Source organism: Xyrauchen texanus, chromosome 35 (assembly GCF_025860055.1).
Source record: "Xyrauchen texanus isolate HMW12.3.18 chromosome 35, RBS_HiC_50CHRs, whole genome shotgun sequence".
Lineage (NCBI taxonomy): Eukaryota > Metazoa > Chordata > Actinopteri > Cypriniformes > Catostomidae > Xyrauchen > Xyrauchen texanus.
In genome coordinates, this window is record NC_068310.1 from 362,538 (window position 1) to 434,626 (window position 72,089).

At 40.9% G+C, this 72,089-nt stretch overlaps 8 pseudogenes; 2 read left to right on the forward strand and 6 right to left on the reverse strand.

Annotated features, from left to right (window-relative positions):
• Positions 1 to 9,559: 9,559 nt before the first annotated feature.
• On the reverse strand, positions 9,560 to 9,678 carry LOC127629372 (uncharacterized; annotated as a pseudogene).
• A 610-nt stretch (positions 9,679 to 10,288) lies between these two features.
• Positions 10,289 to 10,407, reverse strand: LOC127629407 (uncharacterized; annotated as a pseudogene).
• Positions 10,408 to 11,033: 626 nt separating this feature from the next.
• Positions 11,034 to 11,152, reverse strand: LOC127629337 (uncharacterized; annotated as a pseudogene).
• Positions 11,153 to 11,753: 601 nt separating this feature from the next.
• LOC127629374 (uncharacterized) lies at positions 11,754 to 11,872 on the reverse strand (annotated as a pseudogene).
• A 4,677-nt stretch (positions 11,873 to 16,549) lies between these two features.
• LOC127629388 (uncharacterized) lies at positions 16,550 to 16,668 on the reverse strand (annotated as a pseudogene).
• A 9,408-nt stretch (positions 16,669 to 26,076) lies between these two features.
• LOC127629356 (uncharacterized) lies at positions 26,077 to 26,195 on the reverse strand (annotated as a pseudogene).
• A 10,798-nt stretch (positions 26,196 to 36,993) lies between these two features.
• On the forward strand, positions 36,994 to 37,112 carry LOC127629358 (uncharacterized; annotated as a pseudogene).
• A 20,775-nt stretch (positions 37,113 to 57,887) lies between these two features.
• On the forward strand, positions 57,888 to 58,006 carry LOC127629405 (uncharacterized; annotated as a pseudogene).
• Positions 58,007 to 72,089: the final 14,083 nt, after the last annotated feature.

Consider the following 72,089-nt stretch of genomic DNA (forward strand, 5'->3'; position numbering starts at 1 on the left):
GCAATGAGCAACCTGAGAACAAAGGGCAATAAACCAAATTCCCGCCTGGAACTTCCACCCTTCTTATTGGTCGAGCCAATGAGAGGTGGGACATGTTTTCTAAGGTTATAAATTGCTCCTCTCTCTCTTGGTTCTCTCTCTTCCTTTTCAACTCTTACTTCAACCCTCTTCTGCTGAACACTTCAACTCTTATCTTCTCGTCTTCTTGGCTGCTCCCAACTTCCCCACTTCACTTCTGGACCTCCCTTGGACTTCTCCCGGATCTCTTCAAGCCATCTTACATCTCTCACTTCTTCTCCCGATCCTCTGCAACATCCGGAACCCTCGTCAACTATTCAACAGTCACCCTCAAAGACGCTTTCGAACTTCTCGGAACAACCCTTCAACTCTCTCTTCAATCTTGCTCAGCTGCACACAAAAGTCCCTTGCGCAAGTATTATTTCATCTGAAATCCAAACGCGTTAAAGTGTGTAATTCCATTTGCTGGCTCTTAAGGGTTAACTGTTATAATAAGTTGCTATCCTTAATAATCTCTTTATTTTCCTTATTGCTTCTACTCTGTTTATCTTATGTTTATTTTATGTTACATGTTAAGTGTCTGTTTGTCAAGTGTAGTGATATATTCTAGTTCCTTGTATTAAACCCAATTATATGCTTGATTGTCTGTGCTTGTTGATCATAAAACAAAGCCTCTTTTATGTGCGATTTTAAGCTACGAGCTGATATTATCAAAGTAAGTTAACGTGCTTTGATGAGTATGCTTATAACTAAGAATAAACCTTCAAGGGAATTGATCAGAAATATTTAGCAAAGCTGTTCAGCTGGACCGAACTGACTGGTTCGTGTAGCCTCACGGGTCAATTCCATTGGGGGTTTAATTAAATTAATATAGACTGTCTGCATATAATGTATATTCCTAATTAATTATAATTCGTTGGGTTTAATTATCTATATATATTTGAAGCAGACTCCTGGACTATATAAGCCCTTTTTGGGGCGTTTTTACATGTATTGGTATCCGGGTCAAATCGTATGATTAATCATTGATTACGATCATTGAAATTAATTATACATTTCCCCAAACCTGATCTGGATACCCTACATATAATGGTGGAGAATGATGCGGGCACATTTTAAGCTTTGTTTTGTGAACGAATGCATTGTCAATTTTGTGTATTTTTGTTGTTAATTTTGCACGCGAACGCTCCGAACTGAAAGGCACAAAAAGCCCGTCTCAGTTCAGCATGATTAACAAGTTGCTAAATAATGTCTAAACATTTGGTGCCACTGTTGATTGATAAAGTAAACTGCAGTTCATAATAGTAAAATTGCTTCTGTGAAGACGCGCTATATTTTAATATTACAAAACCCCCTGTTCAGAACGATGTTCTTCTGTCGGGGTGATAGAAGATTGAGGGAAGCGATGCTCCTTTTCTCATCTTAGTAAGGCCTGAGATTATAAACGTTATAAAATTACTCCTGGTTTACATTGACGTAGCTAATCAATCGAAAACCTAATACATTTTGAATAAGTGCTATATTTCTAATGTGTATGGGAGCCGAACACAGACGTACAATTCCTGTTGTCCACATTTACTCGTAGTGCAGGAAAAAAGAATCTGCCACGCCGTGTATGTTAAGCATAGCACCAGAAAGAAAAAAACAGACCCGCCGAGGTTTCAATTGAATAATTGTGATTTTGCAGAAAATCCAAGCATGAGAACTCTCTCCTTGATTTGACATCACACGGGAGTGTTATTCACGAGACAAACACTAGAGGGCAGCCTGTAAGTGCTTGATTAGTTCTCAAGTTACTCCCACCCCATGACGTCATCTTGCGCCTGCGCAAGTACGCCATCGTGTGGACATTAGCAGACAGGTCATATATATTTATTTGATTTAGTTCTCAAGTTACTCCCACCCCATGGCGTCATCTTGCTGGCGTCTGCAAGTACGCCATCGTGTGGACATTAGCAGACAGGTCATATATATTTATTTAATTTAGTTCTCAAATTACTCCCACCCCATGACGTCATTGTGCTGCGAGCACAAGTGCGCCATCGTGTGGACATTCATCGTAGGTCATCTCTTTTCTCAAACCCCATCTCCTTGTGAAGATTTACAGGGCGGTTTTGACTGTCAATCCATGTTTGCAGTTACAAGCTTTGCTTGTGCTAATATTATTGGATGTTAAACAATTCTTCTACCGCCGACTGTTACACTTAATTGGTTTCAAAAAAGATTTGAATTTAAATTTAAAGTTAAGTCTCACTACAGTGACTAATGCCCACTTAGAGGAAACGGCGCCCCCTTTGGTGGCCTCCCCTCCTAAGTCGGTTTATCACTTCCTTTGTCACTCTTTGCGTTCTGTTCTAAAGTGGTCAATTTCCAGTTGGTTTATTTCAGATGCAATCACTGATATCTTACAGCAATCGTGATTATCATCGGATATAATTCTGATCTCTAACTTGTCTTACACTTATTCAAATTTGGTTTGAAACAAACACATTTCGAATGTAAATTTGAATTAAGTCTCTCATTTCAATTATTATTAATTAATGTGATTAATTATTATTAATTATTTTTAAATTTTTTTATTAAAAAAAATAATAATTTTTAATTATTTTAATTTTTTTATTTTATTCATTTTTTTTTCTCTCTGTATTTCCCTTTTTCTCTCCCTCTTTGATACTCTATTACGACTGTATCCTTACTATCTTAGATGCTACTTGACATCCTTTTACACGCTTATTTAAATTGAATTTAACAAATTTAATTTAATTTAAATTAAGTCTGTCTGTCCATTCTGCCTTGTTTACTTCTGTCTTTTCTTGTGGTTGGATTGGTCTGATAATTAACATCATTATCAAATTTCCCCTTTATTTATCATTATTTGGTAAAGCTTTTGCCTGTTATTTCTACGCACACAATTACTCAATTTGGTTTAAACAAGAAAGCCTTAATTCACTTTAAGACTTTCACTTGCTAAATCCTGTTCTGTATTTGTATGTAGAATTCCCTAGTGTGCTGTGGTGATTCGACAGTCATCTCTGGTTGGTTCCCAGCAAGCTGGTTTATCCGACTGGCGTTACCGACGCTGGCCGTATGTGAATCTTGTACTCTTCTGTCTCTTGTCATTGGTGCGGCACGCAACGACATCAGTAATTTGGCACTCCAAAGGAAAGTCAACCCCGTCAGTCGACACACACGGCAAGTTTGGAATAATTACCTAAACCAGGGCCGGAAGAGGGGCCACTCTTATGAGGGTTCTAGGGAAAATCCAATCTTGTTGTGCCGTCTGACAGTTGACACCTTGGTGTTGCCGGTTGTGTTTAAAGTCAAGTTGTTTGAGAGGGCGCACCGTGATAGTGGCAGGGGGCCCGGGGACACTGCAGTCAAGTGTTTGGAACCATTGGAAAGATTGACCACACGCTGGTCCCCAGCAGAGTGACACCGATTCACCCCAGACAAACTAAAAGAAGGTAAAATCCATCCACCAGTATAGGCCACATAATAGTAGACATTCCCCCGGTCATTTAAGCATTTGACCCATTTCTTTTCTGTTCTTTCTCTCCCCTAAGCCACACCATCTTCCTGGGGTTTATACCTCGATAGCGCCCCACCCTGTTGGTCCTATCATAAACCCTAAAAGTGGTGGTAGACTTAGGCCCTTTTTTCTCCTGCCTATCTATTCCTAACAGTAATTGTGTTCTATTTTATTCTGCTGTTCTGTTCTGTCGTGGTGTGTACTTCCAGTTCACATTAAGACAGAGCCTACAAGAGCCATCAAGGAAAATCTGAATAAAGAGACAAACAGGCAGCCCGCATCCTCAGATAACCCTTGTGGGCTGCCACCTTGTCAAATTCTTTATTTAGACCTGCACTGACCCGCGAAATTCGGCCCACTTAACTGTCTCACTGTCTACCCCAGTTAGTCAAAATTACGGCTTATAATAGCCACCTCATTGTAACTCGCTAACCCTACGCTTACTTGCATTGGCCTCTTTGTGCGTGCTGTTCTTTTCTCTCGCCTACAGTAAGCCAGTATGTCCCATTCGTCCAGTCCCGCAGCCCACTGGGATCACCTCAAGGCCTGTTTGAGTGCAATGACGGACACCGTCCTACCCAAGGACGCCAGGGACCTACAGCCCCTAGGTCGAGAGCAACTGGACGCCGAATTGGACAGCCTGATGGCCCACGATCCAACACAGAGCTACGACCACAAAGAATGGACCAAGATCTTCGGAAGTCTTGCCCACAATCTCATCGCCCAGGCACGGATAAATGAGCAAAGCAACCTCGACCTGGAGCAGGAGGCATGGCAGCTAAAACTCCAAGCTGAGGAGGCCCGTAGGAACCAAGCCAAAACTCAGAATCATCTAGATCAGCTACGCCTCGAGACCAAGGAACAGCAAGAGGAAGTAGAGAGACTTCAAAATGCCCTGGAAAATCTTCTCCTGGATACAGACCAAAGAGAACAGACGGAGAGAACAGCCAGAGAGGAACTCGACGAAAAGCTGCAACAAGGCGAGTCTCTCCTTGCCAGAGCAGAGACTGCACTAAAAGACAGAGATGCTAAAGCCAGGGCCTGTGAAAAGCACCTGAACATGGCCCGAGCTGAAATCCATGAACTTATTCAGCACAGAGACCATCTCCAATATGAACTTGACACTGTTCACAGAGAACTGAAACATTCTTATAGACTGCAGAGTGAACAGAAAAGGGAAACGCACACCACAGAGTTTCCCCTGACCAGTAAGACCAAGCTTTTCAGCCAAGAGCTCAGAGCTGAAAAGGGGGGTGAAAGCCCACTGTTCAACATGTCACCAACCAGCCTCCAAGAACCCCCGTCAGCAACAAAAGGGTGGGAGCCCGCACACCAAAGCCTGGTCACTAACCACGGCATGGCTCCCAAAGAACTTGACAAGCTGGCCAGAAACATCCCTACTTTCACCCCAAATCCTGCAGGAGGCCACGACATGCACGCCTACCTGCAAGACATAGACTTTCACTTGCACACTGTTCCCCACGTGACCATGCGGGACAGATTGTACCTGCTCAGAATTACGTCTAGCCATGACGTATGCAGCTTCCTAGACCGTCAACCAGAGACTGTCAAAACAAACTACCAACAGCTGTGGCAGGCTTTCATCAAAGAATTCTCTGTTCCAGAAACTGATCAAGGACTCATCGCCGCCATGAACCTCAAGCAGGCTCGGCGGGAAATGCCACAGGCCTACTATGGACGAATCCGACGAGCCTACTTCAGAGCACGAAATGAACCGGGCATGGAAGAAGATGTCAACTTCAGAACCTTGGTTCTCCGAAATCTGCATCCCATAGTGAGACATCACTTAGGGGTCCTGGCCTGTCCTCACACCATGACTACCCAACAACTGCGAGACTTGGCCCATAAAGCTTTCATCAAGCAGAAAATTGCTTCTGAAAAGACTGTAAAAATTCCATCCATTTGCCCTGTCACTGATCAGCGCTCTGAGCAAACACTAGAGGGCGCCCAACAGTACCACAGTAACAGAACTTTTAACAACAAGCCAAGACCGTTGCTTGTTTTCACTTTACGGCCGAAATTCAGACTGAGAAACAACAGCTAAAAGAGCAACTCACCACACAAAGTGCATCCCTGCAGACCATCGGCAAGACCTTGAGAGGGACTGTGGTAATTCTCAACACTCACAGCGTTCTGCTGAACCAGACATTGAACTCCATGAAACAGCTGTTTACTGTCTTCCAGAACGACTTTGCTCAAATGCAGCTGGTCACAGCCCTGATGACAGACATGCTGCAGGAAGTGAGCTCCTCCATTGACAGCCCAGCCATGGGTAGAATTCCACCGTACCCAATACCCTTAAGCCTTGTACAAACCGCGGTGGCTTCCGCCATCACAACGACAACTGACCTGTTACAACTACACCTTGCCTACTCTCTGGGTAGCGCCATCCCACTCTACATCGACCCCGAGCAGAGGGAAGTAGGTTTTCTCCTGAACCTACCCATCATAGAGTCAAGCCAAATCTACCGGCTCAAGGACATTGTCAACATCGGGTTTTGGAAAAGTAACACACACATCAAGATCCACACCCCAGACGTGGTGGCCTACCACGACAGCGACCTACGGCTGTACCTGGCCCCAAAACTGCACATGTGCACGTTGACCAAAGACATTCACTACTTCTGCCCCAGTAAACCCTTCCTCAGAGACAACACTGACGGAATCTGTGGGCTGCAACACCTGGGCAGCGATACTCACTGCCCCGCTGATGCCAAGCCTCGCACTCAAGTCACCGAGACCCAAGCCGAGATCGTAGGCGACAGGTGGCTCGTTAACACTACTGTGCGCACAGCTACACTCACCTACAACCAGCATGACACCGCCACCCGTCTCACCTTGCCCAACCAGAGCATGTGGATTCAAGTCCCGAAAGGTGCCATCCTCCACCTCGATGACCTGGCACTATACCATCTCCCAGGCAAAGAGTACGAAAGAGAACTGGAAATCCCATCTTTTTTCCAGAATCAAAACCTCACCCTAGATCCAGAACTTGAACTATGGATCGAAAGGGGGGGCTCCCAGTTAATTGACATTGCTCCTATCAACACAGCCCTCCAAGCCTTGTCTCGAATGCCCATCTTGACCACCTCACCTGTTGTCCGAGCCTGGACACTGCGCTGTGTATCTCTATGGGAATCAGCCACCTCCTGACACTAGGCCTGGCCTTCCTCCTGTACAGGAGGCTCAACGAGATGCAAACATCCACAGCCAAGCTCACGAAAGCCATGTCTGTAGGTTTCCGACGGAACCCCCGGAAAGAGGGGACCATGACAGAGACCACTTTGAACCTCATCGAATTGAACCCTCCGTCCGAATAACCACCTGCTACAAAACCCTCATGATTTACCTGCCATCCGCCATTGTGACGATTGTCGCCCGATGATGTCTCCAACAGGGACATCACCTGGCGAAAAGGGGGACTGTAGCGTCTGGAGGAATCAGTGAAGGATAATCATTAACTTAGCCGGTCCCGAACAATAAAGAACCCACTGTTAAAACTCCCCTAATTACTGCAATAGCGCCGACTAGTCTCCACAGCACAATGCGCTATTGACAAAGAGACAAGGAACTATTGACAGGAAATCCTCGTGACTGCTAAGCCCCCCCTTTCCCATATGACTCGCCTCACACCGCATGCTTTACCATGTGAGATCTTGAACGTAAAAATGTGTGTGTGTGTGTGTTTTTCAGTTTTAAACTTAGAAATGTATGTCTAATGAAATATGTTTTAATCCCTGTGTGTTTATTTGTCTGATGATAGATCAAAACTAGTTTTTAAATTAGTTTAGTAGTGTAGTAAAACCTGTTATAGTTAATAAGGTGATCTTATATTTAATAGCCTAACAGTGTATATCCACGTCTAAGTGTACCAAGTACATCTTTCTTGGTATCAAATTAAACCTTACGATTTGTCCTAGCCGAAAATAAATATAAGATCACCTTAGAATGGTATTTCGGCTATGTTTACCATCTTTTGAGTCATTCAGCCCAAATCTCTTACCGTCATAAACCCGGTCATAAACATGCAAATGAGCCTTGACGGGACAAAGGAATCATTCTCCTGCCCAAAGAAAGGAGAATTTTACGACCTCCAAAGGAATGTTAGAGAGGGCTGACGCTCACTCAGTCCTTACTGAGGAGAAATGAACCCTTTTTAATCCCATATATCCTATATATATTCTATCCATGGGATAAATGTATTGACATGTATCTAATGTGCCATCTCACGATTTCCCTTAAATGTTGTTTGGTCTATGTTATTCTTGCAAACTCTAATGGGTTAATGTTTCAGACTTTGCATACTATGGTTAACCGAAATCATATGTGTGTCATGTTTGGTCTCTATAACTTGGTATTTTGAAGATTGAAATGACTGTGTACATGATATGTCGATAACAACAACATATTAGTATTACAAGAATATTTTCTAGTTTCTTCATCAGCTACCACCCCTCCAGGGTGCACATGCAATGAGCAACCTGAGAACAAAGGGCAATAAACCAATTTCCCGCCTGGAACTTCCACCCTTCTTATTGGTCGAGCCAATGAGAGGTGGGACATGTTTTCTAAGGTTATAAATTGCTCCTCTCTCTCTTGGTTCTCTCTCTTCCTTTTTAACTCTTACTTCAACCCTCTTCTGCTGAACACTTCAACTCTTATCTTCTCGTCTTCTTGGCTGCTCCCAACTTCCCCACTTCACTTCTGGACCTCCCTTGGACTTCTCCCGGATCTCTTCAAGCCATCTTACATCTCTCACTTCTTCTCCCGATCCTCTGCAACATCCGGAACCCTCGTCAACTATTCAACAGTCACCCTCAAAGACGCTTCGAACTTCTCGGAACAACCCTTCAACTCTCTCTTCAATCTTGCTCAGCTGCACACAAAAGTCCCTTGCGCAAGTATTATTTCATCTGAAATCCAAACACGTTAAAGTGTGTAATTCCATTTGCTGGCTCTTAAGGGTTAACTGTTGTAATAAGTTGCTATCCTTAATAATCTCTTTATTTTCCTTATTGCTTCTACTCTGTTTATTTTATGTTTATTTTATGTTACATGTTAAGTGTCTGTTTGTCAAGTGTAGTGATATATTCTAGTTCCTTGTATTAAACCCAATTATATGCTTGATTGTCTGTGCTTGTTGATCATAAAACAAAGCCTCTTTAATGTGCGATTTTAAGCTACGAGCTGATATTATCAAAGTAAGTTAACGTGCTTTGATGAGTACGCTTATAACTAAGAATAAACCTTCAAGGGAATTGATCAGGAATATTTAGCAAAGCTGTTCGCTGGACGAACTGACTGGTTGCGGTAGCCTACGGGTCAATTCCATTTGGGGTTTAATTAAATTAATATAGCCTGTCTGCATATAATGTATATTCCTAATAAATTATAATTTGTTGGGTTTAATTATCTATATATATTTGAAGCAGACTCCTGGACTATATATGCCCTTTTTGGGGTGTTTTTACATGTATTGGTATCCGAGGCAAATCGTATGATTAATCATTGATTACGATCATTGAAATTAATTATACATTTCCCCAAACCTGATCTAGATACCCTACAGGAGTCGTCCACAATACCTTTTTCTGCATACCTGTGTCATAGCTTCCATGTGGTTTGCTAAAAGAAGGCATACTCAGCTGCACAATTATATGCTTAACACATAATAATAATCCAGTGGCCAAAGAAAACTCTACTTAAAAAATGACCTCAGGACGCTTTCTTTCGGATGTGTCCACCAAATTTTGGAAGCACTGCACTTTGTTTGTACTTTCCTACTCTGTATGTTGCAGTCAAGAAAGAGCAAAAAAAAAAAACCCTCTACTGCTTTCTGTAGGAGGCAAGATAAATGAGCAGGCTGTCCTTTGCCACAGAGAAAGCTAAATGAAAGAAAATCAATCAAACAACCAATTTCCAAGGATAAATAAATAAATCCCAGTTGAGCCAGGGGGAGTGTATGAGTTAAAACAAACAAGGAAAAGCAAAATCTTACAGCACCTGGTATTCCCAGGAAGGCTCCCATCCAAGTACTAATCAGGCCCAGCCCTGTTTGGCTTCCGAGATCAGAAGAGTTCGGGCCTGTACAGGGTGGTATGGCTGTAAGCTAGAGCTGCGGCTACCAGCAGGCCATTTAAAGCAAGCGCACTGCACGCATCCTTATGCTGCTCTCCCATCATTAAAATATGTCTTGTACTGCAGCTCTAAAAAAGAGACAACAGGCCCTTTCCTCACAGACATTGTCTATTTTTAATTATTTCTCTTTTTGAAAAGGTAAGTGCCTCCTCTCTATTCATTAAATTTCACAGGAGTCGTCCACAATACCTTTTTCTGCATACCTGTGTCATAGCTTCCATGTGGTTTGCTAAAAGAGGACATACTCAGCTGCACAATTATATGCTTAACACATAATAATAATCCAGTGGCCAAAGAAAACTCTTCTCTACTTAAAAAATGACCTCAGGACGCTTTCTTTCGGATGTGTCCACTGCACTTTTTTTGTACTTTCCCACTCTGTATGTTGCAGTCAAGAAAGAGCAAAAAAAAATCCTCTACTGCTTTCTGTAGGAGGCAAGCTAAATGAGCAGGCTGTCCTTTGCCATAGAGAAAGCTAAATGAAAGAAAATCAATCAAACAACCAATTTCCAAGGATAAATAAATAAATCCCAGTTGAGCCAGGGGGGAGTGTATAAGTTAAAAGAAACAAGGAAAAGCAAAATCTTACAGCACCTGGTATTCCCAGGAAGTCTCCCATCCAAGTACTAACCAGGCCCAGCCCTGTTTGGCTTCCGAAATCAGAAGAGTTCAGGCCTGGACAGGGTGGGATGGCCGTAAGCAAGTGCTGCGGCTACCAGCAGGCCATTTAAAGCAAGTGCACTGCACGCATCCTTATGCTGCTCTCCCATCATTAAAATATGTCTTGTACTGCAGCTCTAAAAAAGAGACAACAGGCCCTTTCCTCTCAGACATTGTCTATTTTTATTTATTTCTCTTTTTGTAAAGGTAAGTGCCTCCACTCTATTCATTCAATTTCACAGGAGTCGTCCACAATACCTTTTTCTGCATACCTGTGTCATAGCTTCCATGTGGTTTGCTAAAAGAGGGCATACTCAGCTGCACAATTATATGCTTAACACATAATAATAATCCAGTGCCCAAAGAAAACTCTTCTCTACTTAAAAAATGACCTCAGGACGCTTTCTTTCGGATGTGTCCAAATTTTGGAAGCACTGCACTTTGTTTGTACTTTCCTACTCTGTATGTTGCAGTCAAGAAAGAGCAAAAAAAAAAAACCCTCTACTGCTTTCTGTAGGAGGCAAGATAAATGAGCAGGCTGTCCTTTGCCACAGAGAAAGCTAAATGAAAGAAAATCAATCAAACAACCAATTTCCAAGGATAAATAAATAAATCCCAGTTGAGCCAGGGGGGAGTGTATGAGTTAAAACAAACAAGGAAAAGCAAAATCTTACAGCACCTGGTATTCCCAGGAATTCTCCCATCCAAGTACTAACCAGACCAAGCCCTGTTTGGCTTCTGAGATCAGACGAGTTCGGGCCTGTACAGGGTGGTATGGCCGTAAGAGAGTGCTGCGGCTACCAGCAGGCCATTTAAAGCAAGCGCACTGCACACATCCTTATGCTGCTCTCCCATCATTAAAATATGTCTTGTACTGCAGCTCTAAAAAAGAGACAACAGGCCCTTTCCTCTCAGACATTGTCTATTTTTATTTATTTCTCTTTTTGAAAAGGTAAATGCCTCCTCTCTATTCATTCAATTTCACAGGAGTCGTCCACAATACCTTTTTCTGCATACCTGTGTCATAGCTTCCATGTGGTTTGCTAAAAGAGGGCATAATAATAATCCAGTGGCCAAAGAAAACTCTTCTATACTTAAAAAATGACCTCAGGACGCTTTCTTTCGGATGTGTCCTCCAAATTTTGGAAGCACTGCACTTTGTTTGTACTTTCCTACTCTGTATGTTGCAGTCAAGAAAGAGCAAAAAAAAAACAAAACCCTCTACTGCTTTCTGTAGGAGGCAAGATAAATGAGCAGGCTGTCCTTTGCCACAGAGAAAGCTAAATGAAAGAAAATCAATCAAACAACCAATTTCCAAGGATAAATAAATAAATCCCAGTTGAGCCAGGGGGGAGTGTATGAGTTAAAACAAACAAGGAAAAGCAAAATCTTACAGCACCTGGTATTCCCAGGAAGTCTCCCATCCAAGTACTAACCAGGCCCAGCCCTGTTTGGCTTCTGAGATCAGACGAGTTCGGGCCTGCACAGGGTGGTATGGCCGTAAGCGAGTGCTGCGGCTACCAGCAGGCCATTTAAAGCAAGCGCATTGCACGCATCCTTATGCTGCTCTCCCATCATTAAAATATGTCTTGTACTGCAGCTCTAAAAAAGAGACAACAGGCCCTTTCCTCTCAGACATTGTCTATTTTTATTTATTTCTCTTTTTGAAAAGGTAAGTGCCTCCTCTCTATTCATTCAATTTCACAGGAGTCGTCCACTGTTGTATTACAAATTTATAAAATGTTAAACACAATCATATATATAAACTGGGAAAGTAGAGTAGATTGCATTTAGCATTTAAGGTATAAATGATAAATATATCAGCTGTTAGAAAGAGTATTCCAGCAAGAGATTTCCTTCCAGTTCTGTTCTCTCTATTGTAAATTAAATTAGTCAGACTACTGACAATCTCATCCTCTGTCTTTTAATGGCTATTGGAGCCCCAGCCCCAGTTGTCTAAATAGTTAGGCTGATTGGATTAGCATCTCTGTATCTGTATAGTTATGCTGATTGGATTAGGACTGGTAACAATCTAGAGTCTAGGGTGGGTTTCCTATGCCTGTATACATCATTTGCATGCTTTAAATTTATCACCTGGGTGCTTTGTGTCTATCTCTATGCACTGCCCTCTAAATGCATGTATAAATTACAATGTAAAGTTCCCTTAGTCAGATGTTGGTCCCTGCAGCTGCTGACAGCACAATTTCTCAATAAAGAATCCTGCTTGAAGATACAACCGAGTCTCCTGGTCTTACCTTCTGAGTTTCCCACTCTCTAGAAGGATAAAAAGTTTACAACAGTTTTGGTGCCGTGACCCGGATAGAGCTACTCACCTGAATGCAGATTGAAACTTCAAGCTCAACAAAGATCTGACTGCATTCCAGCCTGACTCTTTCTTACAACCAAAGTTTGGTGAGTGCTACTCTATCCAAAAGAACCTTTAAGACCAGTACAAATCCTCTGCTGCCGTCAGAGAAGGGTTAACAGACAGCTGTAGGTTTGGTTAACTAAGTTATCCTCTAAAATTGTCTTTTTAGAGAAGATTAGCATTACGTGTTAATATTGGTTACCCTCTGTTGTTTTCAGGCAGGGAAGATTAGCATAAAAGGCTAATATTTTGTTTATCCTCTGTATCTGCAGAGAAGAATATTTGTTACCCTCTGTTTTTAGACAGAGAAGATTAGCATAAAGTGCTAGTAATTAGTGTTATCCTTTGCTTGGGTCAAAGAAGGTTAACAATAGTTGAACTGTGTTAACAAGTGTACCCTCTGTTGATCAGAGACGTTTTAGTGTTTGTTTGTGTGATAACAGAACAAAGAAAATCCACATAATGTTTAAGAAAAGTGCTAGACTAATCCCCACAACTGAAAAAGGTGGTCTTGTGACTCCTTTGTGGTCAGATAGTGAATTCAAAACACTGTTAGGAGAATAACTGAACCTAATTGTCACTGAGAATGTTAGACAAGAACTAACTAAGAAATATGAGATTCATCCAGACAAGACTTGGTCAGTAGATGAGTGTAAAAAGGTACTAGGAGCAAGAATTCGCAAGAACAATGTGAAAGGCATTATCTGCTGCCACAGAGAATTTTGTTTAGCACTTGCTACACAACAGTCTAAGCATAACTCAGAGCTAGAGAAAGAGAACAAAGAGCTCCGTGCTAGAGTATCCTCTTTAACCAAGAAATTGAACCACAACAAAAAGAAAAAACTGTTGTAGAAGAAGTTAATCAGCCGGATAACATTTTCCCTGACTTACAAAATTTCTTTGAAACAGATGTAGCTCTCCAATCCGTAACTGCTGTGCCTGTAAATTCAGTCAATGTGTGTGGTGCTAGGAGACGATCTCATGGAATTGAGGGAACTGAAAGTGTTTCTACCAAATCTTCTGTTGTCCAAATACAAACAGTCACAAAAGCGCTTGGACCTAAAGATATAGAGAGACTATCCCAGAGCTTACCCTCAGCACGCACACAGTTTTCTGAATTTAGAAGAGCATTGAGCAACAAAATGCGTCTATATGACATGTCGTTAACAGAAGTCACACAGTTAATGTCACAAATTTTGACTGAATCTGAATTCAACAGTTTTGAATCTGCAGTGACTTCTGAACTACAGGATGCCAGTAGAAGCGATATAAGAGAAGGTGTTTTGAAAATTCTAAAGAATATCATGGGACCCAAAATAGACTGGTCAAGAATCACTAGCAGTGTACAAAAGAAAAAGAAACTGTGAGTGAATACACTGAAAGGTTTTGTCAGTCAGCTGTAACTTACAGTGGAATTTCTACATTCAGAAACAACATATTCTTAGAGCTGATGAATATGTCAAGAAGTGCCTTGTTTGCAGGAAAGGACGTTTGCATGCCACATGCACCCTCAGTAGGAGCAGGAATCCCATGGGTGGCACACCCTGTCTCCAAATGTGACACGTGTACCTTCTTTGATCATCATACCAGTGGATTATACAACAAGGATACATGTTACAATGTAACAATTCCTCCACCCTCTCCATGTTGCATTCCTGGATTACCATCTTGCAACCTAACTTCAGCTCCTCCCATTATGACAGATCTACTTTTGCCAATGACTTTTCCTTGGTGTATGGAAAATTATGCTCCAGCCTCGACTCCCTTGGGTGAAATTCCTCGTGAACTTTGCAGCTTTGTGGTCGAAGTGAGAACAAAATCCCATGTAGACATTACTCCATCAGCAGGAAAAGAGGACAAAGACTTAGAAGAGTGTCTCCACAGGACACCATCCCTTCCAAAACTGTTGGCAATAAATCAGTGGTGTATGATTCCTCCACCGACTGGCATTTTTTGGTTATGTGGAACTTCTGTCTACAATATTCTACCCATTCGATTCAATGGCAGGTGCACCCTGGTTTATGTTTTACCGGCTATCAGAGAAAATACACACTCCACCCCAAGCTCTACACATTTACAAAATTCACCACCTTCCACAAACACTGAAGATGGCTGCATTCCAGGACTCACTTGTGCACAAACATGGTGGTCGAGAACTCTTGGAGCAATAATCCCGTTTTATGGTGTCATGCAGGCCCTTGATCAAGTCAGAAGCTTATCAAATTCTGTACAGAAATTGGCCAATGATACGGCTTTGGCCCTTAGTAACATCAAGGACACTCTCGTTTCACACAAGATAATGATCTTACAGAACAGAGTGGCCTTGGATTACATTCTAGCAATGCAAGGGGGAGCCTGCACCATTATCGGCCCCGAGTGCTGCACCGGTTTAATGGATCCAATAGAGAACTTGAACAAAATCCAACAAGACATTCTTGATCTTGCAGCAAATTTACATCAGATGACTTAAAATAATTCTTCATGGTTTGGAAACTTGCTAGGTAAACCCTGGCTGTGGATAAAGGAAATAGCAATTCTGCTGTTCTTTTTCCTACTGGTGTACTATTTATGCGTCCACAGTATCAAGTGTTTCATTCAACAAATGACTCAAGCACCTCACGAGAAAATAACAGTTCCAACCAGAAAAGATTATTACCCATAAGAAATTCACGGACCCTAATTGCATGTTTGTTCTGTGTCAGCATGCAATCACAGAAAAAAAACAACACACAGCAAGTGCTATGTGCCTGTAACGATCACAAGTTACAAGAATGAATTTTTAAGTGTCTACATTTTTATTTTGTGAGAGTTATTAGAACTCTCAAAGGGGGAATTGTTGTATTACAAATTTATAAAATGTTACACACTATCATATATATAAACTGGGAAATTAGAGTAGACTGCATTTAGCATTTAAGGTATAAATGATAAATATATCAGCTGTTAGAAAGAGTATTCCAGCAAGAGATTTCCTTCCAGTTCTGTTCTCTCTATTGTAAATTAAATTAGTCAGACTACTGACAATCTCATCCTCTGTCTTTTAATGGCTATTGGAGCCCCAGCCCCAGTTGTCTAAATAGTTAGGCTGATTGGATTAGCATCTCTGTATCTGAATAGTTATGCGATTGGATTAGGACTGGTAACAATCTAGAGTCTAGGGTGGGTTTCCTATGCCTGTATACATCATTTGCATGCTTTAAAGTTATCACCTGGGTGCTTTGTGTCTATCTCTAAGCACTGCCCTCTAAATGCATGTATAAATTACAATGTAAAGTTCCCTTAGTTAGATGTTGGTCCCTGCAGCTGCTGACAGCACAAATTTCTCAAAAATGAATCCTGCTTGAAGATACAACCGAGTCTCCTGGTCTTACCTTCTGAGTTTCCCACTCTCTAAAAGGATAAAAAGTTTACAACACCTGTGTCATAGCTTCCATGTGGTTTGCTAAAAGAGGGCATACTCAGCTGCACAATTATATGCTTAACACTTAATAATAATCCAGTGAACAAAGAAAATTCTTCTCTACTTAAAAAATGACCTCAGGACGCTTTCTTTCGGATGTGTCCACCAAATTTTGGAAGCACTGCACTTTGTTTGTACTTTCCTACTCTGTATGTTGCAGTCAAGAAAGAGCAAAAAAAAACAAACCCTCTACTGCTTTCTGTAGGAGGCAAGATAAATGAGCAGGCTGTCCTTTGCCACAGAGAAAGCTAAATGAAAGAAAATCAATCAAACAACCAATTTCCAAGGATAAATAAATAAATCCCAGTTGAGCCAGGGGGGAGTGTATGAGATAAAACAAACAAGGAAAAGCAAAATCTTACAGCACCTGGTATTACCAGGAAGTTTCCCATCCTAGTACTAACCAGGCCCAGCCCTGTTTGGCTTCCGAGATCAGACGAGTTCGGGCCTGCACAGGGTGGTATGGCCGTAAGCGAGTGCTGCGGCTACCAGCAGGCCATTTAAAGCAAGCGCATTGCACGCATCCTTATGCTGCTCTCCCATCATTAAAATATGTCTTGTACTGCAGCTCTAAAAAAGAGACAACAGGCCCTTTCCTCTCAGACATTGTCTATTTTTATTTATTTCTCTTTTTGAAAAGGTAAGTGCCTCCTCTCTATTCATTCAATTTCTCAGGAGTCGTCCACTGTTGTATTACAAATTTATAAAATGTTAAACACAATCATATATATAAACTGGGAAAGTAGAGTAGATTGCATTTAGCATTTAAGGTATAAATGATAAATATATCAGCTGTTAGAAAGAGTATTCCAGCAAGAGATTTCCTTCCAGTTCTGTTCTCTCTATTGTAAATTAAATTAGTCAGACTACTGACAATCTCATCCTCTGTCTTTTAATGGCTATTGGAGCCCCAGCCCCAGTTGTCTAAATAGTTAGGCTGATTGGATTAGCATCTCTGTATCTGTATAGTTATGCTGATTGGATTAGGACTGGTAACAATCTAGAGTCTAGGGTGGGTTTCCTATGCCTGTATACATCATTTGCATGCTTTAAATTTATCACCTGGGTGCTTTGTGTCTATCTCTATGCACTGCCCTCTAAATGCATGTATAAATTACAATGTAAAGTTCCCTTAGTCAGATGTTGGTCCCTGCAGCTGCTGACAGCACGAATTTCTCAATAAAGAATCCTGCTTGAAGATACAACCGAGTCTCCTGGTCTTACCTTCTGAGTTTCCCACTCTCTAGAAGGATAAAAAGTTTACAACAGTTTTGGTGCCGTGACCCGGATAGAGCTACTCACCTGAATGCAGATTGAAACTTCAAGCTCAACAAAGATCTGACTGCATTCCAGCCTGACTCTTTCTTACAACCAAAGTTTGGTGAGTGCTACTCTATCCAAAAGAACCTTTAAGACCAGTACAAATCCTCTGCTGCCGTCAGAGAAGGGTTAACAGACAGCTGTAGGTTTGGTTAACTAAGTTATCCTCTAAAATTGTCTTTTTAGAGAAGATTAGCATTACGTGTTAATATTGGTTACCCTCTGTTGTTTTCAGGCAGGGAAGATTAGCATAAAAGGCTAATATTTTGTTTATCCTCTGTATCTGCAGAGAAGAATATTTGTTACCCTCTGTTTTTAGACAGAGAAGATTAGCATAAAGTGCTAGTAATTAGTGTTATCCTTTGCTTGGGTCAAAGAAGGTTAACAATAGTTGAACTGTGTTAACAAGTGTACCCTCTGTTGATCAGAGACGTTTTAGTGTTTGTTTGTGTGATAACAGAACAAAGAAAATCCACAAAATGTTTAAGAAAAGTGCTAGACTAATCCCCACAACTGAAAAAGGTGGTCTTGCGACTCCTTTGTGGTCAGATAGTGAATTCAAAACACTGTTAGGAGAACAACTGAACCTAATTGTCACTGAGAATGTTAGACAAGAACTAACTAAGAAATATGAGATTCATCCAGACAAGACTTGGTCAGTAGATGAGTGTAAAAGGTACTAGGAGCAAGTATTACGCAAGAACAATGTGAAAGGCATTATCTGCTGCCACAGAGAATTTTGTTTAGCACTTGCTACACAACAGTCTAAGCATAACTCAGAGCTAGAGAAAGAGAACAAAGAGCTCCGTGCTAGAGTATCCTCTTTAACCAAGAAATTGAACCACAACAAAGCTGCAGAAAAAACTGTTGTAGAAGAAGTTAATCAGCCGGATAACATTTTCCCTGACTTACAAAATTTCTTTGAAACAGATGTAGCTCTCCAATCCGTAACTGCTGTGCCTGTAAATTCAGTCAATGTGTGTGGTGCTAGGAGACGATCTCATGGAATTGAGGGAACTGAAAGTGTTTCTACCAAATCTTCTGTTGTCCAAATACAAACAGTCACAAAAGCGCTTGGACCTAAAGATATAGAGAGACTATCCCAGAGCTTACCCTCAGCACGCACACAGTTTTCTGAATTTAGAAGAGCATTGAGCAACAAAATGCGTCTATATGACATGTCGTTAACAGAAGTCACACAGTTAATGTCACAAATTTTGACTGAATCTGAATTCAACAGTTTTGAATCTGCAGTGACTTCTGAACTACAGCATGCCAGTAGAAGCGATATAAGAGAAGGTGTTTTGAAAATTCTAAAGATATCATGGGACCCAAAATAGACTGGTCAAGAATCACTAGCTGTGTACAAAAGAAAAAGAAACTGTGAGTGAATACACTGAAAGGTTTTGTCAGTCAGCTGTAACTTACAGTGGAATTGTTGATAATTCTGAAAGTGTGTTAGATGACAAGGGACCCCTAGTCCGCATTTGGTCAGATGGCCTTTTTGCTGAGTACAGAAGAGCCTTGCCATTCCTAGATCTCACTTGGTCTAACAGAACTCTTAGAAGTAACCTAGACAGGTTGGCTACATGGGAAAGAGATGCTGATGTTAAAGCCAAAGTGAGAGTAGCAGCAGCAGCTACATTTAGCACAGAAAAACAAAAAAACAGGTGGTCTAAAAAAGAAGGCAAATGCCACTATTGTGGAAAATTAGGACATTGGGAGAAAGAGTGTAGGAAGAAGTTACAAGATGCAAATAGAAATGCTATGCATAATTCTGCTCCTCCCCCGCCTGCTTACAACCCTGAAGCAGTTCAGCAAGTGTCCACTGAAACTTTAGGACAGCTCGTTCAGGCTCTTCTAAGAGCACAACAAGACCAGGAAAAAAACTAATTGTTGGGGCTGTGAGTAGCTACCTTTCCCCTGTAATCCATCATAATGACAAAATAATTTTTGTGAAAGGTAGCATACGAGAGAAAGAGATCGATTTTTTGCTTGATACAGGTGCAGAAATTACAGTAATTCCTACAAAATTGGCTAAAAGTTTAGACATCCCGTACAAGAAAACCAAACTTTCTTTAACTGGCGTAATAGGTGAAGATTCTGTTTTGTATGAAACCCCACCCATAGAGGTACAATTTGGCCCGAAAACTCTGACTACAAAACTGCTATGTGCTCCATTAAATACAGGTGCAATTTTAGGCATGGATCTCCTGAGACAAGTACATCTAACTTTAGACATGTCCTCAAAATCTGCTAGCATTAAAATTTGCTCAGCACAAGTTTCTACCAATAATGCAATCCCTCCAGAGTATGCTTTCTTACAGAATCATCCAATTTGGGCTAAAGACAAGGATGATTGTGGTTTGTTGACAGGTGTAGAACCAGTCAAATTGACAGGAACTCCACCTCCGGTCACCAAACAATATCCAATCAATAAGGAAGCTATACAGGGGATCAAACCTATTGTAGAAAAGTTGCTGACGCAAGGAGTGCTAGTTAAAACCAACAGTCCATGTAATTCACCCATATGGCCTATCAAGAAGTCCAATGCAACATGGAGACTTACAATAGACTACAGAGTAGCCAATAAACATATTGATAAAATCACCCCTCTAGTGGCAGATCCTTCTACAATTTGTAATGGCTTGCCATTGGAGTGTAAGATTTTTTCAGTAATTGATGTCTAATGGATTCTTTTCTGTACCGTTGCACTCTGACAGCCAGCCATGGTTAGCGTTTACAGTTGACTATGAACAATACCAGTGGACACGTTTCCCACAGGGATTTCAAAACTCCCCAACTATATACCATCAGGCTGTCAGACGTGATTTGTGTGACCCAGAAGGTCCGGTAAGACAGTCCACTATGATCCAATATGTCGATGATATTTTGATTGCCTCAACAGATCACAAGGTACATCAAACTGAATTGGCAGCATTGTTGGACTATTTGCATAAAAAAGGACACAAATGCAGTTTTCACAAAGCTCAAATTGCTAAAAAGCAAGTCTTATTTCTGGGTCAAACAATTGGTGCAGGAAATAGATCCATCACACAGGATTGAGCGGCTTCAGTCAAATCCATACCTCCGCCTACTACCATTAAAACACTCCGCTCATTTTTAGGAACAGCAGGTTACTGTAGACTGTGGATTGAAGAATATGCCTCGATTGCTCAGCCTCTCTATGACTTGTTAAAACGCCATGGTAAAGATTCAGATACTGTTTGTATGGAAGAACTTCACCTCAAAGCGTTCAATGATTTGAAGAGAGCACTAATTTAATTAATTAATTTAATTAATTTAATTTAACCAATTGTCACACATTATACATACATTTCTGCATATACATGGTGAAATTATTTATTTTTCACATATCCCAGCTAAGCTGGGGTCAGAGTGCAGGGTCAGCCATGATACGGCGCCCCTGGAGCAGATAGGTTCAAGGGCCTTGCTCAAGGGCCCAACAGTGGTGTCTTGGTGGTGTTGGGGCTTGAACCCACGACCCACGACCTTCTGATCAGTAACCCAGAGCCTTAACCGCTGAGCCACCACTGCCCCCACTATGTCAAGCACCAGCATTGGGAATTGCACAAACTGATAGACCCTTTGTTCTTTATGTCCATGAACATTTAAGCTTCATGACTGCATGTTTAATGCAAGATCATGGGGGCAGTTTACGCCCAATTCATTACTATTCTGGTAAACTTGACATAGTCGCTCAAGGTATGGGCCCATGCCTCAGAGCAGTACAGGCAGTTCATCTAGCGCTTCAGGCTTCATCAGGAATGGTGTTAGGACAGACTGTAAACGTAAGATGCCCTCACGCAGTGTCCGCACTAATGAATCAAGCAAAAGTCACTTCTGTCACTTCCTCTCGTTGGGGAAATTGGTTAGCAACTCTCACAGCCCCGAATATAGTTCTACAGCGTGCACCAGTCACGAACCCATCCTCATGTATGATGTCTGCAATGACTGAAGTTTTGTTAGAGGATGAAGGTGAAATGACACATGATTGTGTTACGCTTACATATACATCTACGAGTGAAGTAAAATAAACTCCCATAGAGAAATCAGAATTTGAGTTGTTTGTTGATGGGTCAGCTCAAGTAATTGAAGGTAACAGACGAGCAGGTTATGCAGTAACGTCCACCACTGAAGTGGTTGCTTCAGGTCATCTTCCAGATCATTTTTCAGCACAAGCTGCAGAACTAGTAGCCTTAACAAGAGCATGCACACTAGCTTCAGGATCAGTTGCAAATATCTACACAGATTCCAGGTATGCTTTTGGGGTCATTCATGATTTTGGTATCATTTGGCAAACCAGACAGTTTCTAACTTCTGCTGGATCCCCCATTAAGCATGCTGGATTAGTGAAAGATCTAATGTTTGCCATGAAACTTCCAAAGAAATTGGCAGTAATCAAAGTGAAAGCACATCTCACCAATAATTCATTGGAAGCTAAAGGTAATGCTCTTGCTGATGTAGCAGCTAAACAAGCTTGCTCCTATGCAACTGTACAAGTGTGTTCAGGTAGTATAGCACAGAAGACAATTCTGCCTCCTGAATCAATAATTGATCTGTACAAAGACGTTCCTCTGTATGAAGCATGGACATGGTTAGACAAAGGAGCCACAGTGGATTCATCTGGCTGCTGGACCAAAGGGGAAAGTATGTTGCTCCCGAATCACTGCTGCCATATTTGGCTCAACAAATACACAATTTGGGTCACAGTGGTCCAGCAACAATGAATCACAGGTTCTCTAATCAATGGTGGAATCCAAAATTCAGAAATGTAGCCACTGAAACAGCAAAGAGGTGTGTTACATGTCAGAAAAATAATGAGGTACCAGCAGCTACTACACCAGCAATACATACCCCAGCTCCACCAGGACCATTTCGTCACCTGCAAGTTGACTACATATCATTGCCTCCGTGTAAGGGAAAAACCGACGTTTTGGTAGTAATAGATAAGTTCTCTAGATGGGTAGAAGCTTATGCCACAGGGCATGCTACAGCTGCACATACTGCTAAATGTCTTGTCACTGATTTCATACCCAGATGGGGATTACCAGATTGCATTGACTCAGATCAAGGTACACACTTCACAGGAAAGATGTCAAGGAAGTGTCTAGAATTTTGAAGATTAAGTGGAATCTTCACTGCCCATACAGACCACAAGCATCAGGACAGGTTGAACGATGTAACAGAACAATTAAAACCAGGCTAAGCAAAATGCATCAGGAAGGAGTACCATGGGTAGAAGCGCTGCCAGCAGTACTGTGTAGTATGAGAGCGTCACCTAACAGATCAGTAGGACTGAGCCCTCATGAGATTATTACTGGACGCCCAATGCAAATGCCAGGTGTGATTGATCTTAGAAATGCTGATGTACACATTGCCTCAGATGCCCTGCTCAGCTACTGTGAAAACCTCAAAAGGCAGTACAGAGTGCCAAAGAGAGAGTTGAGTCGTGTTGGCAAACTCCACCAGAAGGTGGACACACAATCATCCCAGGTCAATGGGTCATGATAAAGACATTCAGAAATAAGCCATTAGAGCCTAAGTGGCACGGACCACATCAAGTGATGTTGATTACAGCAGCTGCAGTATTGTGTCAGGGAAAGAAAACCTGGACTCATGTGTCACACTGCAAAGTTGTGCCCCCACCTACAGGGATAGGATAGGACACAGACCAGTGAGGAGCCCAGGGAAGAACCGAATGCAATATGCATCGGGGGACAAACCCTGTGGTGAAGACTCCCTCATAGGCCTTCCCCATCCACTAGTCCATCCTTACCTCACTGTTCTTTAAGTGTCAAAGGAATTATGAAATAGGGAAAGAAGGAACAACATTAGCAGACTCAGAAGAGGACACAACCCGGGTGTTTGAACAAATACTGCTCTACTGTCTTTTGTTTTTTCTTTCTACCCTCTTTGAAGATACCACTTGATGGCTGTCCCGAGACCCATGGGCATCGACCTCCTCACCTGTGTATGAGGCCACAACTTCCAGAAAACAACTAGACCCACTGCCAAGCCCAGTATCACAAGAAGAACGAAAAAAAAAAAAATACACAACCCAGAGACTCACATACGGAATCTTCAGTCATCCATCAACATGATCAAGATTGTCACATTTCTAACCATCATGGACATCGCACAAAGTGTGGACTCCAGAAACAACATATTCTTAGAGCTGATGAATATGTCAAGAAGTGCCTTGTTTGCAGGAAAGGACGTTTGCATGCCACATGCACCCTCAGTAGGAGCAGGAATCCCATGGGTGGCACACCCTATCTCCAAATGTGACACGTGTACCTTCTTTGATCATCATACCAGTGGATTATACAACAAGGATACATGTCACAATGTAACAATTCCTCCACCCTCTCCATGTTGCATTCCTGGATTACCATCTTGCAACCTAACTTCAGCTCCTCCCATTATGACAGATCTACTTTTGCCAATGACTTTTCCTTGGTGTATGGAAAATTATGCTCCAGCCTCGACTCCCTTGGGTGAAATTCCTCGTGAACTTTGCAGCTTTGTGGTCGAAGTGAGAACAAAATCCCATGTAGACATTACTCCATCAGCAGGAAAAAAGGACAAAGACTTAGAAGAGTGTCTCCACAGGACACCATCCCTTCCAAAACTGTTGGCAATAAATCAGTGGTGTATGATTCCTCCACCGACTGGCATTTTTTGGTTATGTGGAACTTCTGTCTACAATATTCTACCCATTCGATTCAATGGCAGGTGCACCCTGGTTTATGTTTTACCGGCTATCAGAGAAAATACACACTCCACCCCAAGCTCTACACATTTACAAAATTCACCACCTTCCACAAACACTGAAGATGGCTGCATTCCAGGACTCACTTGTGCACAAACATGGTGGTCGAGAACTCTTGGAGCAATAATCCCGTCTTATGGTGTCATGCAGGCCCTTGATCAAGTCAGAAGCTTATCAAATTCTGTACAGAAATTGGCCAATGATACGGCTTTGGCCCTTGGTAACATCAAGGACACTCTCGTTTCACACAAGATAATGATCTTACAGAACAGAGTGGCCTTGGATTACATTCTAGCAATGCAAGGGGGAGCCTGCACCATTATCGGCCCCGAGTGCTGCACCGGTTTAATGGATCCAATAGAGAACTTGAACAAAATCCAACAAGACATTCTTGATCTTGCAGCAAATTTACATCAGATGACTGAAAATAATTCTTCATGGTTTGGAAACTTGCTAGGTAAACCCTGGCTGTGGATAAAGGAAATAGCAATTCTGCTGTTCTTTTTCCTACTGGTGTACTATTTATGCGTCCACAGTATCAAGTGTTTCATTCAACAAATGACTCAAGCACCTCACGAGAAAATAACAGTTCCAACCAGAAAAGATTATTACCCATAAGAAATTCACGGACCCTAATTGCATGTTTGTTCTGTGTCAGCATGCAATCACAGAAAAAAAACAACACACAGCAAGTGCTATTGCCTGTAACGATCACAAGTTACATGAATGAATTTTTAAGTGTCTAAATTTTTATTTTGTGAGAGTTATTAGAACTCTCAAAGGGGGAATTGTTGTATTACAAATTTATAAAATGTTAAACACAATCATATATAAACTGGGAAATTAGAGTAGACTGCATTTAGCATTTAAGGTATAAATGATAAATATATCAGCTGTTAGAAAGAGTATTCCAGCAAGAGATTTCCTTCCAGTTCTGTTCTCTCTATTGTAAATTAAATTAGTCAGACTACTGACAATCTCATCCTCTGTCTTTTAATGGCTATTGGAGCCCCAGCCCCAGTTGTCTAAATAGTTAGGCTGATTGGATTAGCATCTCTGTATCTGAATAGTTATGCGATTGGATTAGGACTGGTAACAATCTAGAGTCTAGGGTGGGTTTCCTATGCCTGTATACATCATTTGCATGCTTTAAAGTTATCACCTGGGTGCTTTGTGTCTATCTCTAAGCACTGCCCTCTAAATGCATGTATAAATTACAATGTAAAGTTCCCTTAGTTAGATGTTGGTCCCTGCAGCTGCTGACAGCACAAATTTCTCAAAAAGAATCCTGCTTGAAGATACAACCGAGTCTCCTGGTCTTACCTTCTGAGTTTCCCACTCTCTAAAAGGATAAAAAGTTTACAACACCTGTGTCATAGCTTCCATGTGGTTTGCTAAAAGAGGGCATACTCAGCTGCACAATTATATGCTTAACACATAATAATAATCCAGTGAACAAAGAAAATTCTTCTCTACTTAAAAAATGACCTCAGGACGCTTTCTTTCGGATGTGTCCACCAAATTTTGGAAGCACTGCACTTTGTTTGTACTTTCCTACTCTGTATGTTGCAGTCAAGAAAGAGCAAAAAAAAAAAACCCTCTACTGCTTTCTGTAGGAGGCAAGATAAATGAGCAGGCTGTCCTTTGCCACAGAGAAAGCTAAATGAAAGAAAATCAATCAAACAACCAATTTCCAAGGATAAATAAATAAATCCCAGTTGAGCCAGGGGGGAGTGTATGAGATAAAACAAACAAGGAAAAGCAAAATCTTACAGCACCTGGTATTCCCAGGAAGTTTCCCATGCTAGTACTAACCAGGCCCAGCCCTGTTTGGCTTCCGAGATCAGACGAGTTCGGGCCTGCACAGGGTGGTATGGCCGTAAGAGCGTGCTGCGGCTACCAGCAGGCCATTTAAAGCAAGTGCACTGCACGCATCCTTATGCTGCTCTCCCATCATTAAAATATGTCTTGTACTGCAGCTCTAAAAAAGAGAAAACAGGCCCTTTCCTCTCAGACATTGTCTATTTTTATTTATTTCTCTTTTTGAAAAGGTAAGTGCCTCCTCTCTATTCATTCAATTTCACAGGAGTCGTCCACAATACCTTTTTCTGCATACCAGTGTCATAGCTTCCATGTGGTTTGCTAAAAGAGGGCATACTCAGCTGCACACCTGTGTCATACTGTGGGGAGTATGATCATCATTAAACCTGCAGACAAGGGCAGTGCGATAGTCATATGGGACCGAGAACAATATTTATGGGAGGGATATAGACAATTGAATGACCCAACATATTACCAGAAATTGGATAGACCCATTTTTTTAGACACTGTACCTATGGTCAAAAATATAGCCCAAACCCTATATCAGAAAAAACACATCAACGCAAAACAAAAGTCCTACCTATTAGGTAACGCGGAACCTAGAAGCAGGAGGTTCTACATGCTCCCCAAAATACACAAAGACCCAACCAAATGGAGCAAACCTCATGAAATTCCCCCAGGAAGGCCTATAGTATCCGATTGCGGCAGTGAAACGTACTATACGGCAGAATTTTTAGATTTTTACTTAAATCCTCTTTCGATGGGCCACCCCAGCTATATAAAAGACACGTATGATTTTGTCCAGAAAGTCAAAGGACTAAAAATTCCCCAAAAGGCCATCCTGTTCACTATGGATGTGGATGGCCTTTACACAAACATAGACATCCAAGAAGGAATTCAGGCCATTAAAAATATATTTAAAAAAAACCCAGACACCTCCAGGCCCGACAAAGAACTCATCCAATTATTAGAAATCAATTTAAACAGAAACGATTTCGAGTTCAATGGGGAATTTTTCCTGCAAGTTAAAGGCACAGCGATGGGCAAGAAGTTTGCCCCGGCCTACGCCAACATATTTATGGCAGAATGGGAGGCTTCGGCCTTATCCTGATGCCACAAACAGCCCCTTCACTATTTTAGGTACCTAGATGATATCTGGGGAGTATGGACTCACTCTGAAGACGGGTTCAAGGAATTTGTGGCGACACTAAATAACCATAACCCATCTATAAAATTAAAATCCACCACCAGTCACCTATCGGTAGACTTTCTGGACACCACAACTTACAAGGGTCCAGATTTCAACTCGTCACACAAATTGGACATCAAAGTCTTCTTCAAAGAAACCGACACGCATGCCCTACTACATAAAAGCAGTTTTCACCCCAAACACACTTACTCAGGCCTCGTCAAGTCGCAACTCCTGATGTTCCGTCGCATATGCACCCAGGAACGGGACTTCAGAGAAGCGACACGAATCCTCTTCAAAGCGCTCCGGCCCAGAGGATATAACAGGTCCTTCTCGAGAAAGGTTTTTAAATCATACTTGACAAGCAGGCCCCAGGCGGAGGGGACCGGCGTCCCCTTTGTCCTGACTTACTCCTCGGCCGCTCTGAAACTGACCAAAGAGGTAAAGTAAAACTTCCAGAACATATTGGGACAGACACAAATATTGAAGAACCACAGAGTTATTGTAGCATTAAGAATAAACAAAAGTTTACAAGACTATCTAATTAGAGCCAAACTCCATCCTCTTCACAACACGAAACAAAAACATCAGGGACAATATTTGGAACAAAAAAGATGCGTACAAAACAAGTTCACAAAAGAGGTTTTCAGTACTCACCAATCAGGAACGGTACACTGTAAAAACTGCATTTACCTCATCACCTGCAAACAATGTCGAGCTCAATATGTGGGAGAAACGGGCAACACCGTTCTGGTCAGAATGACGCTTAACATAAATACAACATTCTGAGAGGAAGAGAAAATAACACTTACCTGGTCCAACATTTTCTTAAACACGGATGGGAATCCTTCCGGGTCACGGTCCTACAGGCCAACCCGCAGTGGTCCGTGCCCCAGAGAAAAAGAGCAGAGAGAATTTGGATCAATAAATTAGGCACTATATATCCCCAAGGCCTGAATGAGAAGTGAATCCAGTCGAGTGAGCGACATTGATGGCCTGTGCACACTGGTTAGCGCCTACCCTCCTTAACTAACACTTCCTAACCCCTAAACCTAACCCCTAAACATAACCCCTAAACTTAACCCTATAACTTAACCCCTTAACCTAACCTCTTAACCTAACCCCTAAACTTAACCCCTTAACCTAACCCCTAAACTTAACCCCTTAACCTAACCCCTTAACCTAACCCCTAAACCTAACCCCTAAACCTAGCCCCCAACCCTTAACCGCTAACCCTTACCCTAAACCTAACCTAACCCTAACCCTTAACCTAACCCTAACCCTAACCCCTCGGACCCCCGGGGGCCAAACAGCAGCCAATGACTCCGTTTGGCCCGAAATTGACACCCACGCCTCGTCAGGGGCCCCTGTGGCCGTGTCTGGAGCCAAAAGGTCGCAGCTGCTCCAAATTTGACACGGTGGTAGTCCAGGGGTCCCTGGGTCAGGATCCAGGGTTTCAGGGTCCTAGGTGGGCCCTTTGGAGAGGGTCTTTCTGTCTATGAGTGGAAGAGGCCTTTGTGAGAGATTTTGAAAAAATAAGGTCAAAAATATTTCCTAGTATGTGGCAGTGGGGACCCTAGGCTACCAGGATGCGAAGTTTGGGGCCCCTTGGACCCCCGGGGGCCAAACAGCAGCCGATGACTCCGTTTGGCCCGAAATTGACACCCACACCTCGTCAGGGGCCCCTGGGGCCGTGACTGGAGCCTCGTGTCCCTTTGACCCGTTTTCATGCTTAATTGGCCCAAGTGTCAACGAACAGAATACATCGAATAGGTTGGAGGACGGACGTCTGGAAAGCAGGAGTCAAAAGGTCTAAAATATTTCCCTGCGCTCTTGGGACTCGTCCTCCTAGTATGTGGCAGTGGGGACCCTAGGCTACCAGGATGCGAAGTTTGGGGGCCCTCGGACCCCCGGGGGCCAAACAGCAGCCGATAACTCCGTTTGGCCCGAAATTGACACCCACGCCTCCTCAGGGGCCCCTGGGGCCGTGACTGGAGCCTCGTGTCCCTTCGACCCGTTTTCATGCTTAATTGGCCCAAGTGTCAACGAACAGCCTACGTCGAATAGGTTGCAGGACGGACGTCTGGAAAGCAGGGGTCAAAAGGTCGCAGCTGCTCCAAATTTGACACGGTGGTAGTCCAGGGGCCCCTGGGTCAGGATCCAGGGTTTCAGGGTCATAGGTGGGCCCTGAGTCTGTTTCCTAACCTTACCCTATATTTTCACTGGGCCCTTTGGAGAGGGTCTTTCTGTCTATGAGTGGAAGAGGCCTTTGTGAGAGATTTTGAAAAAATAAGGTCAAAAATATTTCCCTGCGCTCTAGGGACTCGTCCTCCTAGTATGTGGCAGTGGGGACCCTAGGCTACCAGGATGCGAAGTTTGGGGCCCCTCGGACCCCCGGGGGCCAAACAGCAGCCGATGACTCCGTTTGGCCCGAAATTGACACCCACGCCTCGTCAGGGGCCCCTGGGGCCATGACTGGAGCCTTGTGTCCCTTCGACCCGTTTTCATGCTTAATTGGCCCAAGTGTCAACGAACAGCCTACATTGAATAGGTTGCAGGATGGACATCTGGAAAGCAGGGGTCAAAAGGTCTAAAATATTTCCCTGCGCTCTAGGGATTCGTCCTCCTAGTATGTGGCAGTGGGGGCCCTAGGTTACCAGGATGCGAAGTTTGGGGGCCCTCGGACCCCCGGGGGCCAAACAGCAGCCGATGACTCCGTTTGGCCCGAAATTGACACCCACGCCTCGTCAGGGGCCCCTGGGGCCGTGACTGGAGCCTCGTGTCCCTTCGACCCGTTTTCATGCTTAATTGGCCCAAGTGTCAATGAACAGCCTACGTCGAATAGGTTGCAGGACGGACGTCTGGAAAGCAGGGGTCAAAAGGTCGCAGCTGCTCCAAATTTGACACGGTGGTAGTCCAGGGGCCCCTGGGTCAGGATCCAGGGTTTCAGGGTCATAGGTGGGCCCCGAGTCTGTTTCCTAACCCTACCCTATATTTTCACTGGGCCCTTTGGAGAGGGTCTTTCTGTCTATGAGTGGAAGAGGCCTTTGTGAGAGATTTTGAAAAAAGAAGGTAAAAAATATTTCCCTGTGCTCTAGGGACTCGCCCTCCTAGTATGTGGCAGTGGAGACCCTAGGCTACCAGGATGCGAAGTTTGGGGCCCCTCGGACCCCTGGGGGCCAAACAGCAGCCGATGACTCCGTTTGGCCCAAAATTGACACCCACGCCTCGTCAGGGGCCCCTGGGGCCATGTCTGGAGCCTCGTGTCCCTTCGACCCGTTTTCGTGCTTAATTGGCCCAAGTGTCTACGAACAGCCTACATCGAATAGGTTGCAGGACGGACATCTGGAAAACAGGGGTCAAAAGGTCAAAAATATTTCCCTGCGCTCTAGGGACTCGTCCTCCTAGTATGTGGCAGTGGGACCCTAGGCTACCAGGATGCGAAGTTTGGAGCCCCTCGGACCCCCGGGGGCCAAACAGCAGCCGATGACTCCGTTTGGCCCGAAATTGACACCCACGCCTCGTCAGGGGCCCCTGGGGCTGTGACTGGAGCCTCGTGTCCCTTCGACCCGTTTTCGTGCTTAATTCACCCAAGTGTCAACGAACAGCCTACGTCGAATAGGTTGCAGGACGGACGTCTGGAAAGCAGGGGTTAAAAGGTCGCAACTGCTTCAAATTTGACATGGTGGTAGTCCAGGGGCCCCTGGGTCAGGACCCTATATTTTCACTGGGCCCTTTGGAGAGGGTCTTTCTGTCTATGAGTGGAAGAGGCCTTTGTGAGAGATTTTGAAAAAATAAGGTCAAAAATATTTCCCTGCGCTCTAGGGACTCGTCCTCCTAGTATGTGGTAGTGGGGACCCTAGGCTACCATAATGCGAAGTTTGGGGCCCCTTGGACCCCCGGGGGCCAAACAGCAGCCGATGACTCCGTTTGGCCTGAAATTGACACCCACGCCTCGTCAGGGGCCCCTGGGGCCGTGACTGGAGCCTCGTGTCCCTTCGACCTGTTTTCCTGCTTAATTGGCCCAAGTGTCAACAAACAGCCTACATCGAATAGGTTGCAGGACGGACGTCTGGAAAGCAGGGGTCAAAAGGTCAAAATAGTTCCCTGCGCTCTAGGGACTCGTCCTCCTAGTATGTGGCAGTGGGGACCCTAGAATACCAGGATGCGAAGTTTGGGGCCCCTCGGACCCCTGGGGGCCAAACAGCAGCCGATGACTCCGTTTGGCCCGAAATTGACACCCACGCCTCGTCAGGGGCCCCTGGGGCCGTGACTGGAGCCTCGTGTCCCTTCGACCCATTTTCGTGCTTAATTGGCCGAAGTGTCAACGAACAGCCTACGTCGAATAGGTTGCAGGACGGACATCTGGAAAGCAGGGGTCAAAAGGTCGCAGCTGCTTCAAATTTGACACGGTGGTAGTCCAGGGGCCCCTGGGTCAGGATCCAGGGTTTCAGGGTCCTAGGTGGGCCCCGAGTTTGTTTCCTAACCCTACCCTATATTTTCACTGGCTAGGCACGAATAGGCTGTTCGTGGGACGTGAGGAAGACCACGGTGAACAGTAGTCACTTAGGTGGCGCTTTAGGCACAATGACGAAAAATAGGCACTTAGGTGGACGAATAGGCTGTTCGTGGGACGTGAGGAAGACCACGGTGAAGAGTAGCCACTTAGGTGGCGCTTTAGGCACAATGATGAAAAATAGGCACATAGGTGGATGAATAGGCTGTTCGTGGGACGAGAGGAAGACTGAGTAGTCACCTAGGTGGCACTTTAGGCTGATAGGTGGACGAAATAACGAAGGATAGGCGCCTGGGTGGACGAAATAGGCCGTTCGATGGACGTTCGTTTCATTCGCAGTGCAAGAGCGCCCCCGGTGGTGTCAACCAACAGCCTATTGCGCAATAACTGCGCCGTATGCGCAAATAGGGCCATAACGCCGACTCGCCATCCGCTTAAGTTGCAATTTGGATCCAAATTCATGCGTACGGTCCATCGCACCGCCTATGTGTCATATTGCAACTTATTTGAATGGGCCAACATCCGTCGAAGTGCCTAGGTTCCCTAACTCATACACTCCCCCCTGGCTCAACTGGGATTTATTTATTTATCCTTGGAAATTGGTTGTTTGATTGATTTTCTTTCATTTAGCTTTCTCTGTGGCAAAGGACAGCCTGCTCATTTATCTTGCCTCCTACAGAAAGCAGTAGAGGGTTTGTTTTTTTTTGCTCTTTCTTGACTGCAACATACAGAGTAGGAAAGTACAAACAAAGTGCAGTGCTTCCAAAATTTGGTGGACACATCCGAAAGAAAGCGTCCTGAGGTCATTTTTTAAGTAGAGAAGAGTTTTCTTTGGCCACTGGATTATTATTATGTGTTAAGCATATAATTGTGCAGCTGAGTATGCCCTCTTTTAGCAAACCACATGGAAGCTATGACACAGGTATGCAGAAAAAGGTATTGTGGACGACTCCTGTGAAATTGAATGACTAGAGAGGAGGCACATACCTTTTCAAAAAGATAAATAAATAAAAAGAGACAACGTCTGAGAGGAAAGGGCCTGTTGTCTCTTTTTAGAGCTGCAGTACAAGACATATTTTAATGATGGGAGAGCAGCATAAGGAGGCGTGCAGTGCGCGTGCTTTAAATGGCCTGCTGGTAGCCGCAGCCCTCGCTTACGGCCATTCCACCCTGTGCACCCCTGTGAATTAGACCAGTTGGTACAATCCAGGAAGTGTTTGGCTGCAGTAGGTGAGAGAGGCTCACCAAACTTTTTTTGTGTGTTTTTTGCGTTTAAATAAGTCTTTATTTCTATTAGTGGTTTGTTTTTTCTTTTGTTTAGTTTCTTCCTCCCAGCAGCTTGCGCTGTTGGGGAGAACTTCAGTATATTTTACGCTTTTTTTGTGTGTTTTTTTTTTGTTTTTGATCCTTTTGTTTATAATGGATGGATCCACGGTGACGGACATGGCAATGGCGGAGGAAATACGGCGTGGGAATGACAATGGACTGGCTAAAAGACAACGAGATGGTAAAGAAAAGGATAATGAAAGAAGAAAAGAGAGTGTGAAAAGAGTGTACTTGAAGGAAGCGACAGTGACAGTGGAAGTAGGACAATTGAAAGATGTGAGGGTGATAGACATTATTAATGCAGAGATGGAGCGGATTGGTGAAGGAAGGATACTAGCGGTCAGACCCAAACAAACTAAGGAGTACGAGGTGACGCTGGAACATGAAGAAGACACAGAGATGTTAATGGATGGGCTGACAATTAATGGAACTAACTTAGAGGTAAGGAGACTGCAAAACCGAGATTACATTGTCTCCTTCATGCATCTGCCTGTCTACATGGCTGATGAGGAGATTATTGATAAATTGGAAGGATGGGGAGTCTTCCCAATATCGAAAATAAAAAGACGAGTGTATCCGGGCACCAACATTGAGGCTGGAACAAGGTTTGTCAGAACACGTTTCCCAAAAGAAGTTGCCTCCCTCCCATACAGCAAAAGAATGGAAACGGCAGAGGGCCCACAATATTTCCGGGTGATGCACAGCCACCAGGTGAAGACCTATCGGCTGTGCATGAGCACGGACTATGTGGTGAAGGATTGCCCGGAGTTCAAATGTTTTAAGTGCGAGGAGAGGGGGCACTTCGCGAGAGACTGCAATGCAGTAAGGTGCCCGTATTATAATTTGTTTTTAAATAAGTGTGAGTGTGGGATGGGAAATGAGGAGGAGGAGGATAAACAGCAAGTGGACGAGCAGATGCATGAACGAGACAATGTGCAACGGGAAGAAAAAACAATACAAGAGGGCGAAACAACAGCGACCAAGGACACTGAATAGCATGAAAAAGAACATAATGATCAAGAGGAAGAATCACAACAGAACGAGGGAACTTGGACTCAGATGGTTTTAACAGAAAATGTGCAAAGTGCTTTGAAAGATGGGGAACAAAATGATCAAGGGAATAATGGACTGATGGATATACAACAGGATGTATTTGTAATAGATTTCGACGAACAACCGGTTAGAATGGAAAGTGAAGAGGAGGAACAAAAGGAAGACAAACAAGCGAAATCATCGAAAAGAAGAAGGCCAATAAAGGTAACACCAAATTTAGACACTGCCAGGAAAAAAGTAATTAAAAAAGACTCTATGGAGACTGGGAATAAGTTTGATGTGCTAAAGGACTTGAAGGAGATGGACTAAGATGATGGATCTTATCAAAATTCTTATATGTTTTATGCTGTTAAGAATTGTTAATTTTAATGCCAGAGGACTTTTAGATATAAGAAAATTTGACAAAATGAAGGAAATGTGCAAAAGTGAAGATGTGATTTTATTACAAGAGACTAACTGGAGGGAAAGTTTTATGACTGAAATAATGAAAAGGTGGAATGGAGAGATCTTATATAATAATGGGGATGATAGGTATGGCAGAGGTGTAGCGGTTTTAATAAAGGAAAACAGTGGTGTAACGTAAGAAAATATACAATGATGAAGAAGGGAAATGCATGGCTGTAGAAATGGTCTTTGAAGGAAAAGCAATAGTTGTGGTTAATGTTCATGCGTCAAACGAAGAGAATGAAACGAAAGAGTATTTTAGTGTTTTAAGAGAATTTTTAAAGGAATACAGAGAAGTTATTATGATGGGTGATTTTAATACTGTTTTTATCAAAATTGAAATGGGTGAGGGAATGGTTTTTAGAAATGACAAAGGAAGAAAAGAGTTGGAATTATTAATAGAAGAAAACAACATGATTGATATATGGCGAGAAAGAAATGGAAAAATTTGAGAATATTCAAGGAGGCAATTAGTGGGGAATTTTATGTGCAAAACAAGAATTGATTTTATATTATGTACAAGAACGTGGAAGGTTTTATTGATAGTATTAAATATGAGGACTCAAGCTTAAGTGATCACAAACCAATTTTTATACAAATAGACTGGAGTTCTGTGAAAAGAGGGCCGGGAGTTTGGATTTTAAATACAGAGATTTTAAAGAATGAAGGTTATGTTTTGAGTGTTAAAGAAATTATTGAAATGGAAAAGAAGAACGAAATGTACATTGAAGATAAAAGAATATGGTGGGAAAATACTAAATATTTAGTTAAAAAGTTTACAATAAAGTACTGCAAGTTAATACAGAAAAGCAAGAGAAACAAGGAGAGAGAAACAAGGGAAAAATTTTAAAAAGAAGTAAATGAGAATGGGGAGATATACAAAAAATAAAAGAACTAGAGGGAATATTGAAAGAAATGGAAGAGGACAAATATGAGGGAGCAAGACTAAGAAGTAAGGCAAAATACACAGTGGAGGGCGAAAAATGTACAAAGTTTTTCTTTAATCTAGAAAAAAGTAGAGGGAAAGCGAAAATGATAAAAGAAATAAGAGGAAATAATGGAGTAGTTGTAGAAACAAACGAGGAAATTCTCAAAGAAATAAAAGCATACTATGAGAATTTGTTTAGTGCAGAGGGAGTGAAAGAAGAAGAGAAACTGGAGTTATTGAAAGAAATAAAAACAACAGTTGGGGAACAAGACAAAAAAGAGTGTGATAGAGAGATAAGTGAAGAAGAGATAAAAAGAGCAATAAGTGAGCTAAACAAAAAGAAAAGTCCAGGTATAGATGGTTTGGGGAGTGAATTTTATATAGTTTTAAAAGATTTTTTAGCTAGCATTTTAAAAGAAGTATATGCGGATATTTTTAACAAAGGAGAACTGAACCAAAGAATGGGAATCGGTTTAATGAAATTGATATACAAGCGAAAAGGAGAGAAGATAGATTTGAAGAATTACAGACCAATTACGATGTTGAATACTGACTTAAAGGTTTTGTCTAAACTTTTAGCCAACTGATTGAGGAAAGTAATGCCGAATATAATTAAAACCAACCAAGTGTACAGAGTGAAAGAGACATAGCAGATACAACAATAAGTATAAAAGATACGATAAGATACATACATGACAAGAACAAAGAAGGGTATATAATTAGTTTAGATTTCGAAAAAGCGTTTGACAGAGTGGAACATGATTTTTTATTTGGTATTTTAAAAAGTTTTGGTTTTGGAGGAAATTTTATTAAATGGATAAAAATGTTATACAAAGGAGCAGTAACAAAAATGAAATGTAATGGCTTTTTAACACAGTGTTTTAAAGTTACTAGATCAATAAGGCAAGGATGTCCACTCTCAGATCTTTTATATTCTTTAGTTTCTGAACCACTAGGTCTGGCCATAAAACAAGAAAAGGGAATTAAGGGAATAAGTGATGAGGGAGAAAAGAACAAAATATTTCAGTATGCGGATGATACTACAGTGATAGTAAAGGATCTAGAGAGTGTTAAAAAAGCAATGAGAATTGTGGAGATGTTTTGTAAGGGATCAGAAGCTAAAGTAAATGGAGAAAAAGCAGTGTATATGAGATTTGGAGGGGCAAAAGATTTAACAAATAGCTTTGCTTTTAAGGAAACAAAAGAAATAAAGATTTTAGAATAGAGAGGAGGCACTTACCTTTTCAAAAAGAGAAATAAATAAAAATAGACAATGTCTGAGAGGAAAGGGCCTGTTGTCTCTTTTTTAGAGCTGCAGTACAAGACATATTTTAATGATGGGACAGCAGCATAAGGATGCGCGCAGTGCGCTTGCTTTAAATGGCCTGCTGGTAGCCGCAGCACTCGCTTACGGCCATACCACCCTGTGCAGGCCCGAACTCGTCTGATCTCGGAAGCCAAACAGGGCTGGGCCTGATTAGTACTTGGTTGGGAGACTTCCTGGGAATACCAGGTGCTGTAAGATTTTGCTTTTCCTTGTTTGTTTTAACTCATACACTCAACTGGGATTTATTTATTTATCCTTGGAAATTGGTTGTTTGATTGATTTTCATTCATTTAGCTTTCTCTGTGGCAAAGGACAGCCTGCTCATTTATCTTGCCTCCTACAGAAAGCAGTAGAGGGTTTTTTTTTTTGCTCTTTTTTTACTGCAACATACAGAGTAGGAAAGTACAAACAAAGTGCAGTTCTTCCAAAATTTGGTGGACACATCCGAAAGAAAGCGTCCTGAGGTCATTTTTTAAGTAGAGAAGAGTTTTCTTTGGCCACTGGATTATTATTATGTGTTAAGCATATAATTGTGCAGCTGAGTATGCCCTCTTTTAGCAAACCACATGGAAGCTATGACACAGGTATGCAGAAAAAGGTATTGTGGACGACTCCTGTAAAATTGAATGAATAGAGAGGAGGCACTTACCTTTTCAAAAAGAGAAATAAATACAAATAGACAATGTCTGAGAGGAAAAGGCCTGATGTCTATTTTTTAGAGCTGCAGTACAAGACATATTTTAATGATGGGAGAGCAGCATAAGAATGCGTGCAGTGCGCTTGCTTTAAATGGCCTGCTGGTAGCCGCAGCACTCGCTTACGGCCATCCCACCCTGTGCAGGCTAGAGGGAGCTAGTGAGCAATTGGGAGTTTTGGCTGCAGTTGGAGAGGAAGGCTCTCCTCCATTTTGTGTTTTTTTTTGGGGGGTTTGTTTTTTAGTTTTTTGTCTGTTTAAACCACCTAAAAGCAGCTTTTGCTGGCTGGAATGTGGTTATTTTTATTATTTCTCAAAAATGGATGGACTAATGGCAAATGACACTGGACTGGATAGAGGAACACGCATGGCAAACGACACTGGACTGGCTCGAGGAACACGCACGGCAAACGACACTGGACTGGATAGAGGAACACGCACGGCAAACGACATTGGACTGGAGAAAAGACAACGAGATGGCAGTGGAATCAATCGAGATGTAAGGAAAGAAGATGTAAAGAGAGTGTACTTAAAAGAAGCAACTGTAACGGTGGATGTAGGATATGTGAAAGACGCAAAGGCGGTGGACATCATTAAAGCGGTGACGGAGCAGATTGGAGAAGGAAGGATTTTAGCAGTCAGACCCAAAAGAGTGAAGGAATACGAGGTAACACTGGAACACGAGGATGACATAGAGCTTTTAATGGATGGACTGAAAATAAAGGGCATTGACTGTGAGGTAAAAAGACTACAAAACAGAGAGTATGTCGTCTCCTTCATGCATTTACCAGTTTACACTGCTGACGAGGAAATTTTAAGCAAATTGGAGGGATGGGGAGTAACCCCCATCTCAAAAGTTAAACGAAGAATGTATCCAGGCACTAGTATTGAGGACGGGACAAGGTTTGTTAAAACACGTTTCCTGAAAGAAGTTGCCTCCCTCCCGTACAGCACAAAAATAGAGACGGCGGAGGGCCCACAATATTTCCGGGTGATGCACAGCCACCAGGTGAAGACCTGTTGGCTGTGCATGAGCCCGGACCTTGTGGTAAAGGATTGTCCGGAATTTAAGTGTTATAAGTGCGAGGAGAGGGGGCACTTCGCGAGACACTGCAACGCGGTAACGTGCCCGGATTGCAAATTGGTTTTAAACAGGTGTGAGTTTTGGATGGGGAGAGAGGAGGAGGAGCAGCAAGTAGACGGGCAAATGCATGAATGAAGAGCGAGAAGAGGAATTAAGAAGATTACAAAACAATGAATCAACAGGAAATAAAGATACTGAGGATCAAGGGGAAGCATATAATGGACATGAAATACAAACACAACAAGAGGAGGAAACACAGATGGACTTGACTGAAAGTTTGGAAAGTGCCCAAATGGGTTTGACTGAAAGTTTGCAAAGTGAGTTGGACAATGTGGAACTTAATGATCAAAGGAATAAAGAACAACCGGCTGTAAAGGAAAGTGAAGGGGGACAAGAAGAAGAAGATAAACAACTGAAGTCAACTAAAAGAAGAAGATCAATGAAGGTAATGCCCAATTTAGAGACTGCTAGAAAAAAAACGCTTAAAAAGGACTCAATTGAGACTGGGAATAAGTATGATGTGTTAAAGGATCTGGAGGAGAATGAACTGATATGATGGGTTTTATCAATGTTTTTATAGTTTTCATGCTTTTAAGAATCGTTACTTTTAATTCTAGAGGACTTTTAGACATAAGCAAATTTAAAAAGTGAAAGAAATGTGTAAAGGAGAGGATGTGATTTTTTTTACAAGAAACTAACTGGAGAGAAGGGGTTATAAGTGAAATAAGCAAAAGATGGAATGGGGAAATTATATTTAGCAACGGGGATGGTAGAATGGGTAGAGGAGTGGCAGTCTTAATAAAAGAAAACAGAGGTGTAACATGTAAAACAGTGTATAAGGATAATGATGGGAAATGTATAGCGGTGGAAATGGAGTATGAAGAGAAGAAAGTAATTGTAGTAAATGTACACGCTCGTACAGAAGAGAAAGAAAAGAAAGGCTATTTTAATGGAATGAGGGAATTTTATAAAAAACACAAAGAAGTTATTATGATGGGTGATTTTAACACGGTTTTTAGTAAATTAGAAATGGCAGAGGGAATGGTTTTTAAAGTGGATCAAGGAAGGAAAGAATTGAAAGTGCTAATGGAAGAAAACAATATGATTGATATATGGAGAGAAAGAAATGAAAAGGAAAAAGAATATTCAAGGAGACAATTGGTTGGGAATTTTATGTGTAAAACAAGAATAGATTTTATTTTATGTAGCAGAAATATAGAGGGTTTTATCTGAAAAATAAAATATGTAGAAACAAGCTTAAGTGATCACAAGCCAATTTTTATACAAATAGACTGGAGTACAATGAAAAGAGGGCCGGGAGTATGGGTTTTAAACACAGAGGTTTTAAAGAATGAAGATTATGTTTTAAGTATAAAGGAAATCATTGAAAAGGAAAAAGAAAATGGAATGTACATGGAAGATAAAAGAATATGGTGGGAAAATGTGAAGTATTTAATCAAAAAGTTTACCATAAAATATTGTGGGATAATTCAGAGATGCAAAAAGGGTAAGTAAAGAGGAATAAGAGAACAACTAGAAATGGAATTGAATACGAAGGAAAAAGATCTACAAAAAGTAAAAGAAACAGAGGGAAAACTGAAAGAAATAGAAGAGAAGAAATATAACGGGGCACGATTAAGAAGCAAAGCAAAGTACACAGTAGAAGGAGAGAAATGTACTAAGTTTTTTTTGACTCGGAAAGAAGAAGGGGAATGTCACAAACAATTAAAGGAATACAAAGGGAAGATGGAGAGATAGTGGAAACAAATGAGGAGATATTAAAAACAATAAAAGCATATTATGAAAAGCTATTTAAAGCAGGAGTAAAAGATGAAGAAACAATTAAAGACAAAAGTAGGCGAGGATGACAAAAAAAGAGTGTGACCTAGAGATAAGAGAAGAAGAGATCAAAAGAGCAATAAGTGAACTGAATAAAAGGAAAAGTCCAGGCATTGATGGTTTAGGGAATGAATTGTACATAACCTTTAGATATTTTTTAACCGGTATTTTAAAAGAAGTATATGAAGAGATTTTTAAGAAAGATGAAATGAATCAGAGAATGGGGAAGGGATTAATTAAGTTGATATATAAAAGAAAAGGAGAAAAAGTAGACTTAAAAAATTATAGACCAATTACAATGCTGAATACAGATTTGAAAATTTTAACAAAAGTTTTAGCCAACAGATTAAAAGAGGTAATGCCAACCATAATCAAAACAAATCAAGTATATGAAGTGAAAGGGAAGGATATAGCAGACACAACAATAAGTATAATAGATAGAATAAGGTATATGAAAGAAAAAAACAGGGATGGATATGTTATTAGTTTGGATTTTGAAAAGGCCTTTGACAGAGTAGAACATGATTATTTATTTGAGATTTTAAGTGGGTATGGGTTTGGGGAAAGTTTTATCAAATGGATAAAAATTGTATATAAAGGAGCACTAACAAGAGTAAAATGTAATGGTTTTTTAACAGAATGTTTTAAATTAACTAGGTCAATAAGACAAGGATGTCCACTATCAGCACTTTTATACTCACTAGTTGCAGAACCTTTTGGATTATCTGTTAAAAGAGATAAAGAAGTAAGAGGGATAGACATTGAAGAGAATGGGGAAATGAAAAAATATTTCAATATGCAGACGATATAATGATAATGGTTAAGGATATAAAGAGTGTTAAAAAAGCAATGGAAGTTGTACAGACGTTTTGTAGGGGATCAGGGAGCAAGATAAATGAAGAGAAAACAGTATATATGAGATTTGGAGGGGCGAGTGTTTTAGCAAATTATTTTAAGTTTAAAGAATCAAATGAAATAAAGATCTTAGGTGTTTTAATAGGGAAAGACAAAAAATATGTTGAAGAAGTAATGTGGGAAGAAATACTAGGAGGAATTGAAAGAAGGTTAAACTTTTGGAAACTGAGGACTTTAAGTTTAAAGGGGAAAGTTTTAATTGTAAATGTTTTAATGGTAGCAAAGTTATGGTATGTTTTATATGAGACTTCTATGCCAATGTGGGTGGAAAAAAGGTTGAAAAAATGTTTTTTGGATTTTATATGGGATGGAAAACCTCCAAGAATTGCATACGATACTATAATAGGAGAAGTAGGAAAGGGAGGGATGGGATTGATAGACGTGGAACAAAGAAAAAATAGCTTAAGAGTTAAAGTAATAAAAAAGTATCTAGATGAGAAAAGTAAAACAGCATGGAAAAAGACAATGGAATATTTTTTAAATAAATGTGGGAATTTTAATTTGGGAGATAATATTTTATGGATGAAAACTAAGAATTGGATGGTGAAAGGAATGCCAGATTTTTACAGAGAATTGATGAGTGCTTGGGGGAAATTTTTAACTATTGTTAATTTTAATCCTCAAGGTAGAGAGAGCATTTTAAATCAGCCTTTGTTCTTAAACAGCGGCATTTTAAATCAGGGGAATGTGATTTTTTTAAAGAAATGGTGGGATGTTGGGATCACAAGAGTTAGAGATATTTTATATGAATTTAAAGAGGGATTTTTACCATTACAGTATATAATAGATACAATGGAAGTGGCAAAAGAGGACTTTAATGAACAAGAACTACAAAATAAGTATGAAATAATGAAAGAAGCAATACCCAAAGAGTGGATAAAAAGAATAGAAGATATGGAGGAAGAGAAACTAGGGAAAGAAGTACATGTAAAGTTGGGAGAAAAACTATATGCTTTTAATGAATGTACTGTGAAAATGTTTTACTGTTTTTTTAGAGAGGGGGTTTTTAGGAAACCAAAAGCCAATGAGTACTGGGTACAGAAATACAAAGATCTAAAAGAAGAGGATATATGGAATAGCATGAAAGGTATAATGATAGACGTAAAATTGGAGAGTTTTGAATATTTAATCAGACACAGAGCAATTTTTACTGACGTTATTTTAAAAAAATTCACATGGAACTAAGTGAAATATGTAAAGTTTGTAATGGGGAGATGAAAGTTTTTACACTTGTTTTTAAATTGTAGAGAACTGGAAGATTTTAAGGAAAAGGGTAAAAGATTGATTGAAATGTTGAGAGGGAATTAAATGAGAAGACTGTAGAATGGAACAGAGTGGTGATGTTTGGGATGGAAGAAAAGGGTAAAAACAAAAGTTTTATTAATCTGTGTGTGATGCTAATGAAAAGTGCAATATGGGAGAGAAGAATTGTAGCAAAAAAGGAAAAAATCGTGTTGGATGTTTGGATTGTTCTTAAAAGGAAAACCGAATTGTATATTGAAGTATTGTATGAGTATTTCAAATGTGAAAATAAGTTGGATGTTTTTTATGGTGTTTTTACCCCAAACGTTTGTGGTGTTTTAAAGGATCTAATGTGGAAGTTGCCTGGAAGTGAAGGAGATTTTTTAATTATGTAAATGATATGTGATGTAGAATTATGTAAATGATATGTGATTCTCGAGTGGTCACCGCCCCCTGAGCAGGCACCCAACAGACTCGACGGCTGCTTTCTTCAAAGCCATCGCCGCTCTACACCCACGGCCCGGGCCGCTCCCTTCCTGCCGGAATTACACACGGAGCTTGCAAAGTCGTGGAACGCTCCTTTTTCAGCCAGGTCCCATTCCCACGTCTCCACCTCTCTCGCGTCGGTGGACGGCGCCACTGAGAGAGGCTACTCCTCCATCCCCCCGGTCGAGGACTCGGTAGCAGCACACCTTTGTCCGCCCTCCGCGAGATGGCGTGGACAGATGGCCAGTGCTCCCGTCTAAGGCCTGCAGAGCGACTTCCGTCTATGTTGGCCGCGCCTATTCCGCCACCGGACAAGCCGCATCTGCTCTGCACTCAATGGCCGTTTTATAGATCCTACAAGCAGACCTTCTTTGGGAGTGGGATGAGAAAGGCAGGCACCCAGAGGCTGTTACAGATCTACGAAGCGCAACAGACCTCGCCCTTCGCACTACCAAAGCTGCAGCCCAAGCTCTAGGGAAGTGCATGGCCTCGCTGACTGTGACCGAGAGACACTTGTGGCTAACACTAGCCGACATGGGAGAAGCAGAGCGCTCCACGTTCCTCAACGCACCGCTCTCTCCGACCGGTCTCTTCGGCTCCGCGGTGAGTGGCATTGTTGACCGCTTCTCAGAAGTCCAGAAAGCCACCCAAGCCATGAACCTCTTCCTGCCGCGTCGCTTAGCTCCTCTGCAGGCCGCTCATGTGATCAGCCTCCTGCACGAGCCTCTTCACAGCGCCCAGTTCAACAAACTCAGACTTCTCAGCATCGACAGGGCGGCCGCCCTCGATCAGCGCTCAGACAGCCGCCGCGAGACCGCCGCCTCAGCGGGCCTCGATCTAAGGTAACGCTGAAACCCGAGCAGCCGAAGTCTTCCTAACTGTGTTGAACAAGCGACGGCTCAGTCCCGCCGTGGTCGGACCACCGTCAAAGCTTCAGCCCCTGTCAGTCCCCTTCTCTCAGGCTACTGCAGTGGTGAATTTAGCAGCCAACAAGCCGGTGACACTGCCCGCTTGCTCTGCACTCAAACGCCGTTTTCACGGCGACCCAAATAAATCTTGTAGAGAGCAAACATGTCTTATGTGTAGAAAATGTGCCCACAACCCAGTGTTCACCCCTACACACAAGCATAACACATCCCGTGTCCCTATCAGAGCACGCTCTCATAAAGCGGTTACTGAACCGCTCGAGCGTCAGAGTCAATGAAGGCGCCCACAAATGCGTCGTGCGCCCATTCTCTGGCCGCTCTGTCACACGACCAGCCCTATGTGTAGAAAATGTGCCCACAATCCAGTGTTCACCTCTACACACAAGCACTGCATGTCTCGTGTCCCCACCAGAGCACACTCACATAAAGCGGTTACTGAACCGCTCGAACGCTTAGTCAATAAATGCGCTCACGAATACGTAGTGCGCGCCCATTCTCTGCCCGCTCTGTTACACGGCCAGCAAACATTCCTCTGTGTGTAAGTCCCGTGCTCGTGACTATGCTTGCGCATCACGTAACAGATGTGACTCTTTCCCCATTCATTCCAATCGGAAGTCACTCACAAAACAGCCTGTTCATGCTGTCTGCGAGCAATCATGCATAAACACACTAAACACGCTCACACATTTTGTTCAGCTCTGTGTGCGGCAATCAGAGCGAATTGGCCATTCACCCTCTAGCGTTACGCTTCAAAGCGTGGGAAGCTATTCCAGGGATATCCAAGTGGGTGTTAAGCACAATACAACAGGGCTATTTGCTACAGTTCGATCGCCGCCCTCCTCGCTTCAGAGCTGCTCGAAACCACTGTGAACACGGAAGCAGCGTGCATGCTTCATTCAGAAATAGCAAGCCTTCTGTGCAAAAGGGCCATAGAGAAAGTGCCACCCTCTCTGAGCGAAGTCGGGGCTTTACAGCCGTTATTTTCTTGTTCCCAAGAAAGACGGCGACCTCAGACCCATATTAGATCTCAGGGTTTTGAACAAGGTGCTTGCAAAAAGACCGTTCAAAATGCTCACAATCAGGAAACTGCTCGCGCATGTGCGCCAGGGGACTGGTTTATTTCTCTCGATCTGAAAGATGCATACTTTCAGATTCAGATAAATCCCGTCACAGGCCATTCTTGAGATTCGCCGACGGCCAGGTTTATCAATACACCGTCCTTCCGTTCGGCCTGTCCTTAGCACCCGTACTTTCACGAAGTGCATGGATGCGGCGCTCGCACCCCTGCGGAGTCAGGGTTTGCGAATTTTGAACTATTTGGACGACTGGCTGATTATGGCACAGTCACATATGGAGCTTCTGTCTCACAGAGCAGTTCTCCTCAGCCATCTGAACAGTTTGGGTCTTGCAGTCAATTGGACCAAGAGCTCACTACAGCCCAGTCAGACAATTTCCTTCCTTGGAATAGAACTAGACTCGTGGCAATGACGGCTCGCTTATCTACACAGCTGCGCCGTGTTCAGCGACTAGCCGCATCTTTTCAGATGAACAGCCTCACGCCTCCAAATTCCAGAGAGTGCTAGGTTACATGGCCTCAGCCGCAGCAGTACTTCAGCTGGGTTTACTGCACATGCGCCCGCTTCAGCATTGGCTAAACACCCGCGCGTCTCGCCGGGCTTGGGCCACAGGCCGCCAGCCCATCAAGGTGACTCAGACCTGTATTTCAGCTCTGCAGCCCTGGACAGTGGCCGAATGGTATCAGCGGGGAGTGACAATGGGAGCTGTATCTCGCCGAAAAGTCATCTCGACAGACGCGTCCAACACGGGTTGGGGCGCGGTCTCGCGAGGGCTCTCCGGTTTTCGGCCTATGGTCAGTTCAGGAAAAGCTCCTTCACATAAATTGTCTGGAAATGATAGCGGTCGAGTACGCGCTGCGTGCGCTTTCTCCCGGTCATTCAGGGTCACCACGTCCTGGTCCGTTCGGACAACAGATCTGTGGTATCCTACCTAAACCGTCAGGGCAGTGTCAGATCCAGGAACCTATTCCATCTGACCGAAACGCATACTGAGTTGGTCCCAGTGCCACCTGCGCTCGCTGAGGGTGACGCGCGTGCCAGGCCACCTGAACGACGGCCCGGACAGACTGTCCAGAGACAATATTCCCCAGGGGAATGGTCCCTGCACGCTCAAACAGTCCAGACGTTATGGCACCTATTCGGCAGAGCAGAGATAGACCTCTTTAGCGTCCAAAGAGAACTCTCACTGCCCAATATTTTTCTCGAAGCGAGGACCAGCTGGCCCAGGACTGGCCCAGACGCCCGCTTTACGCCTTCCCTCCTGTCTCGCTATTGCCACAGGTAATGCAGAGGATCAGGGAAACGCGTCACTCAGTGCTCCTCATAGCCCCGCGTTGGGAGAATCAGACATGGTTCCCGGAGCTTACGCAGCTGTCACTGACAGCGCCGTGGCCCATCCCAATGAGAGCAGATCTCCTCTCTCAAGCTCGCGGCACAATCTGGCATCCCCACCCAGAGCGCTGCATGCGTGGGTGATCAATGACTACCCGTCGCTCTGCCAGAAGGAGTAATAAACACCATCATACATGCTAGAGCCCCTTCCACAAGAAGACTCTATGCGTCAAAATGGTCTGTGTTCTCAAAATGGTGCACCGACAGAGACCTGGACCCGTGGACATGTGGGGTGTCGTCGCTGCTCGTATTTCTACAAGAGCTGCTGGATAAGGGCAGATCCCCATCCACGCTCAAAGTGTATGTGGCGGCCATTGCGGCGTTCGCTGAACCCCTGCACGGCCAGTCATGGGGTAAAAATGAGCTGGTCATCCGCTTCCTCAGGGGAGCTAGAAGGATGAACCCCGCGCCTCCATCGGTTCCTATCTGGGATCTTTCTATAGTTCTCGAAACTATGAAAGCCCCCTTTCGAACCACTTCAATCCGTGGATTTGAAATACCTTTCACTCAAAACCGTTTTTCTGACTGCCCTGTCATCAGTCAAACGTGTGGGAGACCTTCACGCGCTGTCTGTCAGCGCTGCGTGTCTTGAGTTTGGACCAAGTGACTCCAAGGTCATTTTAAAGCCTAGACACGGCTATGTTCCCAAGGTGATCGGTACTCCTTTCAGAGCTCAGGTTATTTCCCTATCGGCGCTGCCAGCACCGATAGCTGAACGCGACGCCAATCTCCTTTGCCCGGTCAGAGCACTGAGATTGTATACTGCGCGCTCCGCCGCTTTCAGACGCTCTGAGCAGCTTTCGTTTCGCTCGAGGGCGCACCAAAGGTCTCGCCTCCTCGAAACAGACACTATCTAGATGGATAGTGGACGCTATTGCTGCTGCATACGCGTCAAAAGACCTGCCATGCCCGTTGGGCATTAGGGCTCACTCCACTAGAGGCATGGCATCCTCGTGGGCATGGTCCAGCGGGATTTCCATTCATGACATATGTGTGGCAGCGGGATGGACTTCCCCCTCCACCTTTGTCAGATTTTACAATATGGAAACTACTAGCGGTTTAATACGCTACAGCTCCCCTCGTGAGCTGCACTGATGGGACACATTCCACACAGACCGGCACCGCCGCTCTGTCGTTCCCTTCCCACTATGTGCTTATGTATTACACAATCAATGACCCGCATTCTTGCCGGCCAAATATTATTTCCCCACTCATAAGGGCTCCCCGGTCCCCCTTAATTCCCTGGGGCTCATACAGTGGATGCATGGCGCGCATAGCGTTGACAATGGGTTCCCGTAGCGTAAGCTAGCTTAGAGAACCTCTCGTGAAGAGAACGTGATCGGTTACCTAACGTAACCTCGGTTCTCTCTAGATGAGGGAACGAGTATTGCGTGAGCCGGCCGTGCTCGCGCCACGAGCGACTTTTCGCTTCAGTCAATGAAAACCAGGGTTCCAGCCTACGAATTACGCTTATATGCACTCAAGTCACGCCCATTTTGGCGGGCTTTGATGCAGTGAGCGCGGACGCCTCTCATTGGATGCGAGTTCAGCCCAAGCTCGTCTATAGGCTGCAGCAGTTGCCGCAGAGCAACCTATGAGCTCGCTAGCTAGCCCGCTCAAGGTCTGCAGCTGCCGCACTGCGTTGACAATGGATACAAAAATTAAGGGTAAATTTTTGGCTTCAATATCTCAGAAAAGATTAATCTTTCCCGTAGCGTAAGCTAGCTTACGCAATACTCGTTCCCTCATCTAGAGAGAACCGAGGTTACGTTAGGTAACCGATACGTTTGTCTTTATAATGGTCAGTTATAATGTTATTTTAATAATTTTTACATTTCTGACAAATCTAGGAAGCAGGAAAAAAAGGAACAAATATCCAAGAGAACAGACATGGCCAACAAAAGTGCTACACGTAAACGGCTTGTATTACCTCAAAAAGAGTTTCAAAAAATAAATGAATTGCTTTACAAGTAGCCTACAATTACTTTTGTATGTCAATGGATGTAAATTCCTGTTAATCTGTCTTTTTACAGCAATTACACGCGTCTCTATGCCCCAATAATAATCGAAAGTGACTCGGAAGTGTCCGATGATAGCAGACAACATGTTAAAGAAGAAAGGTACTTAATTTATGAATTACTCCAGTCTCAATATCATGTTCCTAAATGTATTGACTTTTTTTTTTATTTCATTATTATTTTGTTTAGCTTAATCAAAACCTCTTTATTTATTACAGCACAGATGTATTAACTTCTGCAGACATTGTGTCAAATCTCTCATTGAAGATAATAAATCATCTTGCAGCAGATTCAACATAAATAGAGCCGATGTTTGGGATGGAGCAATTCGTGGATTCAGACGTGCATCATACAACCCATCACACGACATGCTTGTTAAATTCACAGATGACAAAGGCACAACTGAAGATGCAGTGGACACAGGTGGTCCCAAACGTGAGTTTCTAACCCTCCTAATGGACTGTTTAAGGACACGGAGAATCTTTGATGGTCCAGCAAATAGGAGATTTCTCACCTTTAACAGTGCAGGTAAATTATTTACTTAAATCTACTTTTTATCTGCCCTGGTCATAATTGTCTTGTTTTATACTAACTGGACAAAAACAATTTACTATAGCTGCCAGAGAAGATGAATACTTTCTTGCGGGCAGATGATTGCAGTTTCTATTGTTCACGGTGGTCCAGGTCCTTGCTTCCTCTCAGATATGCTATACAATCACCTCACTGGAAGGACTGACATTAATGGAACAGTTGAAGATATAACAGATGAGACCATGAAGGCAGCTTTACTTGAGGTGCATTAAATTTGTATTTAAGCTCATTTTAAGATTTTTTTGTGTGTGTCTGTGTAATAATGGTTTAAGGATTAATAGTTACAATATTTTTTTGGTATTTGCTTTAAGAAAAATGTATTAGAATTGAATTGCTCCTTTTGAATGTGTCCTATTTACCAGATATCTAGTGCAGCATCTTTGGATGAATTACACATGTTTATGGATAAGTATGCCAGCTTGCTGCAGACTGCTGGATGTTTTGATTACCCACAAAGTGTAGAAGGCAAAGAAAACATTGTTAAGGATTTCATACAGTGGTACATAATTTACAGAAACCAATACTCCGTACAAAGGTAAGTTGGTTCCTAATTTGAGAGCATATTATCATTATTCATATCATCATTATTGTCATTACTTTGTTTTGCTTCCAGATTTAGCGACGGTCTTTCCACCCTGGATGTCATCCATGCCCTGGAACAACATCCAAGTGTATTCAGACCCTACATGTGCTACAATGTTGAGAAACTAACACCTGAATCACTGGAGGCTATCTTCAAGGCTCAGCTCAGTGAAGTTGGTAGCACCAGACGACACGAAGTAACAAGGATTCTAGGATATTGGAGAGACTATCTGCTTGACACTGGAGGTAAAGGATTGAACATCATATTTTATTGTTGTTTTGTACATATTTCATAATATTCCATTGCTTTTTTTTGTGCTTTTTTTCAGAACAAGAAACTGGAATCTCCCTCCAGGACATCCTGATGTTTGTTACAGGACTGGATTCACTGCCTCCTTCAACAATTGATCCTCAGCCCCAACTGACTTTTGAGAGGACTTCTAAATTTCCCATTGCCAGCACATGTGCCAATACAATCAAATTGCCAATGTCCAAAAGCTATGAAGAGTTCAAAAATGCAATGGACTTTGGTATCCAAAACTCACCTGGTTTTGGATTGCACTGAGTAGAACAATGTAAAATGTTAAAGGGTTAGTTCAGCCAAAAATGAAACTTCTGTCAGTAATTACTCGCCCTCATGTTGTTCCAACCCCGTAAGACTTTCGTTCATCTTCGGAACACAAATTAAGATATTTTTGATTACATCTGAGAGCTGGATCACTCCTCCATAGGCTTCTAAGGGATTGAAACTTAAGATTGAGCCACTGTAGTCACTTGGACTATTTTAACGATTTCTTTAATAACTTTTCTGGTCCGGCAAGTTTCAATCCCTTAGAAGCCTATGGAGGAGTGATCCAGCTCTCAGATGTACGAAAGTCTTACGGGGTTGGAACAATATGAGGGTGAGTAATTACTGACAGAAGTTTCATTTTTGGGTGAACTATCCCTTTAAATGCGGGCCATGTTTTTTAAAGTTATATAGTTCTCCACACCAGTCTCCCAGGTGTGAGGTGTAGTCAGATTGCTTTGAGCGTGCAGTTCTTCAAAGTTTGCCTGAAGCTGTTCATCTTGACATGTACTAAGAGTAGGTTCAACGAAAAACTGGTTCAAGTCTTCCTCTGAGACACGAAATCCGCATTCTCTCCCATTAAACCTTTAAGTGAAAGAGGAAAAAGTTTGGTGTGAAAACTAAAGGTACAGCGATAAAGGTTAATTTGTATTTAATTATAAATTCTATCTTTTCCCCAAAATAAAACTGTCTACTAAACTTCATCAATCCAAAGTTGAATGACTTTTTCCTGTGGAATAGAATGTTAGCCACAATCTCCTTTCAGTTTAATTTTACAGAAGAACACAATGAAAGTAAACAGTGAGTGAGACTAACATTGTGTATCATATCAAATATTTGTGTTATATGGAAGACATATGGCTTTAGAACAACATTATGGTGAGTTTGAAGTTGTATGTTAAATATAATTGTAACAATTTGATTACAAAATGCAAATAAGTTAAATATTTAATGTAGTCATATACTGACCTGTGTGGAAGAGCGTACATTGCATCTGGTTTACCAGAAGGACAGCGAGACTGTTTAACTGCCCTAATGGTGTGAGTGTTCCAAATTTTTTGCATTCATTAAGGTCCATCTGTAGCACACTTAAAAACACAAAACGCACCAAGCATATGTGCTCATGACTGCCATTAAAGAGTTGCCTCTCTTTCAAGTCATTAAGAAGATCCATCCAGAACTGAGTCCTGTGTAAATAAACCAACAATATCAACATCCCTTTTAGACGTTTAGGCCCGGTTTCACAGACAGGTCTTAGAATAAGCCAGGATTAGGCCTTAGTTCACTTAGGGCATTTAAGTAGCTTTTATAAACACGTCCCAGAACAAAAACATTACTTGTGTGCATCTTGTGACAAAACAATGGCACTGACATTTTTTAAGATCCTGGCAGTGCAAGTTGCTCTCATTTAAAACAGCTCAAACATGCATTTTAGTCTAGGACAAGCCTTGTCCGTGAAGCTGGGAATTAATTTAATAGGTTATTTTCTAATGTATAATTGATTATTAAACTAAAATTCAGCAAGAAAAACCCTTAAATATCATGACTGTTTAGACTATTATACCTTTGTTTTCTGAAGTATGACCACCAGCTTTCAATTCGTTGGTTTGTGATTGAGGAGCCATACATGTGGCTTGCAGCCCCTGCAAGGTCATCTGTGTGGACTGATCTCAGAGAACAGTGGATTGCAGTCATAGTTCCATTTTCAGTGCCACAGTCTGTGCGAAGAAGCTTTGGTATGACTCCAAATTGTGTGGCACAATGTAGGTAATAAGCAGCTATAATGTCTGGGTTGTTATTGCTAGCTCCACAGTTTAACCACATCACTTTGCGTGAGTAACCATCAATGCAACCACTTATAGCCAAACCGTATGGTTTTAATTTGTCATAGCCATCAATGTGCCAGACATGATTTGGCCCCAAAGAATGGTAAACCCTTCTCACAAATCTTCTTCTTGAGCGTTGTTCAATGCCTAATGGATCAAGGTCTGCAATCATAAGCATTACATCTTGCCTTCTCACTGTAAGATTGTGTTTTTGACGCAGGGTCTGGCACATTGTGCGGTAACCGTAATGCTGTCCAGAACCATTCAACTCGCCAACAATAGCTGTCCGGACAGTGTCCAAAGGCGAGTAGTTTTTTCGTTTGTACAAGGACAGTCTGTTAAATTTTTTTTTCAGGGTACGAAGGCTCATTTTAATGTTGTGCTTCGATGCCAAGAAATCCACAATGACACTGTAACTGTGTCCATCTCTGAAGTACTTTCGAAGAAGATCATCCTCACAAACATGGACTGATGACTCTAACCATCAACAAAGGATACAATATATAATAGAAAGGGTATTATTAAGTAACAACTTTAATTGGTAGAAACATATGACTCAGAATTTAGTTAATAAACTTAAACAGTGTGCTCAAATAACAGTAACTTAAGGTTTAGACTTAAACTTAAGGTTCTAAGGCAGACTTAACGCATACATACCACGTTCAACCTCTTCAGACAAAAACTGGACATTAGAGCCACACGAGCTGCAAAAGGCTGTAATAGTTCTCAGATCGTTTCCACAGAATGGACAAAACATGCCAGCCTAGGAAGACAATGGTTGAAATGATAACATTTCAGCTGAACTATCAGGGTGTTAATGAAACAAAAGCAGAGTTAAATTGTCTCAATCGAAAGTAGTTTATCTATATTCTGCTCGTTTCATGAAACGATTCAGTTAAAATATTTTGTTAATTTAAAAATAAATTACACAGATTAATATCCCATCACTTACACAGATAATCTCTTGTCGTGTCCCGATCATAGACAGTAAAAGAAAGGTCCCGATTCGACTCCTGAGGAAATATCGGCTTTTTAGTGCCGACGCTGCCCCCTAGTGGTCGGGATCATTTCCATTGTGTTGTGGCTATTCCGTTGTGTTGTGGCTATTCCGTTGTGTTGTGGCTATTTCGTTGTGTTGTGGCTATTTCGTTGTGTTGTGGCTTGTTTCCGTTGTGTTGCGGCTTTTTTGCTTTGTGTTGTGGCTTGTTTCCGTTGTGCTGTGAACTTATGTTTTCTTTTTGAATTTTGTTGTGTTGTGCACTACTGGGCCACCGTAGATCTTAGATTAATAAATATATATGTGCCAAATATAGAATTGGACAGGAGAGAAATTCTAGAAGAGTTAAAAGGGTTAGTAGTAGGAAAATGTATTATAGTGGGTGACTTCAATATAAAATGCAGCAGATTAGATGTTGGCAAGGGGGTAAAATTCAGATGGGAGAAGTCGAGGGGAATGTTGAGGGAGATAATAAGAGACAAGGGATTAATAGATGTGTGGAGATATGAAAATCCAGAAAAAGAGAGTTCACTAGGAAACAGTTAAGAGAAGGGATATTGAAACAGAGTAGAATAGATTTAGTGTTAGCAAAGGAAGAAATAATTAGGTATATAGACGGAATAAGGCATCAAGAAAATAGTTTAAGCGATCACGATAGTGTTAGGTTCAAAATCAAGGTAGGGAATGAGGAGGCAGGAGGAGGGATGTGGATATTGAATGCAGGATATATTGAGGAGGACGAATATAAGATACAGATGGAGGGTTTATTAAATAGAGAAAACGAGAAGATAGATGAGCATAAAATGAATGGTGAATTGGATGACAGAATAGGAGAGAGATGGGAGACAATGAAGGACCAAATTAAATCAATCAGCATAAAATTTTGCAAGAAAAGAAGAGGCAGAAAGATAAAGGAAGAAAGGGTGTTGAGAGAAAGATTGAGAGAAGAGTTGGAGAAGGCAGAAGATGAAGAAGGATACAGTATGGAAAAATATATAGAAGTTAAAAGCGGCACTAGAGAAATACGAGAGAGAGAAATGTAGAGGAGCGATTTTAAGGAGCAAAGCAAAATATGCATTAGAAGGTGAAAAATGTACAGGGTATTTTTTAGGTCTAGAGAAAAGGAGACAAAGTAAAACATATATTAACGAGATAAATACAAAAGAGGGTAAGGCAACAAAAGATTATGTCGAGATTTTGGAGAGAGTCCAGGGATTTTATGAAGAGTTATATAAAGGGGGAGGAGTAGATGAGGAAAGTATAGATGATGTTCTAGGAAGCGTAGAGAATGTTCTAAGTAAGGAAGATGGAGACTGGTGTGATAGGGAGATAGAAGAGGCAGAAGTGATAGAGGCAATAGGGGGTTAAAGAGCGGGAAAAGCCCGGAAGTGATGGGATAGGGGTAGAGTGGTATAAAGTATATAAGGAAGAGGTAGCACCGATATTAGTAGAAGTTTTCAAAGGGATAGAAAGAACAGGGATAGTGCAGAGCAGGATGGTAGAGGGAGTGATTGCCTTAGTTTATAAAAAAGGGAATACGTTAGATATCAGGAATTACAGACCAATCAGTTTGCTAAATGTTGACTACAAGATATTGACTAAGGTTTTAGCTAACAGAGTGAAAAGAGTGATCGGGAGTATAGTGCAACCAACACAGAGTTATAGCATACCAGGCAGAGATATAGCGGACACAATAGCGACAGTAAGGGATGTGATAGACTATATGAAGCTGAGATAGGAAAGGAGGAATAGTAATAGGGATAGATTGGAATAAAGCATTTGATAGGGTAGAACATGAATACCTATTTAGACTGTTAGAGAAGTTTGGATTTGGGGTGAAAATGGTGGGATGGGTGAGGACACTATATGGGAGGGCAAAAAGCTGTGTAAAGATAAATGGAGTTCTAACAGATAAGTTTGAGGTAGGGAGGTCAGTGAGACAAGGATGTCCCCTATCCGCATTACTTTATGCCATTTCAGTGGAACCTCTAGCCACATTAATTAAGAGGGATAAAGGGATAGTCGGGATTGATTTGCCGTATGGAGGAACATGTATTATAAATCAATATGCGGATGACACCACAATCACAGTGAGGGGAGTAAATAGTGTGAAAAGAGTTCTAGAGATAGTAGGGAAGTATGGAAGGCATCAGGGGCTAAAATAAATAAGGAGAAATCAGAGTTAATGTATATAGGGGCGGTTGAGAGAGTAGAGGTAGGGATAAAAGTAGAGGAAAAATATATAAAAGTACTGGGAGTATATTTAGGGGTAGAAAGCAAAGAGGCAAGAGATGTGACTTGGACTGGAGTGATTAACAAAATAAGAACAGTGTGTGCAGCATGGAAAGGGAGGAAATTAAAATTAAATGGGAAAGTAATTGTAGTAAACGGTCTGTTGTTATCAGTATGTGTGTATGTAATGAGTGTAATTGAAATGCCAGGGTGGGTGATGAATGAGTTGAATAAAATTGTGTGTGATTTTATATGGGAGGGAAAAGGGGTGAAAATAGCACAGAAAACATTGGTGGGAAAGAGATGGGAAGGAGGTTTAAATTTGATGGACCTAGAAATAAAAAGAACCGCAATGAGAATTAAAACGGCGATAAAGTATATGGGAGGTAGATGGGATTATGGTTGGAAGGAATTCTTAAGAAAATATATTGATGATGTGGGGGGAATAGGGGAAAATGGTTGGTACATGGGCTTTAAACAATCTATGACGGGAGGAATACCAGAAATATACCAGGAAGTATTAGAAGCATGGAGGCAGTTTTTGCCTAAGATAGAGTATGAGTGTGAAGACATACACATGATTAAAAATCAGCCACTGTTTCTAAACGAAAAGTTTAAACATAAAAATAAAACGTTATATGAACCTAGATTTATAGGAGGAGGCATAAAACAGGTAAAAGACATCATATATGAAGTCACTCCAGGATTCCTCAGAAGCAACTGCATTTATGACTCTGTGTGTGACTTGGAGGGAATGGAGAGCAGAGGGAAAGTGAACAAAATATACGAAAAGATTAAATTAAGTATACCCACACAATGGACAAATATGATTGAAAATGAATGTATATCCAAAAGAGAACAATGTATGCCAGAGATGTACATAGATAGTGATGGAAAGAAATGTCAAATCAAAACCTTGAGTGTAAAAAATGTATACAGGAGGCTTATTGTTGATGTTAGAAAAGAGCCAGCAGCAGAGAAAGTGTGGAAGAGGGTGTTTGATAATTTGGATGTGGAAAAATATGGTCGAACTTAAATGTAAAATATAACAGTATAGAGTGCGAGAATAATGATTTTCTGATAAGACATAATAGAATCTACACAAATGTTGTGTTAAATAAAATAAACAATGAGGTAAATGTGATGTGTAACGTGTGTAATAATGGCCATGAGAGTTTTTTACATTATTTTTTGAGATGTGAGGCTTTGGTTGATTTTTTTGACTTTTTAAAAATATTGTTAATAGAAAACTGGGGTGTGGAAGTTGAATCAGAGGAGGAATGGAGTAAAATATTTTTGTTTGGGATTTTGGAGAAAAAGGGAAGAATGGACAATTGCCTAATTAATTTTATATTAAGTCATGCCAGACTAGCAGTGGTTCTAAGAAGAAACTATGCACATTTTGAGGGAGGAAGGTTAAAATAAAAGATTTATTTAAGACAATAACAAAAAGAGATGTAGAGTTGATTTGCAAATATGGAGAGAAAGAGGTGAAATATTTTTTTGTAAATACAAACAAGTTAATATATCAAGAGCCAGGGGAAGACATATGCTTTAATTGGTAAAAATAAAACTGTTGGGTTAAGATTGGTTGTTGCAAATTGAGTAAATGCCAAAATATTTTTGTGTATTTTATTTATTTTCCTTTCCCCTCTTTTTTTTTGGGATGTTAATGGAACATGTAAACGAAGTGAAATATGTGTATGTGAATGTGATGATATAATGTAATTGAAAAATCTGTGAATTGAAAGGAAAATACGAAAGATTAAAAAAAAAAGTGCAGGCTTGAACTCGTCTGATCTCGGAAGCCAAACAGGGCTGAGCCTGGTTAGTACTTGGATGAGAGACTTCCTGGGAATATCAGGTGCTGTAAGATTTTGCTTTTCCTTGTTTGATTTAACTCATACACTCTGCCCTGGCTCAACTGGGATTTATTTATTTATCCTTGGAAATTGGTTGTTTGATTGATTTTCTTTCATTTAGCTTTCACTGTGGCAAAGGACAGCCTGCTCATTTATCTTGCCTCCTACAGAAAGCAGTAGAGGGTTTGTTTTTTTTGCTCTTTCTTGACTGCAACATACAGAGTAGGAAAGTACAAACAAAGTGCAGTGCTTCCAAAATTTGGTGGACACATCCGAAAGAAAGCGTCCTGAGGTCATTTTTTAAGTAGAGAAGAGTTTTCTTTGGCCACTGGATTATTATTATGTGTTAAGCATATAATTGTGCAGCTGAGTATGCCCTCTTTTAGCAAACCACATGGAAGCTATGACACAGGTATGCAGAAAAAGGTATTGTGGACAACTCCTGTGAAATTGAATGAATAGAGAGGAGGCACTTACCTTTACAAAAAGAGAAATAAATAAAAATAGACAATGTCTGAGTGGAAAGGGCCTGTTGTCTCTTTTTTAGAGCTGCAGTACAAGACATATTTTAATGATGGGAGAGCAGCATAAGGATGCGTGCAGTGCGCTTGCTTTAAATGGCCTGCTGGTAGCCGCAGTACTCGCTTACGGCCATACCACCCTGTGCAGGCCTGAACTCATCTGATCTCGGAAGCCAAACAGGGCTGGGTCTGGTTAGTACTTGGATGGGAGACTTCCTTGGAATACCAGGAGCTGTAAGATTTTACTTTTCCTTGTTTGTTTTAACTCATACACTCCCCCCTGGCTCAACTGGGATTTATCAAGCCAGCTGAAGTGTGCCTCCTGCTGAAAATGCTCCTGGCTGACAATGTTGTTTAATCTCTGGCATGTCAGAGCCAGCCTCGGGATTGCAGAGCAGCCGTCTTGTAGAACTACAAAGACAAGGATCCTCTGGAGAATGTCATCGGGCAACTGTAGATATGAAACAAGATTTAATATAGAGTCATTGCAAGCCATTTCATCAACATTAAAGTGATTATGAACACATACCTGCAAAATGTCAGTGGCCACAGCCCCATCCTGTGAAACCCTTAACATCTTTGCTGGGATCGTAGGTACCTTTTTAAAAAAAAAAAAGGAAAACAAAGAAAAACACAGTTTAAGAAAAAGCTGCATATTACATAATACATGCTACTTTCAATACTTTTTACTGAAATATTACCAAAGTGCTGTATCTCCTTTTCCTAAGGACACGAAAAACAGGCGGCAGACTTCCATCCCCCATCTTCCTGCCTTCCTGTGTAAAATGCATAAATCTTCGACCATGTCTGTAATTGACATTGACCAAATATGTTCATCATGCTTTCCCACTTTGACAGTACTATCTATTAATGTACTACTTTTCATTTCACAAACCATACCCCTCAATCTCAAGGTTCTCGAGCAAAACCTTGCACCACCAACTCCTCAGATATGGCATGTCAGACTAAAGATAAGAACAGTTGTAATGTGATTCACCACAATTAACATTAAACATATTTGTCAACACCAAGACTGCACTTACGGTGGTGAAATCAAAGGCTGCCTCCACAGTTATGTACCAGGTATACTGTAAAGGCAGAAAGGCTATTATGTTGTCATTTGTATGAGCATAAATTTACCAAGATGAATAAAAATGGACAATGGATGTTGTGTGGACATCACTAAACATCCTAAAATGAGCTTGGCAACCCACCATAACCATAAATAATCCACAGTCAATCCCATAATGTTGTAGGGGTAGCCCCTGTTTGAAGAAAGAAAGAACACCCATTATGAAGAATTTACAATGACTATCAAACTTATACAATGTTCTTGTGCATTTTCATTGCAAATGATTATTACCTCAACATCCAGGCCTGACTGTTCTTCCCATGGCCCAGGCATGAGCTTTTGTGCAACAGCCCTGATAAAAATCAAGACAGTGTTACAAAGGATATTACAATTCAGCTGGGGAACACAAACCGTTTCAAAAATGCAGAATACAATTCAGAAATTGGTTGAACATGAAATGCCAACAATGCTTACATCCTCTGAACGTGAGGTACTTTAACTATGAAGTTTATCCAAGCAGCCTTGACAAGTCAAAGGAACGCGACTGCCGAGAGTAGATGTATATAAACGTGGGCAAGTCAGAAGAACACGACTGCCAAAAGTAATTGCATTAACACTAGAAGTGCCATGACAGTCATTTTGACCGTTTTGAATTTTATATCTGCAATAATTTTGATCTTTGAAAGATCTAAGATCTAACTTTGAAAGTCAACTATCTGCTGACTTTTTAAATGAATATACAGACAATTTTAGGAAATGTTTTTCATATAAATTACACATAAGGCAAAAAAAAATGAACATATACCTATTTCGGCCATAGACGGTCATATTGACCATACTGAATTTCATGGTATTCATTTGTTACATTTCCATAAATTATTTTCTATTAGCCTATTTTCTTTATTATATTAAAATAAAATGTTTTATAATTAAGATACTTTTAGTTATTAAATGTACAGTTTGGTGTTGTTTTTAAAAGATATACTAATACAATAAATGGTAAAAATGACCGCTTGTGGCAGGTCTAGTAGTTATGGAATTCTGTCACTTCTAGTGTTAATGTGGGCAAGTCAGGGGAACGTGACTGCCGAAATATATCATTGTGTAACCTCAATATATCTCTGTAGGCCTTGTTTCCAAAGCCTTGTTCCCACTGTGCAAACAGCTAATCAAGGAACAGTATTCCTCTTTTGCCTGGCATCATCACCTGAGAATAGTCTTGGCAATGAGTTAACCTTTCATGTGTAATATTCCAATAAGCTTTGTAAAAATGAATCTTCATATGCTTCTTTTCCACATCAACAGTATAGCTTGAGAAACTTTCTTTGAAAGCATGCATTACTTACACATAGCAAAAAATGGCCTTGTGTCCACAGCGGGAATATAAGTGCATCTTTCTCGGCGGAGTCGACCTTAAAAGAAAGCAAGTTATGCTGTTAATTCAAATCAGTTTAATTATTGCTGTCAACCCTCTACAATGCGAGCAAATCACACAAAAGTAAATATCACTCTGGGCGACTATTCAAAAATTAAAAATACTAGCCAATGGCGATTCTATTGCCAAGGTGTGCGTAGAGAGTTGGCTGTACAAATGGGTAGGTACTTACAGGAAGACTGCCTAGAGGGTCACAACTCAAGGGTGGGAGCCATGTTGGGGGGATGTGGAGGTCCATAATAAAGACCTTTTTCCCCTAAAGAAAGACAGCTGACTTTGTTGTACTGCACAGAGCTCACATAGGTCCCTCTAAAATATACGTTAATACATGTGTGTACATACCTGTAACTCAACCATCTCCTTAACAAGCCTCAGACAAGCATTTCCCACCTGTTCACATGATTTAATGTTTTTTTTTTTACTGTATTTACAATTAAAAAATATTGAGTACTTTAACATTCCAACAAAGTCTTTCACCCACCATTGAGTCCATTTCCCTGTTTAGACCTAAAGATAACAGGTTCTCTCTGGTCAAACATGTAGGGCCATCCTTAATCATAATTTCATTGGCAGGCCTACCCTCATCCAGAACATAGCTGACCTACAAGACAGACAAATTAAAAGTAGCATTAAATAATAATAATAATATCAACAAAATCCTTTAATTACTTCAATGGAAGAAGAAGAAATTTAATTCTGTCAAATAAGCTATGCATTTATGTACCAGCTGTTCCTGGAGGGGATGATCACATTGTTCTACAGGGCCTGAGGTTGTCGATGGCAGTAAGTGTTGCACAATGCTGCCCACAATGGTGCGAAGGGCCAACATCTACAAGAAAAATGAAACAGTTACTCTTATTAATGCTAATATACATTAATCTCACTGCATTTGATCTGACAGTAGCATTCACCTATCCCCAACATTAAACTCCTCCCAGTTAGTAGTAGGCATTATTTATTTCAACTCATATTCATAGTGCTCACTTTGTGTTTGTGCTTCATCAGTGGGTGGTTGTGCAGCTATGCTTTCAGTTGACCTTGGCTCGGCTGGAGTGAGTTGAGATCCTTAAAGTACAACAATATTTGATGTTATGAACCAATTAAATGACTAGAATATGCATTTCAGTGAAGTTTTTAACTTTTAGACAAAACAAACAATTACGTCACATGGGTCAAGATTAATTACATGACTGACTTTGTATGATCATTGATGTTAAAGCAATTTACTTGTTGCTGAAGATGCCTGAGCCACCACAGTTGTGCTTCGTCGTTTTGATGCATCACCTATGACAGCTTGTCCCAAAGTAGACAAGGTGATGGTGTTTAGAAGTTCAAGCCGACATCCAGACTTTAACTGCCCCTCCAGAAGTGCTCTATTTGTGGAGGTGTTATGACGATGGATAACACTTCTCATAAAAAATTTTTGAAGAAGTAGTTGCTTTTACGCATTTTGGCAAAGAACTGCTCAGCAACTTGGCTATTCAACCACCCTTTCAGCTCAGGGACAGTTGGATCCTGCGTAGTATGTCCTTTGGATCTGTGGCATTCTGCTCATGGAAGCGGTCATATAAGACATAGTGCTCAGATGATCCAGTGACCAGATGAGCATTATCCTCCCCACAGTGCACACTTTCATGTAGCCATGGCAGTGATACCAGCAATTTTCCATCCCTGGCTGCCTTCACATTCTCTTCTGTGGGATCAGACAATCTGCCCTCAAAAGGCTGGAAAGGCAGTGAATGAGGAACCCGCAAATTGGTGTGTGTCGCCAAACCTCTTCGTGAAATCATAAACACAGACATTTGGAAAGTGCTTCCAGGAGAGTAACAGGTCTGCAAAGTCCCTGGGACTTTCAGCACGTAGATTAAATTTGATGCTGTATACAATGCCATGTGGGCAAAGTATTACAGACCATCCACCTGACATTAAAGATTCAAAAGATTGTAAAGTGTGTAATTTACAACAACTTAATACCATAGTTTCCAGAGCGACACAAACTTACCAGATGCACCCCATATGCTTTGGAAGACCTTGTCATATGTTTGTCTGCTCTTCATGTTCTCCTTCAGTCTTGTTATGATATTTTGCAGGCTTTGCACAATTTTCTCACAACTCCAACCTGATAATACAGGTGAAACTTGAAAAATTTGAATATCATGCAAAAGCTATAATTTTGATGATTATGGCTTACGGCTTATGAAAACCCCAAATTCAAAATCTCAGAAAATTTGAATATTACATGAAATCAATAAAAAACCTTTTAATTTGAATTACTAAAATATTTACTGGACACTTTCTTATACCTCAAACCCAGAGAGCTTCATCACATGGCAACATCACCTTTTGTTTTGCCAACTCATCAATCAGATGGTCCTCAGTAACACTGCTCAGCTGTGCTTCAGTTGAAGAGGGGCATGTTCTCACTTTTTTGAACTCTGTGTTAAGAACAGTGCCACTTCGACGTGTTTCACTTCCAATCCAAGGTGCCCAGTGTTCGTAGCTTGGACTGACAGTGAAAGGGTTGTTTGCACTGCCTACAAAATGTGATACATTATTTGTAATCCAAATTGTGTTTACAATGTAGAATCTGATGAAATGTAGTAATCACCACAACTCACTTTGGAAAAAACCACGACTTATCGTCGCAAGATGAACAGAATTCCAAAAACTCTCAATGTCATGTTCTCCGTTGAAGTCATCAGGGGTGCTTTGAGGTCACTGACTGTAATGAATCACACCATTAGGCAAAAGCAACACTTCTGCACTGAAAACAAACACACAAAATAATCACAATGTCACTTACCTGCCAGCTTGAAAACCCCTTTCCTGTGTAAATCCATGACTACCACAGGTGGGTAAAATCCACAGTTGATACAGGAGTAAGTGTACTCTGTGTCGCACAAAGCCTCAAAGTGGCAATAGGCGTGAAATATGACATTCCTGGGTGGAAACTTCTCTCCTCTTAACCCCTCCAATGAATCCACAACTCTTGACACAGACACATGGTTCTAAAGTGTGGAGCAAACACAAATAAGTCTGAGATTAGACAGAGACATGTTCTTGTTGCTTAAGGATAGAAACTTAAAAATAAAAATAAATAAAAACGATGTAATGTTCCATATAGCCCATAGTCAAGTAATCTGAAGGAGAAAAGATTAATACTCACAGTAACATTTTCTCTGAGAAACAGACAAAGTTCAAGGGTGAGAAAAATATGGTTATCAAAGTTGTGAAGACCATCTTTCCACTCCTGGTACCTATACACCATGTTGCACTGTGGACATATCCTATGGTATGTTGAAATGTCTGTAAAACACAAATCACATTGATATCAACCCATCACAATACTAGCCATCACTGATCACAATTGCTCTTTACATTAGATATGCTTATCTGACTTACTTTCAATCAAGCCCATCATGCTGACAATCCTAGCTTTTTTGGTAACGAGTACAGCCTCTGCAAGTGCAGGAAGTCCAAGGCATAACTGGCACGCTGTCTCAAGAGGAAAGAACTGCTTTGGGTATTCAATCTTCATTCTTGGTGTTGTAACTTCTTTTGGAAGTGCTTCTGGAATTTTTTTATCTTTGAAAATGTACTGCACACTTCTCTTTATACCAGTGGTGTCCAGGAGACTGCAACCCTCTGAGCTTGGTGTTGTGGGCACCTCTGACTTGAAGAGGTCTCTTTGGATTTGAAAAAGATGCCACTTTGAGATGTATATGTGTGGACAAGATGTCCGTGGCTTTGTGCAGGGACAATGCCAGGTGTTCCTTTGAATGTTATAGGTGACCATTATCCTTCCAAGTCGGCTAAAACTATGAATGTCTGGCTCATGGATCGACAGGCATATTTGTGATGGAGACCCACCAAAGTCCACAGACATACAAAGAGGAACATGCGCTGCACAAGCAGCCTTTTGCCTCTTCACACATATAGCTGCTTTTGCCTCTCCAAAAAAATTTACTGCAATCATATCCCTCAGGACGTCTTCTCCGAGAAATGTCTCTGCAGCTATCTCACTACAGTAGTCTACAGAGCGAATGTGAGAGCACAAACTATAGCTTAATCCACTCCGCTGAGCCAACATCTGATACTGCACACATTCCTCTAGCTCACATCTAACTTGATGTATTGTTCCCCATGTTTTCCTCTGGACGGACTGGCACAGAAAACCCATGTCCAGTTTTTTGCACGGAAAATATGCCATTTGTCTCATCGACAATAACACTCTGCAGATGACAGGCCTGAGTGATGTCATGAGACAAATCAGCATGTCTCCTCAAGAGGTGTGTGTTATAATTCTTCTTGAGGAGACTAAGATTGCAATGAGGACACCTGACAGACTTCCCATAAACCTCTGCTGCACCCTGCACCGGTTGCCGTGCATACAAGTGGTCTTGTGATGGCTCGGCTGATGGAGTGGCACGAGGCGGGTAAGGCTCGGCTGATGGAGTGGCGCGAGGCGGGTAAGGCTCGGCTGATGGAGTGGCGCGAGGCGGGTAAGGCTCGGCTGATGGAGTGGCGCGAGGCGGGTAAGGCTCAGCTGATGGAGTGGCGCGAGGCGGGTAAGGCTCGGCTGATGGAGTGGCGCGAGGCGGGTAAGGCTCAGCTGATGGAGTGGCGCGAGGCGGGTAAGGCTCAGCTGATGGAGTGGCACGACTTTTAGGGTGGCAACATACCTTCAAAATGTAAAGGTTGCTGCATCCTTCAAGCTAATGAAAGTCGCCTAGCTCTGAAAGTGAGTGAGAAAACGAGAATGAAAACAGTCGGGGAAGTCACCTGAGGGAGAAAAAAAAACGTTTTAACTGAAAATGCATAACGTTAAATTCTCTTCACATTTACACTTCTCAATACAATCAAACAATCACCACTAAACAGAATTAAACAATAAATACAAACATACCTGCCACACACCAACACTAAAATGTTATCAAAATGTGGTCTCGGGCAATTAAATAATGCTCAAAATGGAGATTTGCGTTCGTGCATCTCTTAACTAAAAAAATGTCAAACATTTAAATTAACAAGCAATCAATATAATACTCACATCTGCACACTCTACAAACATTATATTTAAAAAAATCATTAGAATTAATACCTGAATAGAAGGGGAGAAAATCGCTGATGTTTCCCCACAGCGAAGTATGGAATGTAAAAACCCCGCGAATTTACTCCGCCCCGCCTCCGCGAAGTGGAGGTGACGTATTTCCTGTTTGAGAGTGGAGCTCCAATCGCCCACAGTCTGCAGCCAGACCCTTCTCACTGCAGTTGGAGAGGAAGGCTCTCCGCCATTTTGTTTAAATATATATTTTTTTTTTCTAATCACACGTTATAAAGCTTACCTTTGTTTATTATTTTTCACGGATTAACCCCAAGCAGTTTTACAACTGTTTGGGGTTGAGTTTTTTTTTTTTTTTCGTACTTTTTGGTATTTGTGGAGAGGTGTACAAACAAGGAAGGACATAATGGATAATGGAACAGGACTGGAAAAGGACAATGAATTGGATGAAGATACTAATCTACCCAAAAGGATAATGCAAGAAACAAATGAAAATCAAAAAGAAGAAACATGGGCAACTGTGGTCTCGAGAAAGAAGAGAAATGGAGTGGAAATGGTGAAAGGAAGGACTGAACAACAGAAGATACAAAGTAAGGAAAAGGCTGATGTAAATGGTGAAAAGAGAAAAGAAGAAAATCAAAAAGATGATATGATAAATAAATTGAGAGGAAAAATGAGATATCAGAGAGAATACAAAAAAGAAACTACGCTGACAATGAATGTGATAAACCCAGAACAGTTAACGGTTATGATGATAATTAAAGCTGTAGAGGACAAAACTGGAATGGGCAAATTATATGGACTAAGGAAAAAAAATGATTGTGAATATGCACTCACATTGGAGAAAGAAGAAGACTGTGAACAATTATTGGATGGAATACAAATAAATGGACAATGTTGTGAAATAAGAAAACTTTGTGCAACGGAAAGGATGGTATCTTTTTTACAATTGCCAAACTATATAAAAGATGAGGATGTTTTACAAAAACTGACAAGCTGGGGGGTTACACCAATACTTCCTCTGAGAAGGAGGTATTACCCTGGGACAACTGTGGCGGATGGAACGAGATTTATAAGAGTTAAATTTCCAAAAGATGTGGTGTCACTACCATATAATACAAGATTTGAAACGGAGGAAGGAACACAGTTTTTCAGGGTGATTCATTATCACCAGGTGAAGACGTGCAGAATATGTACAAGTGCTGATCATGAAAAGAAGGACCGTCCTCAACTAATATGCAGAGAATGCCTGGAGCAGGGGCATTATGCGTGGGATTGCAAAGCCCAGCGGTGTCAAGGCTGCGGAAAGGCTTTTCTCAGGTGCAGATGTGAAACGTACGAAGAGGAACATGAGGAAATGGAGACAGAGACACGCAACGATGTGGAGAATGTGGAAGAGGCTAATGAAGGAAGTGTACCACAACAAACACGTGGATTAACTATGGATATACAGAGTAGAGAAGAAGAAGGAGAAAATAAAGACGAACGGGACGGAGAAGAAGAGACAGAAATAATGACAGAACTACAACTATTTGTAGATAAAGTTGAACAGGATGGGATGAAAAACAAAGAAGAAGACAATGATGGAGCAAAGGGCAGTACAAACATAGATAAGGTAAGAGACACTAAGAATAAAATTACTGATTTGAAGGAAAGCGTGAAGAAAAACATTTTGAGCGGGGGGAGTAAATTGAAAACAACAGAACAAATTAACATTGAGAAGGTGATGGAAAAACAAAGAATAAGAAGAGAATCTAAAGAAAAAAAGAAAAAAAGCTGAAATGACTGGCTCAGGAGAGGCAGATACGAAAGAGACTTGAACAAAAGTGATGTGTGTTTCTATGTTTCTTTAATTTTGTATATGAGTCAAGTGAGCATAGTTTCAATCAATGCAAGGGGATTGTCAACTATGACCAAATTTGAAAATATTAATCACTTGACAAAGAAGAATGACATAATATGTATACAAGAGAGGATGGAATGATGAAAAAATTCATGGTTTGAAGAAAATATGGGATGGGGAATTTTTTTACAATAATGATCCTAATAGGAAAAAAGGAGTAGCAATTTTAATTAGAAGGGGTACAATACAAAAAGCAACAGTTATATTCACGGATAATATAGGAAGGACATTGGTGGTTAAGGTTGAAGGAAAAGAAGAAGAAATAACAATATGTAATATTCATGCACCAAATGAAGATATAGAGCGAGTTACTTTTTTTAAAGAAATAGATGTTCTAATAGAGGACTATAAAAATGTGATTCTAATTGGTGATTTTAATACGGTTTTAGAAAGAATTGATGTGGAGGATTATATGGTGTATAGAGCAGATGTTGGGAGAAAAGAATTAAAGAAAGTTATGGAAAAACATATATTTATAGATTTATGGAGGGAAAGAAACAAAGTAAAAAGAGAATATTCAAGACGACAAATGGTAAACAATGTTTTAAAACAAAGCAGAATTGACTTGGTATTATGTAACAGACAGTTAGGAAGTTTCATTATAAAAGTATTTTACAAAATGTTTAGTGGAAGTGATCACGATTTTTTAAATGTAATTATTGATTATAGTGGTGTTGAGAGAGGACCAGGGGTGTGGGTTTTTAATACAGAACTTTTAAAAAACGACTTATATAAAATGGAAGTAGAAAATTGCATAATAAATAGCATTAATAATGTCCTATATGAAGAAGAAAAAGGGTGTGGTGGGATAATTTAAAAATAGATATTAAAAAATGATCTATTGAATATTCAAGGAAAATGCAAAGAATGAAGAAAAGTAAAGAAAGATTACTAAATAAGGAATGGGAAGAAGAAATGATAAAAGTGTCAGAAGGAAGGATGGATGCGAGTAAAATAGTGATATTAGAAGAGAAACTGAAAAAAATAGAAGAGGAAAAGTGCATGGGAGCTAAAATAAGAAGTAGAGTGAAAAATACAGTAGAAGGAGAAAGGAGTACAAAATATTTTTATGATTTGGAAAAAACAAGAACATTTTTATGCTATTTTATTTAAAAAAGATGTTATAAATGAGGAAGATGAAGAGTTTTTTTTTAATCAAATTGGAATAAAAGTAAATGAAGATGATAAGAAAATGTGTGATAAAGAAATAAAAGAAGAAGAAATAAATGAAGCTATAAATCAGTTGAGGAATGGGAAAAGTTCAGGCCTGGATGGTTTACCATCTGAATTTTATAAAGTCTTTAAGAATGTTTTAACACCCATTTTGCATGGTTTATTTATTGATATTTTTAAACAGAAAAAAATTAAGTGAAAGTATGAAGAAAGAAATAATCAAGATTATTTATAAAAATAAAGGGGAAAGAGAAGAGCTTAAAAATTATAGGCCATTGAGCATGTTAAATACTGATTACAAGATACTGGCCAAGATTCTAGCAAATAGATTGAAAAAAGTGATTCCAAACATTATAAAAACAAATCAAGCATATGGTGTTTTAAATCGAGATATATCGGATATAGTAACAAGTATTAGAGTCTTAATGTGGTATATGAAAGAAAAAGGGGAAGAAGGATATTTGATAAGTATAGATCTTGAAAAAGCATTTGATAGAGTAGAGCACAAATATTTATTTGATATACTGGACAAATTTGGTTTTGGGGAAAATTTTATTGCCTGGATGAAATGCTTATATAATGATATTTTAAGTTGTATTAAAGTAAATGGGTTTTTAACAGATTTTATTAGGATATCAAGGTCTATAAGGCAGGGATGTCCATTATCAGCACTACTGTACACTTTAGTTGCTGAACCATTAGGACTTGCAATAAACAAAGAAAAACAGATAAAAGGAATAGTTTTGGAAAAGAGGATGTGCAGCAGAAAATATTTCAATATGCAGATGATACCACCTTGTTTTTAAAAGATGTTAAGAGTATTGAAAAGGCAATGTTAATATTGGAAAAATATTGTGGTGGAACAGGGGCTAAAGTCAATAATGACAAGACTGAATATATGAGAATGGGAAAGGTAGATACTTTAGGAAGACAATGGAACTTTAAAGAACAGATGAATGAACTAAAGATTTTAGGAATAACACTTGGAAGAGATGAAAATAGGACAAGAAACTTGGTTTGGGAGGAGACAATTGGAAAAATGGAAAAAAGATTAAACTTTTGGAAACAAAGACAATTATTTTTAAAAGGGAAAGTACTGGTTTTAAACTCCTTATTTTTATCTAAAATGTGGTATACTTTAAATGTGGTTAGTCTGCCAATATGGGTGTATAAAAGAATAAAAACCTTTATTTTAAAGTTTTTATGGGATGGTAAACCAGCAAAAATAGCTTATGATACAATAATTGGGGAGGTAGAAAAGGGAGGTTTGGGACTGATAGACCCAATGATAAGAAAGCAAAGTTTGAGAATAAAGACTGTAAAAAAGTTTTTGATAAAGGATGATTTAATATGGAAAAAAATAATGAGCTTTTATATAAATAAGTGTGGAAAAATGGGGGATGATTTTATATGGATGCAGTTTAAGGACAATATGATAGAGGGGATACCGGAATTTTATAAAGAGGTTTTAAAAGCATGGAAGGGTTTTAAAGAAAATGTATATATTGAGTTTAAAGGGAGAGAACAACTATTGAAGCAACCGCTTTTTTTAAATCAATATATCAGAAACAACAGTAAAACCTTTTTTTACAAGAATTGGTTTTATGCAGGATTAAAACAAGTTAAAGACATTTTATATGAGGTAAAACCAGGCTTCTTACCTTTACAGGCAATCTTAGATACATTAGAAGAAAATGAAGATATAGAAAATAAGCAATTGATAAAGACGCAATATTTGAAAATAAAAGAAGCCGTACCAGTAGCATGGATTAAAAGTATTGAAGCTAAAGAAAAAGTGAATGAAAAACTGGAAGTATTTTTAAAAAGAAAAGATGAAAAATTTTCTTTTAATGATTGTATTTTAAAAATGTTTTATGGTTGTATATGTAAGTCTGTATTTGTAAGACCAAAATCAATTGAGTATTGGGAAAAACTATTTTACAATTTTGATGCATCAAACATATGGAAAAATGTGAGAATAAATTTTAAGAGTCCTATATTAGAAAATTTTGATTATTTAATAAGACACAATTGCATAAAGACAGACAAGATATTGTGTAAAATTGGGCTGAGCCAAGATGAAAAATGTAAAGTATGCATGGAAAAAAAAGAAGGTGTGATACATTTGTTTATAAATTGTAAAAAGTTAAATGGTTTTATGAAAATGTTAAAAAAGATGATAGGTGACTTTTTATTTGATAAAAGAATAATTCTAGAAGAATGGGAAACTATGTTTTTATTTGGATTTAATGGTAAAGCAAAAAATAAGTTTGCTCTTAATTTAATGCTAACAGTTGCAAGATTTGCAATATGGAGAAGAAGAAATCTAATGAAAAAGAAAATAGAACTTCCAATAAGTGTTTTTTATAAGCAGATCTTGAGCGATGAATTGAAAGTATTATATGATTATTTTAACATGAATGAGAAAATAGAAATATTTGAAGAATGAATAATGAGAAATAATGTATATATTGTTAAAACAATTAATTGTTTTGAAGTTGTATTGCCTGAAAATGTTTAAAGTTTTTTTTTTTTTTTTTCTATTCTTTGATGTACTTGTTTTTGTCTTTGGGTTAGTAATAAATGAAAAGTGTTGTTTTTAATTGAAATTAAAAAAAATAAATAAATAAAAAAATTTTTAAAAAAAACTCGTCTGATCTCGGAAGCCAAACAGGGCTGGGCCTGGTTAGTACTTGGATGGGATACTTCCTGGGAATACCACGTGCTGTAAGATTTTGCTTTTCCTTGTTTGTTTTAACTCATACACTCCCCCCTGGCTCAACTGGGATTTATTTATTTATCCTTGGAAATTGGTTGTTTGATTGATTTTCTTTCATTTAGCTTTCTCTGTGGCAAAGGACAGCCTGTTCATTTATCTTGCCTCCTACAGAAAGCAGTAGAGGGTTTGTTTTTTTTTGCTCTTTCTTGACTGCAACATACAGAGTAGGAAAGTACAAACAAAGTGCAGTGCTTCCAAAATTTGGTGGACACATCCAAAAGAAAGTGTCCTGAGGTCATTTTTTAAGTAGAGAAGAGTTTTCTTTGGCCACTGGATTATTATTATGTGTTAAGCATATAATTGTGCAGCTGAGTATGCCCTCTTTTAGCAAACCACATGGAAGCTATGACACAGGTATGCAGAAAAAGTTATTGTGGACGACTCCTGTGAAATTGAATGAATAGAGAGGAGGCACTTACCTTTTCAAAAAGAGAAATAAATAAAAATAGACAATGTCTGAGAGGAAAGGGCCTGTTGTCTCTTTTTTAGAGCTGCAGTACAAGACATATTAAAATGATGGGAGAGCAGCATAAGGATGCGTGCAATGCGCTTGCTTTAAATGGCCTGCTGGTAGCCGTAGCACTCACGGCCATACCACCCTGTTCAGGCCCGAACTTGTCTGATCTCGGATGCCAAACAGGGCTGGGCCTAGTTAGTACTTGGATGGGAGATTTCCTGGAAATACCAGGTTCTGTAAGATTTTGCTTTTCCTAATGTTTGTTTTAACTCATACACTCCCCCCTGGCTCAACTGGGATTTATTTATTTATCCTTGGAAATTGGTTGTTTGATTGATTTTCTTTCATTTAGCTTTCTCTGTGGCAAAGGACAGCCTGCTCATTTATCTTGCCTCCTACAGAAAGCAGTAGAGGGTTTGTTTTTTTTTTTTGCTCTTTCTTGA